This window comes from Eubalaena glacialis, chromosome 5, assembly GCF_028564815.1.
Source record: "Eubalaena glacialis isolate mEubGla1 chromosome 5, mEubGla1.1.hap2.+ XY, whole genome shotgun sequence".
Classification (NCBI taxonomy): Eukaryota; Metazoa; Chordata; class Mammalia; order Artiodactyla; family Balaenidae; genus Eubalaena; species Eubalaena glacialis.
In genome coordinates, this window is record NC_083720.1 from 16,166,271 (window position 1) to 16,238,359 (window position 72,089).

Sequence of the window (72,089 nt, forward strand, 5' to 3'; positions counted from 1 at the left end):
CAAACTACCATAAACTGGGTAGTTTATAAACACCAGAAATTTCTCACAGTTCTAGAATACTGAGAAGTCCAAGACCAAAGAATCAACAGATTCAGTGTCTGGTGAGGGCCTGCTTCCTTGTTCACAGATAGCTATCTTCTTGCTCTTTCCTCATATGGTGGAAAGTTCCAAGAGAGCTCTTTGGGGTGTCTTTTATATAAGGGCATTAATCCATTCATAAGGGCTCCACCCTCATGCCCTAATCACCTCCCAAAAGCCCCCCTCCTAATACCATCACATGGGCAGTAGGATTTCAAGATGAATTTTGGGGGACATAAATATTTAGCTCCTAACAATACTGAAATATTAAACCCCAGCACTATAGTTCTAATCTATACTGACTCTCAAGCACTTAGAGTAAGCACACAGTTATCTCAATCCTATCTGATATGTCCCATGAGTAAGAGAGACATAGATGGTCTTTACAAGGATCATTTTTCGATTCCACATATAAGTGATATCATACAGCATTTGCCTTTCTCTGACTTATTTCAATTAGCATAATGCCCTCCAAGTACATCCATGTTGCTGCAAAGGGCAAAATTTCAATTTTTTTTTTTTATGGCCGAGTAGTATTCCATTGTGTCTGTGTGTGTATATATATAGAACATCTTCTTTATCCATTCATCTGTTGATGGACATTTAGGTTGCTTCCATATCTTGGCAATTGTAAATAATGCTGCTATGAACATTGAGGTGCATGTATCTTTCAGAATTAGTGTTTTTTTTGGACACATTGCTGGGTCATATGGTAATTCTACTTTTAGTTTTTTGAGAAACCTCCATACTGTTTTCCACAGTGGCTGCACCAATTTACTTTCCCACCAACAGTGTATGAGGGTTCCCTTTTCTCCACATCATAACTAACATTTGTTATTTGTGTTCTTTTTGATGATAGCCATTCTGATGGAGGTGAGGTGGTATCTCATTGTTGTTTTGATTTGCTTTTCCCTGATGATTAGTGATGTTGAGCATCTTTTCATGTGCCTGTTGGCCATCTGCATTTCCTCTTTGGAAAAATGTCTATTCAGTTCTTCTGCCCACTTTATAATTGGGTTGTTTGTTTTTTTGATGTTGAGGTGTATGAGATATTTATAGATGTTAGATAGTAACCCTTATCATATCATTTGCAAATATTTTCTCCCATTCAGTAGAACTAGTGAATATAACAAAAAGAAGCAGACTCACAAATATAGAGAACTAGTGGTTACCAATGGGGAGAGGGAAGGGAAGAGGGGCAATATAGGGGTAGGGGATTAAGAAGTGCAAACTATTAGGTGTAAAATAAGCTACAAGGATATATGTATAGCATGAGTAAAATAACCAATATTTTAGAAAAACTATAAATGGAGTATAACCTTAAAAAATTGTGAATCACTATATTGTACACCTGTAATTTATATAATCTTATACATCAACTGTACTTCAATAAAAAAAGGATCATTTTTTCTTATGTGTGTCTGGGATGTGTGTTGTGTGTGTGTTTCATTAGGAATTATTCCCAAATGTAAGTTGGTGCAGCCAATGTGGAAAACAGTATGGAGGTTCCTCAGAAAGTTAAAAATAGAATTAACATATGATCCAGCAATCCCACTCAGGGGCATATATCTGGACAAAACTATAATTCATAAAGATATATGCACCCCTATGTTCATAGCAGCACTATTCACAATCGCCAAGACTTGGAAACAGCATAAATGTCTATCAACAGATGAATGGATAAAGAAGATGTGGTACATATATACAATGGAATACTACTCAGCCATAAAAAAGAATGAAATAATGCCATTTGCAGCAACATGAATGTACCTAGAGATTATCATACTAAGTGAAGTAAGTCAGAAAGAGAAATACAAATACCATATGATATCACTTTTTTGTGGAATATAAAATATGTCACAAATGAACTTATCTATGAAACAGAAACACACACATAGAGAACAGACTGGTGGTTGCCAAGAAAGAGAGGTTGGGGGGGAGGGATGGAGTGGGAGGTAGGGGTTAGCAAATATAAACTTTTATATATAGAATGGATAAGCAAGGTCCTACAAATGTATAGCACAGAGAACTGTATTCAATATCCTATGATAAACCATAATGGAAAAGAATATAAAAAAAGAATGTACACATATTTATAACTGAATCACTTTGCTATACAGAAGTAATTAACTCAACATTGTAAATCAACTATACTTCAATAAACAAATTATTCCCAAGACTTCTGGATTGTAGTGTCCTTTTATTTTATTTTATTTTAAATTTATTTATTTATCTTATTTATGTTATTTTTGGCTGCATTGGGTCTTCGTTGCTGTGTGTGGGCTTTCTCTAGTTGCGGCGAGCAGGGCTACTCTTCATTGCAGTGCGTGGGCTTCTCATTGCGGTGTCTTCTCTTGCTGTGTGGTACGGGCTCTAAGCATGCAGGCTTCAGTAGTTGCAGCACACAGGCTCAGTAGTTGTAGCTTGCGGGCTCTAGAGTGCAGGCTCAGTAGTTGTGGTGTACAGGCTTAGTTGCTCCGTGGCATGTGGGATCTTCCTGGACTGGGGCTTAAACCCGTGTCCTCTGCATTGGCAGATGAATTCTTAACCACTGCACCACCAGGGAAGCCCATGTAATGTCCTTTTATATAAATTCTAATGAAAACTTTTGTTGAGTCTTGCATTAGTTAATAAAAGATAGTAACACAGAATATCTCTCTTATTTTAGAAGTAAATTTTTACAAAGAGCCTTGATTGCATTTATGAAGTTGCAAGCTTACTTGTTATATTTTATTCAGGATGAATGAAATTTCATAAACAATAATACATAAGTAATAATTAAATTTGCAACAAAAAATGTTTTATACAGAAAATAGCTTCAATACAAATTGGACTCCTTATCCTCTCTAATACAAAATAATCATCTTTTAAAATTGTTCTAAAAAAATTGTGTTGTTAGTACATACTTCAAAATATTTTTATCAATGACTACAACTTTTAAAATAATGTAGTATCGAATTTTGTAAAACAAGGAGGTATAAATTAGTAATGAGGAAACATTTATTTACTAGTCAGGTAATAAATATCTAAGTGAAATGAAGTGCATGTCTCATCTATACTCATAATGTTTATTAATCCATTTGTCAAAATATCCTTCTTGCAAAGAATTCCAATGAATAGTAGAATATATAAAAACAGCTACATATTATTTAATGTTAAGATTATGTATGTGGTAGAATTCTATTTACCATTCCAGCTTTGCAACCTACAAAGGAGAGGGCAGGATGAGAATTTGGGACTTTTAATAACTGATACCTGTATGCTGATTTTTAGACTGCAGTTGGAATACATACATTAGTCCATCAATTTCTTTGCAGGAAACTGGAATACATATTAAGATATCTTAAGCAAAGAAAGATTTAACACAAGGATTTTGATGCGATCAATTTGGAGGGTTGGTAGAAGATAAGTTGGATGGTTGTTATTTGATTATTAAATCCTAGCTGCAGTGCCATCCAGAGGTGAGATGCAAAATAATATCCCCAAATAGCATAGATGATATAGTCAGTTTTGGACAATGTGATTACCCAAAAACGCTAAATGACCCAACCAGTAGATATTAATTTAACATCTATATAACAAGGTATTGTCCAAAGTGATCTAGAGATATGATTTATGATTGATGATGAAGACAGCAAATACTTATCAAGTGATTGCAATGTGACAGGTACAGTTCATTACATGAACCATCTTATTTAATCCTCACAACAACCCTATGAAGTAAGGAGACTAGTATTGTTCTTATTTTATATCATAGATAGAAAACTGAAGCAGAGCAATTAATGGAGTTACCCAAACCACAGGCTAGTAAATGGTATAAATTGAATTTGAACTCAGGCACTGTTCTCTATTAGATTCTACATGGAGAAATAAGAAAGACATAAATTAAATAAAAATACACAAGTTACTTAAATCCTTTGAGAGAGAGAGAGAGAAGATAGAACTACCATGGACATATGTCACTCTATCTCTTGATAAATGAAACTCCAGAGACAAGAGAAGGGCGTGGCAGGTCCCTACCTTGGAAAAGCATAACTGAAATTGAACAGATGCCTGTGCTAAACACCTCTCCAATGTCACATAGCTAGTACACAAGAAATTGTAAAATTAAATTTAGATCTAGATGACTCTAGAGTTTTGCCATTTAATATTACACATCTCAACAGTATGGCAATAATAAAGAAATAAATAGTTTTGAGGGATCCATGGATAAATTTGCTAAGCTAGAATAAAAATTTTATGGGAATTTCCTGTTTTCAAAAATTATTACAAAATTACAGTAATTAAAAGAGTATGATACTAAAAAATTATTAAAAAAAGGTATGATACTGGCATAAAGACAGTTATTTAGACCAACAGAATAGAATATAAAGCTCAGAAATAAACCCACACATAAAGTGTCAACTGATCTTCAAAAAAGGTGCCAAGAATACACAATGGGGAAAGGATAGTCTCTTCAACAAATGATGCTGGGAAAACTGGATAGCCACATGGTAAAGCATGAAACTGGACCCCTCTCTTATACCATATACAAAAATGAACTCAAAATGGATCAAAGACTTAAACATAAGACATGAAACTGTAAAACTCCTAGAAGATAACATAGGTAAAAGACTTCTTGACACTAGCCCTGGCAATAATTTACTGAATAGAACACCCAAAGCACAGGCAACAAAAGCAAAAATAGACAATTGTGACGATATCAAACTAAAATCTTCTGCAAAGCAAAGGATGCAATCAACAGAATGTAAAGGAAGCTTCTGAATGGTAGAAAATGTTTGCAAACCATATATCTATTAAAGGGTTAATATCCAAAATACATAAGGAACTCCTACATCTCAATACCATTAAGAAAAACCCCACAAAAACAAATAACCAAATAAAAGAATGGGCTAAGGATTTGAATAGATATTTCTCCAAAGACAAACAAGTGGCCAAAGGTGTATGAAAAGGTGCTTAATATCACTAATCATCAAATTCAAAATCAAAAACAAATAAGGTATCACCTAAAATCAAACTACAATGAGTTATCAGCCCATACCTGTCAGGATGGTTATTAAAAAAAAAGAAAGACAAAAACTGTTGGTGAGGATGTGGATAAATTGGAACCCTTGTACACTGCTGGGAATGTAAAATGGTACAGCTGCTCTATCTCCAAATATTAAAAATAGATCTACCATAGGATTCAGTATTCCCACTTCTGGGTAAATATCCAAAAGAACTGAAATCAGGATCTCAAAGAAATACCTGCACTCTGTGTTCACTGCAGCATTATTCACAACTGCCAAGATATGGAAAAAACCTAAGTGTCCACTGACTGATGAATGGATAAAGAAAACTGTGATATATACATAAAATACAAAATTATTCATTCTTAAAAAAGAAGGAAATCTTCTTTGCAACAACACTGATGAACCTGGAAGACATTTTACTAGCTGAAAAAAGCCAGTCACAGAAGGACAAATACTTCACGATTCCACTTACGAGGTATCTGAAATAGTCAAACTTATAGAAACACAGAGTAAAATGGTGATTTCCCAGTTAGGAAGGGGAAAGTAAGAGTTGTCCAATGGGTATAAAGTTTCAGTTATATAAGATGAACAAGTTCCAGGAATCTATGGTAAAATATAGTGCCTACAGCTAACTATTCAGTATTGCATACTTAAAAAACTGTTAAGAAGGTCAAGCTCATGTTAAATGTTCTTACCACCAATAAAGCAGAAACAAAAACAAAAACAAATAAAAAAGTAAACAAAACAAACCCCAAAAAGGCAAGGAGAAACTTCTTGAGGTGATGTATATGTTTATTACCTTGCTTGTGACTATGGTTTTATAAATGTATGCATGTCTCCAAACCCATCCAACTGATATTTAATGTATGTGCAGTATTTTTGTATATCAATTATAGCTCAACAAACAAAATAACATAGGGAGATTACTTAAAGAAAACTAATAAATTTTATATTTTGTAATATAACCTTATTTATGGTGGTACAATATTTTACAATTTACTGTGGCCACTGGTAACAATAGAACTAAATCTGGACTTCTCAACATTAACAGTCAATATCTTCATTCAATCAACCTTACATTTCTAAACCTTACTACCTCTAAATCAAACTTACATTTATCCAGTCATATATCACTGCTCCACATCATCAAGGATATTTTCTTATTTTTCCCTCAATATGCTAAGCTCACATTTTTCACACATTTGTAATTGTTATGGATCCTTTTTGTTAACATGATTTGGGAACCATTATATATTCACCTCCCATAATATGCCTATTATAAAGTAAACATCCACTAATCATTTGTTTAAAAAAAGTGCAAGATCAATGTATTATATTCCCCATGAATTTCAATATCACAGTCATCTACTACTTACGTTGAATTTTCTTCAGATTTATATTTGTTGTCTTAATCACATAAAGAGCCTTAGAATTTACCATAATGTTAGAGATAGTAGCAGCTAGGCTTCAGGAAAACTAGCGCAGAAATTGATAGATACTAGAGTCTGAAATAAGTTGGCAGCCTTGTCTAAAACTTATTGGTGGTAGAGACCTTCAAGATGGCAGAGGAGTAAGATGTGGAGATCACCTTCCTCCCCACAAAAACATCAGAAATACATCTACATGTGGAACAACTCCTACAGAACACCTATTGAATGCTGGCAGAAGACCTCAGACTTCCCAAAAGGCAAGAAACTCCCCACATACCCGGATAGGGCAAAAGAAAAAAGAAAAAACAGAGACAAAAGAATAGGGACGGGACCTGCACCAGTGGGGGGGAGCTGTGAAGGAGGAAAGGTTTCCACACACTAGGAAGCCCCTTCGCGGGCGGAGACGGCGGGTGGCGGAGGGGGGAAGCTTCGGAGCCACGGAGGAGAGCGCAGCCACAGGGGTGCGGAGGGCAAAGCGGAGAGATTCCCGCACAGAGGAGCGGTGCCGACCAGCACTCACCAGCCCGAGAGGCTTGTCTGCTCACCCACCAGGACCGGGTGGAGGCTGGGAGCTGAGGCTCGGGTTTCGGAGGTCAGACCCCAGGGAAAGGACTGGGGTTGGCTGCGTGAACACAGCCTGAAGGGGGCTAGTGCGCCACAGCTAGCCAGGAGGGAGTACGGGAAAAAGTCTGGACCTGCCTAAGAGGCAAGAGACCATTATTTCGGGGTGCGCGAGGAGAGAGGATTCAGAGCACAGCCTAAACGAGCTCCAGAGACGGGCGTGAGCTGCGGCTATCAACACAGACCCCCAGAGACGGGCATGAAACGCTAAGGCTGCTGCTGCAGCCACCAAGAAGCCAGTCTGCAAGCACAGGTCACTATCCACACGTCTCCACCCGGGAGCCTGTGCAGCCCGCCGCTGCCAGGGTCCCATGATCCAGGGACAACTTCCCCGGGAGAACACATGGCGTGCCTCAGGTTGGTGCAACATCACGCCGGCCTCTGCCGCTGCAGGCTCGCCCCGCATCCGTACCCTTCCCTCCCCCCAGCCTGAGTGAGCCAGAGCCCCCAATCAGCTGCTCCTTTAAACCCGTCCTGTCTGAGCAAAGAACAGACACCCTCAGGCGACCTACACGCAGAGGCTGGGCCAAATCCAAAGCTGAAACCCGGGAGCTGTGCGAACAAAGAAGAGAAAGGGAAATCTCTCCCAGCAGCCTCAGGAGCAAAGGATTAAATCTCCACAATCAACTTGATGTACCCTGCATCTGTGGAATACCTGAATAGACAACGAATCATCCCAAAATTGAGGCGGTGGACTTTGGGAGCAACTGTAGGCTTGGGGTTTGCTGTATGCGGCTGACTGGTTTCTGGTTTTATGTTTATCTTAGTTTAGTATTTAGAGTTTATTATCATTGGTAGATTTATTTATTGATTTGGTTGCTCTCTTCCTTTTCTTTTATACACAGATATATACATATTTTTCCTTTTTCTCTTTTTGTGAGTGTGTATGTGTATGCTTCTTTCTGTGATTTTGTCTGTATAGCTTTCTTTTACCATTTGTCCTAGGGTTCTGTCTGTCCGTTTTTTTGTTTTTTGTGTCTTTTTAGCATAGTTTTTAGCACTTGTTATCACTGATGGATTTGTTTTTTGGTTTGGTTGCTCTATTCTTTCTTTCTTTTTCTTATATTACTTTTAAATTTTTTTTATTTTTAACAATTTCTTTATCTTTTATTTTAATAAAGAATAAAAAATAAAATAAAATTCTTTCTTTCTTTCTTTCTCCCTTTTCTTCTGAGCCATGTGGCTGATGGGGTTTTCGTGTCAGGCCTGTGCTTCTGAGATGGGAGAGCATAGTTCAGGATATTGGTCCACCAGAGACCTCCTGGCTCCACGTAATACCAAATGGTGAAAGCTCTCCCAGAGATCTCCATCTCAAAGCTAAGACCCAGCTCCACTCAACGACCAGCAAGCTACAGTGTTGGACACCCTATGCCAAACAACTAGCAAGACAGGGACACAACCCCACCCATTAGCAGAGAGGCTGCCTAAAATCATAATAAGGTCACAGACACCACAAAACACACCACCGGACGCGGTCCTGCCCACGAGAAAGACAAGATCCAGCCTCATCCACCAGAACACAGGCACCAATCCCCTCAATCAGGAAGCCTACACAACACACTGAATCAACCTTACCCACTGGGGGCAGACACCAAAAACAACAGGAACTACGAACCTGCAGCCTGTGAAATGGAGACGCCAAACGCAGTAAGTTAAGCAAAATGAGAAGACAGAGAAACACACAGCAGATGAAGGAGCAAGGTAGAAACCCTTTTTCCAGTAGACAGTCTACCTGAAAAAAATTCAGAGTAATGATGGTAAAGATGATCCAAAATCTTGGAAATAGAATGGAGAAAATTCAAGAAACCTTTAACAAGAACCTAGAAGAACTTAAGACCAAATAAACAATGATGAACAACACAATAAACAAAATTAAAAATTCTCTAGAAGGAATCAATAGCAGAATAACTAAGGCAGAAGAACGGATAAGTGACCAGGAAGATAAAACAGTGGAAATAACTACTGCAGAGCACAATAAAGAAAAAAGAATGAAAAGAATTGAGACACTCTCAGAGACATCTGGGACAACATTAAATGCACCAACATTTGAATTACAGGGGCCCCAGAAGAAGAAGAGAAAAAGAAAGGGACTGAGAAAATATTTGAAGAGATTATAGTTGAAAACTTCCATAATATGGGAAAGGAAATAGTCAATCAAGTCCAGGAAGTGCAGAGAGTCCCATATAGGATAAATCCAAGGAGAAACACGGCAAGACACACATTAATCAAACTATCAAAAATTAAATACAAAGAAAAAAATATTAAAAGCAGCAAGGGAAAAAAAACAAATAACATACAATGTAATCCCCATAAGGTTACCAGCTCATCTTTCAGCAGAAACTCTGCAAGCAAGAAGGGAGTAGCAGGACATATTTAAGGTGATGAAAGGGAAAAACCTACAACCAAGATTACTCTACCCAGCAAGGATCTCAGATTTGACGGAGAAATTAAAACCTTTACAGACAAGCAAAAGTTAAGAGAATTCAGCACCAGCAAACTGGCTTTACAGCAAATGCTAAAGGAACTTCTCTAGGAAAAGACCTACAATAACAAACCCCAAACAATTAAGAAAATGGTAATAGGAACATACATATCGATAACTACCTTAAATGTAAATGGATTAAATGCGCCCACATAAAGACACAGACTGGCTGAATGGATACAAAAACAAGACCCATATATATGCTGTCTACAAGAGACCCACTTCAGACCCAGGGACACATACAGACTGAAAGTGAGCAGATGGAAAAAGATATTCCACGTAAACGGAAATCAGAAGAAAGCTGCAGTAGCAATTCTCATATCTGACAAAATAGACTAAAATAAAGACTATTACAAGAGACAAAGAACGACACTACATAATGATCAAGGGATCAATCCAAGAAGAAGATGTAACAATTGTAAATATTTATGCACCCAACATAGGAGCACCTCAATACATAAGACAAATGCTAACAGCCATAAAAGGAAAATCGACAGTAACACAATCATAGTAGGGGACTTTAACACCCCACTTTCACCAATGGACAGATCATCCAAAATGAAAATAAATAAGGAAACACAAGCTTTAAATGATACATTAAACAAGATGGATTTAATTGATATTTATAGGACATTCCATCCCAAAACAACAGAATACACGTTCTTCTCCAGTGCTTATGGAACATTCTCCAAGATAGATCATATCTTGGGTCACAAATCAAGCCATGCTAATTTTAAGAAAATTGAAAACATATCAAGTATCTTTTCCGCCCACAACGCTATGAGACTAGACATCAATGACAGGAAAAACATCCGTAAAAAATACAAACACATGGAAGCTAAACAATACACTACTAAATAACTAAGAGATCACTGAAGAAATCAAAGAGGAAATCAAAAAATACCTAGAGACAAATAACAATGAAAACACGATGACCCAAAACCTATGGATGCAGCAAAAGCAGTTCTAAGAGGGAAGTTTATAGCAATACAATCCTACCTCAAGAACAAGAAACAACTCAAATAAACAAACTATACTTACACCTAAAGCAATTAGAGAAAGAAGACCAAAAAGCCCAACGTTAGAAGAAGGAAAGAAATCATAAAGATCAGATCAGAAATAAATGAAAAAGAAATGAAGGAAGCAGTAGCAAAGATCAATAAAACAAAAAGCTGGTTCTTTGAGAAAATAAACAAAACTGATAAACCATTAGCCAGACTCATTAAGAAAAAAAAAAGGAGAAGACACAAATTAATAGAATTAGAAATGAAAAAGGAGAAGTAACAACTGACACTGCAGAAATAAAGGATCATGAGAGATTACTAAAAGCAACTATATGCCAAAAAAATGGACAACCTGGAAGAAATGGACAAATTCTTAGAAAAGCACAACCTTCCAGGACTGAACCAGGAAGAAATAGAAAATATGAACAGACCAATCACAAGCACTGAAACCAAGACTGTGGTTCAAAATCTTCCAACAAACAAAAGCTAAGGACCAGATGGCTTCACAGTCGAATTCTATCAAACATTTAGAGAAGAGCTAACACCTATCCTTCTCAAACTCTTCCAAAATATAGCAGAGGGATGAACAAACACAAACTCATTCGATGAGGCCACCATCACCCCGATACTGAAACCAGACAAAGATGTCACAAAGAAAGAAAACTACAGGCGAATATCACTGATGAACATAGATGCAAAATTCCTCAACAAAATACTAGTAAACAGAATCCAACAACACATTAAAAGGATCATACACAATGATCAGGTGGGGTTTGTCCCAGGAATGCAAGGATTCTTCAATATATGCAAATCAATCAATGTGATACACCATATTAAAAAATTGAAGGAGAAAAACCATATGATCATCTCAATAGATGCAGAAAAAGCTTTCAACAAAATTCACACCCACTTATGATAAAAACGCTTCAGAAAGTGGGCATAGAGGGAACTTACCTCAACATAATAAAGGCCATATATGACTAACCCACAGCCAATATCATTCTCAGTGGTGAAAAACTGAAACCATTTCCACTAAGATCAGGAACAACACAAGGTTCTCCACTCTCACCACTATTATTCAACATAGTTTTGGAAGTTTTAGCCACAGCAATCAGAGAAGAAAAAGAAATAAAAGGAATCCAAATCGGAAAAGAAGAAGTAAAACTGTCACTGTTTGCAGATGACATGATACTATACATAGAGAATCCTAAAGATGCTACCAGAAAACTACTAGAGCTAATCAATGAATTTGGTAAAGTAGCAGGATACAAAATTAATGCACAGAAATCTCTTGCATTCCTATACACTAATGATGAAAAATCTGAAAGAGAAATTATGGAAACACTCCCATTTACCATTGCAACACAAAGAATAAAATACCTAGGAATAAACCTACCTAGGGAGACAAAAGACCTGTATGCACAAAACTATAAGACACTGATGAAAGAAATTAAAGATGATACAAACAGATGGAGAGATATACCATGATCTTGGACTGGAAGAATCAACATTGTGAAAATGACTCTACTACCCAAAGCAATCGACAGATTCAGTGCATTCCCTGTCAAACTACCAATGGCATTTTTCACAGAAGTAGAACAAGAAATTTCACAATTTGTATGGAAACACAAAAGACCCCGAATAGCCAAAGCAATCTCGAGAAAGAAAAACAGAGCTAGAGGAATCAGGCTCCTGGACTTCAGACTATACTACAAAGCTACAGTAATCAAGATAGTATGGTACTGGCACAAAAACAGAAATATAGATCAATGGAACAGGATAGAAAGCCCAGAGATAAACCCACGCATATATGGTCACCTTATTTTCGATACAGTAGGCAAGAAAATACAATGGAGAAAAGACAGCCTCTTCAATAAGTGGTGCTGGGGAAACTGGACAGCTACATGTAAAAGAATGAAATTAGAACACTCCCTAATACCATACACAAAAATAAACTCAAAATGGATTAAAGACCTAAATGTAAGGCCAGACACTATAAAACTCTTAGAGGAAAACACAGGCCAAACACCCTATGACATAAATCACAGCAAGATCTTTTTGACTCACCTCTTAGAGAAATGGAAATAAAAACAAAAATAAACAAATGGGACCTAATGAAATTGAAATGCTTTTGCACGGCAAAGGAAAACATAAACAAGACAAAAAGAGAACCCTCAGAATGGGAGAAAATATTTGCAAATGAAGCAAGTGACAAAGGATTAATCTCCAAAATTTACAAGTAGCTAATGCAGCTCAATATCAAAAAAAACAAGAAAGCCAATCCAAAAATGAGCAGAAGACCTAAATACACATTTCTCCAAAGAAGATACACAGATTGCCAACAAACACATGAAAGGATGCTCAACATCACTAATCGTTAGAGAAATGCAAATCAAAACTACAATAAGGTATCACCTCACACCAGTCAGAATGGCTTTGTGACCACCTAGAGGGGTGGGATAGGGAGGGTGGGAGGGAGGGAGACACAAGAGGGTAGAGATATGGGGATATATGTATATGTATAGCTGATTCACTTTGTTATAAAGCAGAAAATAACACACCATTGTGAAGCAATTATATTCCAATAAAGATGTTAAAAAAATGAAATTAAAAAAATTAAAAAAAAAACTTATTGGTATGTATTTGTAACAATTAAATATAGAAAACTACCAGTGCTACGTGGAGTATGATTTTATAAACTAAGAATTCTAAAAGGACTTTCTAGGAGTAATTTTAAAAATTTAATTAAAAAAAGTAAACTAATGGCCTTTAGTTTTTAGTCTCAGATCTTGTATAAAATTTCTGAGCACTAGACACATTAGATGCTCAATACTGTCTGATGAAGGAGTGTTTGTTGTCCTTACTTTATAATCTTGGAAAATTCAGTGCTGCCATGTCTTCTGCTAAACTATAACTATTTCAGGGGACACGTTTAATCATATTTTTCATAGTCTTTCCATAGACCTAATTAACTTATCTTGACAGCATAGTCTACCGGTATATACTATCAATATCTTCTAAATACTGTTTAACCAGAAGGGAATTCCCTAATTATACAAAGCACAAATAGATATCAGTAGTTAAATGAGAAATCATTCACTGTATAAAAGGAGATACAATTATTATAAATTGATTCCTCCATAATTCAATGACAGTGAGTACAAAGGAGGGGTTATTTCAGTTGCTGTTTACTGTTCCGAACGTGCAATTCTTTTCACTGAAAAATGAAGAAATATTTATTGATAGAGAGCAGAGGGTCCAGAGTCTAGAAGTAAGGAAACTTTCATTGGTGATTCATCTATGTAAATTAGTCTCTGTTCCAAAATTGTGGCTTATTAATCTTATTTTACTATTTGGTAGGTAGCTTTAGAAACCTTTCTTTTTCCTTTCTGTATAGTCAGCAGATAAAGACTTGACTCTAAATTATATTCTATCAGTTGGTTCCTAACAAAAGTATAAAATTCCTTTGCTTAATATTTCAGTAAATTTTTTCCACCAATGTGACTTAGTCTTGACCATCATTTCTCATCTTTATTTCTTTTTCTTAGTAAAGAGCCTTCCAGATAATGACACTACCATGAAACATGTTCTTCTGTCAATCAGGCCACCTAAAATGTCCTTGATAATAAAATCCCTATTATTAAATCTAAAAGAAGGATAAAACTTCTATATAAAATACTATAAAATATTAAGAAATATTTTTAAAAACAATCTAAATAACTGAGGGATATGCCATGCATTCAAAATAATTTGAAGATTCAATATTATAATGACAATTCTTCCCCAACTGATTTAATAGATTCAATGTAATTACAATGAAAATATCAACAAAACTCTTTTGTGGAAATTGGCAGAACCTATCTAAATTTACATGGAGATGCAAAGGTCTAATATTAGCCAAGACACTACTAAAGAAGAATTTTGAAGTGAAAGGACTTGGTATGGTAGAAAACACAAAATAGCATGAATCCACAAGAATATTCAAATATTTCAACAAGCTACCGATGTGTAAAATTGATTTGTGTAATGAGAACAAACAAGCAAACTCACATTCACACACACACGCACATACACACACCAGGTGTGCACGCACACAGAAACTCCAAGTGGATTGTGCATTTGAATTAAAAAAAAAAAAAATTAGGAAGGTTCTAGACGCTAATGTAAGAATATATTAATGACCTTGGCATCAGGAAAGATTTCTTAAAGAGGACACAAAAAAATCAACTTAAAGGAAAAGATTGGTAAAATTTACTACATCAAAAGACACTGTTAAATTGATAAGAAAGTGTTAACATGGGAGAAGATATTTGAAGAACTCACTGTGCAGCCTTTCACTAAAAGTGTATCCAGTTGGCCACTAAACATATGAAAATTTACCAACATCATTACTCATCATGAAAAGGCACATTAAAGACACAATAACATGTCTGTACCCTCTTAGGAAAAGAAAATTATAAAGACTAACAAGACCAGTGATGGTGTGAAAGTGAAGCAACAGGCATTTTTACACAGCTTGTTAAAGAATAAATTGGTATATTCCCTCCAGAGAAGTGTTTGACATTTTCTATTAAGCTAAACATAGTCACAGTATAAAACAAGAATTTCCATCAGTAAGTGTATACTAACAGAAATGCATACAAGTGTAAAACCAAAACACCTGCAGAATACTCATAGCACTATTACTTTAATAGCAGAAAATGATAACTATCCAAATATTCATACTGGAAGAATGGCAAAAGAGTAGAGAAATAGTCATAAAATGTTAATACTATAGAGCAATGAAAATGAATTCATAATAGCTGTATGCAATAGCATAGATGAATATCATAATCATAATATTGAGAGAAAGAGGCCAAACACTAAAGTATATATTTTGGATGATTACAATTATATTAATTCCCAAAACAAGCAAATTATCGTAGTCAGGATAGCAATTTACTTTGGGAAGCAAGGAGGTTATTGATTGGGAGGTGGCACAAATGAAGCTTATAGAATGAGGTCAGTATCCTGTTTCTTGACCTGGCTTTGGTTAAAAAGGACTTTGCTCTGTCATAATTCACTGAGCTGTATATTTATGATTTGTGTAATTTTTTCTATGTGATGAACACTACAAAAATGTGATGGAAAAAACAAACATGTAAACACAATCATGTTGACTGATTTTACTCTAAAATCAGGATCCTGAACTTTTAGGAAGAACATGAATTCTTCCAGGCAGTTATATTTTCCCCTTTGATTAGCAAGAGAAATAAACTGTTTTCTTTCTGGGTTTTGCATCTTGAATTGTCTTAGTCTTAGAAAAGTAGAAAAAAAAGTATTCTGAAGAAAATATGGGATTTGGTATGAAACAAACTTTGGAGAAAAGGTTTAGAATCCTTGATGTGGGGTTTAGAATAGGTTTTCATTTAGAGATAAACTGAATTAATGCCATTGCTATAGTTTAACATGCCTCCTAGCCTCATTTCGAAGAGTTTGTGGGTGACATTTTTAGAGTATAGGCAAACTAAACTCCTTAATGGAAAATGTAAATTTCTTTCTTTATCCTTCATCCCTTTTCATTCTGTTCATCCCAAGATGAATATGAGACTTCTTTTATCTTCAAGCTTAATTTGCAAAAGTCCAATAATGTGTTAATATTTCTGGAGTTCCCTAAGCCTTTCCGTGAAGATAACCAAGTTTTCTGTCCTCTTCCATTTGACTGAAGCATATCCCTTCCTGAATGTTAATCCTAGTTCTTCTATTTAATGGAGGTCAGATTTTTCACTATTTTATTTTCTTATGCATCGATCAAAACACTTGTCTCCCTAGGGCCCTCTCTTGGCTATATAATCAGTACCTTTTCCTCTAGGCACACATCTGTATCTTCCTTTTAAAAGGCCATATACAAAAGCAAACACAATATAATGTTAGGTTTTAAAAAGGAAAAATGCTGGTTAGAGTCAATGTAGTATCTTGTGTTGGATCCTGGAACAGTAAAAATTCATTAGTAGAAAACTTAGTGAAATCTGAGTAAGGTCTGTAGTTCAGTTAATAGTACTGCACCACTGTTAATCTCTTACTACTTTTAACAAGTGTTCCATGATTAGATAAAGATACTAACATTAGAGGAAGCTGGGTGAAGGGTCTACAGGACAGATGCTCTGTACTACCTGTGCAACTGTTTTGTAAATCTATATCCATTCCAAAGTAGAGTTCTAAAAAAAAAGCTGGAAATCAAACTGCCTGTATCTTTCTTAAAAAAAAGAATTTTTAAGAAAGATTTGAAAATAAATAGACATAAAATTGGAAAGAAATATGTTAACAGATGAAGTAGAATAATTTTTTTGTTTATTTTTTCTATATTGTCCTTATGTTCTACAATGCACATGTAACATTTTTTAAATAAAAATACAAACAGTAACATGTGCAAATTCATAAACACACATATCCAAAAATCCCATAATTTATTAATCTCAGAATTAGTATTTCTGAGCTAAGTAATCATTTTCAAAGCAGATAGTTGGCACAGTGATCTTCAGCTTGTTTTGGCTCATACCACCATCTCAGTTTCCTTCCTCTGCACTCTTGCTGAATCTTTTCCTAGCAAGTGTTCTTAGGAGCGTTAAACATTCCCTCTTAATTGCATCCGAATACCTGAAATGTTAGTAACAATGGCAAACATACATAAAGTGTAGAGTTGTGAATAGGACAAGTCCTACTTCTTCAACTAATGATACAACCATACACTTAATGTTGTAGAATCTCATATTTATGTGTTAACACTTGTTATTCTTTAAAGAAGATTATTTCCTGAAATTAGAATATATTACAGTTATACCTTGCTTTCTTTACCAGCAATATAAGTGCCATACAGTACTCATAGCATTAGGATAACAACCTTATCTTTCTCATCAGTCTAGTCAAGGAATCAACTATATTAATATTTAAATTTACATGATTAAATATTTCATTATTGAAGATAATGGTGTTGATTATAACGGACATAGTTAGAAAAATATTCAGCTATTGAAGATTAATTACCAAGAACATGCAAGAATTTGTCCACAGATACATTTATATGTCTTTGATAAGTAGATTTTTTAAAACATTTTAACTATAAGTCAAAAATTCTGCTGAGAAAAATGTGCATTTATCAACCTTTTCCAATAAAAGATTTTAGAAAAGGATCAGGGAAACTTATTTTCTTATGTCTGTGACTCGAGTCTAACAAGAAGAGTTGTGGCACTTTTTTAAAAAAATTTCTGATTTTTGTAATGGAAAATAATCTAAGGAAACCAAAGTATTTTCTATGTTATAAGAAACAATTTCATGTTGAAGAGTGTATTCTCCAGCTCAGGCCACTTAACTTAGACAAAACAGCTTGAATGTTACTTAATCTTGCACTTTCTAAATAACTTGTTTTTCTTTTTAAAAGATGACATTGAGGATTCAGTTATATATACTTTTCCCTTCTAGACACGTTAGCAATATTTCATCATCTGAAGACATTATACAGAAAACAGTCATCAGAGTGTTACTCATATTTTTTTCTACTTTATTTTGTTTCATATCCACACAGATCTATAGGCTTTTGTTTCATTTCTACCTATCACTCTCTAAAGATAAGTTCCTTTTAAGCCAGGGAAATGAAGAAATTCAAACTTTATTTTGGAAATTAGATTAGGAAAGAAGAAACAACTAGAACCTAAGTTACTGTTTGTTTTAATAAGGCATTATATATTCCTTTGAAGTAGATTATGTAGAACGACATTAAATATTTTATCATGAAGGCAGTATAACCACATATTGACCTCATTCTTTGGCTATGTTCATAGCTATGTCTACATATCTCCAAAACACTTTGTTTGATTTGTTTCACGGATTTATGGTTTTAAACAACCCCATTGTTTCAAAGTAGTACATGTAACTTATGCTACAGTTACTGTAAACATCCTTTTGGCAAAGACTAAATTGTTGCATATGGTTGTAGGTGGTAACGTCTAATAAAAGAGTTGATCTTGTTAGCAGAAACCTTTGATCCAATCTTTTACTTGGAATGATCTACTGCACTCTATTAAATCAAATGTCTTGTTCAAATACTGCTTTGCAACCACTTATAGAGCTAAGGAGGCCAATCAAGTAACTGACATTTAAACCTGAAATTTTCTGTACAGACTTCTCCAAATTCTCCATAATACTCTGTATAATACCCCTAATTTTAAGGCAAAATATCTATGAATGAAATAAAATAATAAGTGTAAGTACACACTGTTAAACAGAAAGTTCATTTTTACCGTAAGATACCATTATTTTAAAATAAAGTTTATTGGATCAAGTAGGAGCAAGTTAAAGCAAAATTTGAAAGCATGGCCAAGTTGGCCTTAGAGGATACTGGTGTAAATCTCATCAAGAATATGGTTTCAATTACTGCCATTGATGATATCCATACAACTGATGAAAGTAGAGTTTATAGGGTATTTTGAAAGGTAAACAAACAATGGTATTATCAAATCTATCTATGATCCGTGGCATCATATCTCTGCAAAATGTATTCTACCAAAGGCACCTTTAGCTACATATGTAAACAAATAATACATAGACTAAACACATTTGAAATGTTGGATATTACATGGTTGACAAACACACAGTTTTGGATGTGAAGCTACTGTTAATGGATAAAGTATGTCATCTCCAATGTGGCACTTCTAATCCTTTGAGGCCACTTATCTCCAGGGCCTCTTATTTTCCCATAGTTTTTCCCATCAATGTAGATATGCTCTAATGATGCTTCTTCCAGTTTAATAACCCTGTCCTTTGCTAAGTCCAATCTGTTAAACTCACTCTTCGAGTTAATAATTTCAGATCTTGTATATTTTAGTCCTAGAATATCTGTTTCATTATTTTTATGAATTATCCTCTGTTGAATGACTTCATCTTTTCATCTGTTTTGTCCATTTCTTCTATTTTCTTAAACCTATTATCATTTTTAAAGTCATTATGTACTAACTGCAATATTTAGATCAGTTGTGAATGCAAGGTTAAATAATGTTAGAATGTGAACTTATTCTGTGAACAAACTAGTAGTTACCAGTGGGAAGAGGCAATACAGGGGTAGGGGGGAAAAGGGGGTTATATGAAGGGGATTATATAAAGTCTGGTGTGTGGAACTTTTGAAAACTGTAAAGCACTATAGAATTTAAAAATCTCTCATTCAATAAAAAATAAATTAATTAAAAAAAAAGAGCAGTGTTGGGAACAAACTGTGGCTGAAGTAAATCTCCAAAATGAAATGACATTCTCCTATCCATGTAACATTTGGAAACAGGGGCAAATGTTCACCAAACTAACTTTATGAAATGTGAGAGCTTTTAGTTCAAATTATGATTACCAAAGTTAATTCAAAGTAAGAAATTACTAATTCAAATGATAATTACCAAAATGAAATGCAAGAATTGAAAAATAATCTAGATATTATAAATGAAATAAAACAGATATTTGCTGTGAATTAAATGCATTTCCATTAATAAAACAATGTTAGTTTCAAATAAAGCAACTCAGACTCAAAGAATCATTAAACGTATGATCCCAGCATTATAGTCATTGAGACTAGCATTCTCTAGCTAACAAAAATCATTTTGATGTGTGTATGGAACTTGTAGCCTATATAAATGTCTGTATACTGGTCAGGAGAAACTAAAAAAAAAAAAAAAAAAAAAATCAGCCTCTAGAAGTGGGATAGAACTTATTTTCAACATTTGAAATCTGCTCTTCAGATTGCAAGTGTTCATATTCTACATTCCAATGAAATTTTTTATTCAAATTTACCCCTTTACCCTAAATATGTGTTTTACATAATTATTTTCTCGTTCCTATCAACATTCCTTGTTGAGATCATAATGTCAATATTTTCACATATTTTCTTTCTAAACCTAATCCTCTTACTGATATTCTTATTTAATCAATGCCACTAGCATCTTCTTAAAATACCATGTGCACATTTTTGAGTGAATTCCAACTATTCCTTTTAGGCAAAGCCTCTAACCATTAAGTACTATTGATTTCATAACATAAATATTTAATTCTTTGTATTTTACCTGCCACTAACCATATTGAGATTTTCTTTTATTTATACTTGGACAATTGACATAATCAACTTACGGTTTTCCCTACCTTTGGCTTTACTTTAATTATAAACTGTGCATTTTTGAAAAACGAATCTTTCTAAACTATAACTCTGACCATGTCATCTCATTTTTCTGAAATGTTTCATGTTTTCCACTTTTCTATGAAAGCTAAACTCCTAAAATAGCTATGATTTATGGGGCATTTACTTGGTTCTTGATTCAATTACCTCTTCAGAACACTCTTTAGAGAGTATAGTTATTGATCTTTAATAGGTGAGTAAATTGAAGCCTGGTGATGTTAATTTGCCCAAGATCACAGTTTATAAATCAAGGAACTCCAATTCACAGCCTGGTCTGGCAGACCACAGAGTTCTTTTTTCTTCTCACTCTAAATCTTACTCACTCTGACGAATTTGCCTTCCAATTTATTCTCATAACAGCACAGTGAATTAGATATTATTGTTTATATAGGTGAGATATCTGACCCAGAAAAGTTAAGCAGTTTGTTACAACATAATACAAAGAGGAGTGGCAAAACTAGCATTTAAAGCCTTATCATTCTGCCTAAAGATCCTGTGTCCCTTTCTGTACATCTACATGAATAATACCTGCTCAAAATCTATACAGGAATACTTTCTCTCCTTAATGTAGTAGGGACTGCTTCAAAATCAAACACCTTATTTATACCTATAAATCCCTCACTGTTTTCTGTGTTTTGAATGGGTTCTTTCATCATACACCATAGGGTGTATCTATTCCATCTATTCTTTAAAACCCACTTCACATACCATATTCTCCACAAAGCCTTCACTAATTCTGCAACTGGGGAGAGATGCTTTTATCTAAACTTCTACACATCTTTGTCTCTTTTAGAGTACTTGGGTCTTACTTTTCCTTTTTGCACTGATTCTATCTCTTGTACAGTATTATGAGTTCTTTGAAGGTGGGGTATACTTACCTGTTTTAAAAATATATATGAAACAAATGTAGAACAGGACAACCAGAAAATTAATATGCATATTGGAATCTGTTTTCTAAAGATATTGAGCTTTGTAGATTGTTAGATTTTAAAGTATGTAGAATCAAGTACTGACAATTTTCAATAAAATTTAATTAACTATAAATGTGAAAATGAGCCTATGAATTAATAATATGCTCTTTTGAATTTGTATGTAAAAGTTAACGTCTCTCTTTGAACTTTCTAATGCTTTCTTCTCAACCATAGATAATAATATTTCTGCTGAAACAATTGAGTCATATAAGATTCATAATAAGTATTTACAAGATATTTAACAGTAAATTTCTTTAAAATATTGAAACATTTCAATATTGTATTGTAACTAAAATAATATTGGACTTGAGGTGATAAGCAAATAATGCCATGACCTGTTATGGTCTGGGGAATAGCTGATTGTGCTAGGCCAGAAATAAAATGAACATGTAACAAACAGGGATACTACTTTAAGTTTTCATTAAAAGCAGGTATACAAATGCTTAAGAAAGAGTCTTTAAAATGTTCTTTTCAACATCAAAATATATGACAAACACTAGCACAAAGCAGAAAATCCAACAAAAGAGTGCATCACAGGAAGACACAAAAACAACAGGTTAAAATTTTAGTGTGGTGACATACACAATGGAATGCAACTAGAAATCAGTAACAGAAAAAGAGCTGGAAATTCCACACATATATGGAGATTAAACAGCACAATTGTTAATAACCCATGGGCTAAAAAAAGTCTTAAGAGAAATAGAAAATATTTTGAACTACATTAAAATAAAAATACAACATATCAAATACTGTAAGATGCAGCAAAAGTTGTGATTAGAGGGAAATTTATATAATCAATGTATATATTAGAAAAGAAGAAAGCTCTAAAATCCAAAAACCTAAGCTTCACCTAGGAAACTAAAGAAAGAAGAACAATTTTAGCTTAAAGCTAGCAAAAGAAATAATACAATTTAAAGTAGACAACAACTTTTCTCTCCCCCTCTTGTGCCATCTGACAGGGATAGGCGTCTGTCCTGGACCAAAGGAAGACGAATACATATATTTAAAAAAAAAAAAAAAAGTAGACAACAATAAAATTGAAAACAGGAAATCAATAGAAAAATGCAATGAAACCAAATGCTGGTTCAGAGAAAAGATAAATAAAATTAATAAACCTCTATCCAGGCTAATTAGGACTAAAGGAGAGAAGATACAATTTATCAATATCAGAAATGAAACAGGGGCATCCCTACTGATTTGATAGATATTAAAAGGATAGCAGAGGAATATTTTGAATAACTCTATGTCCACAAGTTTGATAACTTTGATTAAATGGAACAGCTCACTGAAAGAAACAAACTACCAAAATCATATACAAGGAGACGTAGATACTGTGAACAGGCCTGTGGGTTTTTGTTTGTTTGTTTTATTATATCAATACTTAATAACTTTCTAAACAAAGAAAAAGCAGCAGGCCAAGAAGGTTTCACTGGTAAATTCTACCAAATATTTAAAGAAGAAATTATACCAATTCTCTATAATCTGTTCCAGAAAATAGAAACAGAGGGAACACTTCCTAATTTATTCTATAAGACCAGCATTACTAAAAGCAGATAAAAATATAATGAGACTCACAGGTTCTTACTTTAGCTGTTAGTTGAACAATCAGTTACCTAAATATTCACAAAATTAGTTAGAGTCTAGGTTTTTGGCATGCCTCCAAATTATTAAAATTTTATAGTATTTGTGATATCCTATATTCCTATATTATTAACAGAATGTTGTGGAGATATTTTATTGCAGTATTTTCCTTAACATTTTTATGCTATTTCACCTGTAAAATTGCTGAATTTTTTACCACTGGCAAATTATTTGTATGTCTGGTTCTAAATCTGGCCATGATAATCTGCAGTGATAACAGGGGGAACATAAAGATTAAAAAAATATAGCTAGTTAGACAAAAGCATTGACTTACAAAACAATTTCATCTTTTAGAGAGGGGTTAAAATAAAACATGTGACTGCAAATAAAAGGCCGGATGTCAAAATAAAAAGTATCTAAAATGAGGAGAAAAACAAGCATAACCCTTAATAATCAATTAATTGACTCAGGATTTTATGGTATTTTAATTTGTTAGCAAGGATTACCAAATACTGTCCACTTATAGTCAAAGAGGAGAACTATGGTGATAATTGCTAACACACCAAAATACACAGTACATTGTATAAAGAAAAATAAAAGATCCTAAACAGTTATCTATTATATTTTACAAGGGTACATATTGTGCACCCTTTTAAAAAACAATTCATATTTTCTAAGAACTTCTTTAAAAACATTATCTCATAATAACAGTATTAACTTAAGATGCAGACAGGTTGTCAACATGCATTTCATTTATCTTTTTATTCTTCATTTGAAATTGGAGGAGAGATGAAAATTTTCTGTTCTCATCAGGTGCATCAGTGATTTTAGTGCTTCAGTTTTTGTCAAACAACATTAATGAATTTTTCTAAACAATATGAGTGCATGTTACATTACCTTTATAAATAGCTGCAGTGGAGCTCTACTTGCAGTACAGCTGAGTAAATCCTCTCAGACCAAACCTCCGGTAGATAGTAACAACAGACTGTGGATAAATTGAAAAACAAAACAGAACAAAATACATGAAGGCACAAGACGCCTCTTGAGAAGTTTCAACCTTGTTTTTTGTTTTTGTTTTGCTTTGTTTTTTATGTCTCTTAGCCTGACAATGTCAGGTTGTTATGGGCACCACACGTGATGGCTCTAATCCTAACAGACCATCAGTCCTCTTTGAGGAGTGAAGAACTAGAGGACAACGTTTAGAACAGGCGTGGCTGTCAATCTGATCAACTATAATACATCTTATGGCAGAATAAAATGAAACAGCTCAAATTATATTAGGTCATTCATGACTCCCAAAGTTAACTGAATTCTGAAAATTTGGTCTTAAATATACTTATAATAATTACATTTCTTAATTTTTCTAAATAAAACAAGTTAATATGCCTTGGAGCACAAGGATAGAAAAGAACATCTAAAGTTACTACTCTCTTTGATTGTGTCTAGTTTGTACAGGGCTTTTGGCCACATGCTTTATAAGTTATGTGCAATGCTCACAAGAACTCTGCAAGGCAGAAATTATTATTGTCAAATGGGAAAAGCCTAAGAATGTAAATTAATCACCTATTAATTATCATAACTAATGTGATAATCCAAGTCTATGTGAATCTAAAATAGTTTTTTAATCTGTGGATTTAAAGCATTTGCTCCAGAAGTTTGTCATCTCTGGATCAATCTGGACCAGACCAGACCGAATAAGATATTTTAGGAATGTAATTACCACCCCGCTAACTGTGGGATTAGCTTCAGAAATATATCATGTGATTTCTGGGTTATTTCTATGCCTTCAACATAATATGTGCTTACTGTGAATTTATGAAGGATGCACTATTAAAATTTCTCTTTTAAATGTTAAGTGTTATAGTTAACATTGATCAGAAGGCCTGGGATAATCCTTGACAAGGTACCAAACATGGAGTTTATAATATATCTTGTAAATAAAAGAAAGAAAAGCTTAATAAATGTATTTCTATGGCATTACATTTATTATGGTTAAGATTTAAAAAAAAATAATTTGCTACCCTGAGCTAAATTTTAACTATATTTAATATGCTTATTACCAATTCTTTCTTAAGCCAAATATGTTCCCTCTTTGGGGTTAAGGTGATAGTATTATTACAGAAAATGAAAGAGTCAAACATTGCATCGATTTACTTTTAAGTCACTATTTAGTAAGAGTGCTGTGCTCAATGTTCAACTTCAGTAGTCAAGTACACTTATCTTTTTTCTCTTGAGTTTTAATTTTTAGAAATGATATCTGAGATATAAAATTTAATTTTAGCATCTTGTTATATCTTCACAACTAATATGTTTACTGTCTAGATATGTTAAACAGTTACTTGTATAAGTCTAAAACCATGTTTTGTTCACCAAGAAAACCATTAATTGGTTAATGGAAACTCTTGGAGTTATGTGTAAAAAATTACATATGCTTAAATTGTCATTGTCACCCATCCTTACTTTGAATTTGTCTAGATTTTTTTTCCAGTATATCTATGTGCTTAGAGTTTTGTAAATGTAAAAAAAATTTGAAAATAATATAATGAGCAACATATAATACCAGGAACATATTCCATATGGCAATATGTAATTTTGCCTGGCAAATGTATATTCCCCAATTGAGAGTAGTTCTCTGCCCTTATGTTGAATTATATTAAGGGCCAATTTGATGGTTAAGAGAGTCCAAGTTGCATTATCTACCTTATTCCTTATTTTAATATTATAAACAATAAACTCCAGAATAAGCCCATAGGGTACTTGTTGAAAATATTTGTTCTTAAATTCTAACCCAGACCTACTGCATTAGAATCTAAAGGAATGAGGCCTCAGTACCTGCAATTTAGAAAAGCATCCTTGGGAGCTCTTATACACAGTCCAGTGCAAAAATAATGTCTCTAGAATTTGATGACATTTTTTTCAGTCCATTTCTATAGATTATAATAAATACCTCTTAATTTCAGGCTGTGATACACAGATAAATAAGTTATGAGGAAACACTGGGAAACACTATGGGGTTGGCACAGCTGCATATATGTACAGTGTGGTATAGAAGCACATGTATATGAGAGGTATATTTTGCCCAGTTTGAAATAGAGGAGGAGAATGGGGAGGAGAATGGGGAGGAGAATGGGGAGGAGAATGGATCATAGGACTCTCCCTAGAGAGGTTGACACTGAACTGAGTTTTGGAGGATGAGCAGGGATTAGTAAGGCAAGGAAATAAATAAATAAATAGATAAATAAACAAACTATAAATAAAGGTATTTTAATCAAATAGAAAAACAAAACAAAAAAACTGTGGTGTGGAATAGCATTCTGTAGTAAGGAAATCATAGCCTGTTAAATGTTAAGGCAAGAGGGGGTGAAGATAAGGCTGAAAAATTGGATGAGGTGAAATATTAGAGGGTCTGTAAGCCATGGAACTTTCGTTTTACCTTGTCAATTTTAATGCAGTACTGAATATTTCAAGGGGGAAATTGGATAGATAACCTTAGCAATGACATGTGGGATGGATTTAGAAGGATTCAGGCCATGAATTTTAAAGAATATTAATCAGAATCCTTTTACTTGCAAGTTATACAAACCAAGCTTGAAATGACAGGAATATTTTGGTCCTTACAACCAAACTTAGGGAAAAGCAGAAATAGGGCAGGGCCCAGGTTAGATAACTCTTATAGAACTTAATGTATCACTGCTGCTATTCTCTGCAATCCAGCTTTTGTTCCTCTCACTGCAGACCTTCTTTATCCAAAAGGCTGGAATCAAGGCTGATGACAAACTCTAGCCTCCAGGGAAGACCCCAAGTCAGGTCAGAAAGTTAAAAAGAAAGAATCTGACTTGGGTTCATGCCCACCCTGCTGGTTACTCACTGTGGAGTTCAAGGATTTAGTATAATGTGACAGGTTCAGATTGGGTGAAATTCTTATTTTTCATTTCTCATTTAATCACTGTTGCCAGGGAGACAAGGTCATATAGGAAGATGGCAGGTCCCAATTGAATGTCAAGGTGTGTAGGTAAGAGGAAAAAGGAGGAGCACATCCTCCAAAGAGGGGAGTGGTTGCTGTACCCATATTACGGGTAGGTACTATATTAAAAAAAAAATTAAAATAACAACAATAAATGCTATTGAATTTGTTAAGGCTTGTTGAGCATCTGAACCATGGCAGTGGTTAAAGCAGGAAAAAAAAATGTTAGAAGGTAAAAATCTGTAAGACATGAAAAATACTAGCTTGTAAGAGGTGGTTGGGAAAATGAAGAAATTCCCTGTATTTCTGACTTGAGTAACAGGTTAGTATCAGTGACGTACAGAGTACTGAATTAAAGGTACATGACTAGGTCTAGAAAATAAATGAACATTCCACTTTGAGATATATATTTATAAGAGTAATCTTTACACATATAAAATACATAGCAATGTTCTTAGAGGCTGATGTAGAGAGAAAGAAAATCATTTTTCTGGGTGGGGGCCATTATTTTTCACTATTTTACTACATGGAAGTAGATCATTTTTTCTGCTTGTTTTATTTTGATTTGAATATTTGGAAGAATATCTGTAAAGCACCTATCCTAGGCTCTGCTATACAACTAATGCTTAATAAAAGACAAATACTATTAAATTATTGATCATATGAATAGGAGAAAATGACACAAAGAAAATGTACAATGCTCTTTTTTCTGATTTGGGGAGATGGCTTTTTATATACTTTTAATGAAGGATGAGAACATTTAAAATTTAATGAAAAACTTTAACAAAGATCAGAAACGGTAAAATCTAGTAAAAAGGTAGAGAATATTCCACAGGACAGGTATTATGAATCTTTTCCTTTAAAGAACCAGTTAGTAAATATTTTAAACTTTGTGAGCCATAAAGTTTCTAATCACAACTACTAATAGCATTGCAGGAGGAACACAGCCATAAACAGTGATAAACGAATGAACACAGTTTGACTGCTTTCTCAAAAAACTTTTAGTATAGGAGTGGAGGGAAATATTAGACCACTAAGCAATAGTTTGCCCAAACTTGATATAAGATAAAGAGTGCTCTTCTCTTATGTTTCATGTAGATTTACAGAGTAACTTGGAATCAAGCAAATTGCAAAGGCTTTAGTATATGGCATTATTTAACTATTGTTGTAGATATCATATAGCATGCTGGTCTGATGAACAGAGAATGTGGAGAATATTTTTTTAATCCCCACAACATCACTGTTCAAAAGAACAGGTATGCATTATAGTATCTAGTTTAAAGAACAGGAGAATATGAGGGCTTGAATGTTAAGCTAATGATGGAAAGTAAAATACAAGATCTCTTGGAAAAGACCTAGGCCAAGATTCTGTCTACTTTCCCTATATCCACTCTGGAGGGAATGAAAACAATGGGAATTTAGCATAATATACACTTTCCATATAAAAGTTATTTTTAATATAGTTTTTATTATTTGGGTTGTGCCCATGTAAAATTTCTTTTAGGAAGAGTCTCTGTCACATGAGTCTTCTAACAATCCTTTTATGACTGATGTTCCATCAGAATTTCCATTGTGCCTCCCAGAATTGTCAAGAATTTGGGGTGGAAATCCTCGGTGATTTGCTTCAGGGAAACACTAAATCACATCTATGACATTAATACCACATGCTGTGCTAAATGCTTTGCTCCACTGAAAATTTGCAAAGCACGTCTAGAAAAATGAGTTCTTAGATGTTCCTATCCAGATGAAGTCTATATCAAATACCTATAGTTGCGAAGCTTCAGTAGGTAACCAGAAATATGGTAAGCCTACCTTGCTGAAAGAGAACTAAATGGAAATGGAAACCACAAGATGTGGTGTTGGCCTCAGAATCCTCTCAATAGCTACTGCTTAACATCTGGAGTATTCAATAGTATGTTCCTTCCCTTCCCCTTCCCATTTCCATTTCTTAAGGCAGACACTGCACAATGTAGCAGACAGAGAAATACACAGGGACTTCTGTTCAAATCTTTAATGTGGATTACTATGTTTAAAATCTGGAGTAAATCCATTAGCAACCTTTGACTTCATTTTCCTTGTCTCAATACGGAGCTAATAACATGCCCAGTTCTTAGTACAGAGTGCTTAGAAGGATAAGAATAATATAGGAAAATTATTGTGCATTGTTTAAAAAGTCTCAAAGACTATGCCATCACTATTTCTGGTTTTCCCAAGATGTTTATGATCACCTTATGGAATGCCACTATCTAATTTCTGCTCTTCATCTTTCCACAGTATGCATTTGCACATAAACTCATTACGTTGAAATGGATAAGACCAAAGACTATGAGACAGGATTCTTAACCTGATCAGAGAATATCATTAGTGTTCAAACCATTATTGGTTGGTTTGCTGGGGAGGTTCACCCTTCTAACCAAGGGAGTGGCTGTGTCTCCTGCTCTATGTAGCTGTCTGTGTGCAATAAATTGTGCTCTTCACTTACATTAAGGAAAAAAAAAACAAAACACCTCATATTGTTGTCTGCCTGTGTCTGCTGGTATCATTCTCATTAGTCTTATTACAATTGTTAATACAGTGCTATAAATACCCCTCAAAAAGTTCACACATTACTCCATTATCAAGCATTAACTCTTTCACACTGATTTTTGCATCATGTGCTTAGCATTCATCTTGGAAATACTAGAACATTGCTTTGTGGTCATGGGGAATTAAGCAGGCAATTGTGATGGAAAAGAGGGATTCATTAAATTTTAATTGTAGGACAATTTCTGTAGAAAACAAAAAGCATCCATGAACTTTTCACTCTAACTTGCAACAAATTTGGAAGTTGCTTCTCCCATTCTCATAATAAGACAAAAAGGCAAACAAACTGAAAAACAACAATTCTTCCTAAAATCATTACAGAATTGAAGACACTGGGCAAAGGGCTTCCAAGAAAAGTGAAGAGAGAAGTATACACAGAGAATCAGAGCTTACAATAAGGGGTGCTGAGACCAGGAAGCAGGAGCTGGCTTCTGGAGCCAGAATCAGTAGGAACACTTAAACTGTAGCTGATGAGTTGCTGGAGATTCAATGTGGATTAACTTGAGAGTTAAAATATCTCCAGCAATGGAAGTGAATCTTAGGTGGGGCCCCCAGGCTTTCAAGAATCTAACCTCCAGAAGCCCTACCAGTTCTTATTGTGAATATCTAAGGTACATTTACTCATGCTTCTGGCAGTGAGATGGAAAGTAACCATTATGAAATACACCAAGAGCATTCTGTGCTACCTTCTGCTCTCTGTTAAAAAGGTCAGCCCCCAAGGGAAACTACTTGATCAAAGCCTTTTATGACATGGGAAAGAACAATTAGCCAACTCCAGCCCCGCCAGCCTTCCAGTCTCACATAGAAGAGCTAAAAAAAAAAAAAAAAAAAAAAAAAAAGGAAGACAATGCATTCTTCTGAAAATCACAGCCCAGAGACTCTGGTCCACCAAAATAACAAACAAATGCATAGAAAAAACAAACAAAAAAACAGAGATTTAATCACAAGATTATAAAACACTTTCTCTATCTGATATCTCTATCTGCCATCCCATCAAAGAACTCCAGGATAATAAAAGTGAAGTATAACTGAGAGTGCTGCAAGACAGACTCATATTAAGAACGAATTTCTAGGGAAACCCAAAGACAACTGGGAAAAAAAAAAAAAAAAAAAAAAAAACAAGGACACTAAAGGAAATTGAATGCCCTGATACCTGCAGATACTGGAAATATTTAACACAGCCTAACTCCTAGCCAAATGTTATGGACTGAATTGTGTCCCCCCAAATTTATACCAAAACCCTAACACCCAGTGTGACTGTATTTGGAGATAAGGAGTCTTTAAAGAGGAAATTAAGGTAATGAGGTCATAAGGATGGACCCCCCCCCCAATCCAATATGACTTGTGTCTTTATCAAAAGAGGAAGAGACACCAGGGATACACACACAAAGAAAAGGTCTTGTGAGAAACAAGCATAGGACAGCCTTCTGCCAGCCAAAGAGAGTGGCCTCAGTAGACAAACACCTCAAACCTGCAAACACCTTGATCTAAGACTGTCGGCTTCCAGAGCTATGAGGAACAGCAGTTTAATCCTCTTAGTTTGTGGTATTTTGTTATGGCTGCCATAACAGACTAATATACCAGATAAACATAAAAATCCTCCACTAAAGGCTTATTTATGTCAATTCCTATTACCTGATACATTATGTTTAGCTTCCAACAAAAAATTGCAAGGCATGCTAAAAGGCAAGGAAAGACATAATCTGAAAAGACAAAGTAAACATAAACAGACTCAGATATGGCAGAGAATTTGGAATTATCAGACTGGGTATTTAAAATAACTAAGATTAGTATGTTAAGATAATGGAAAAATGGACAAGTAATAAAAGAACATGTGGGTAATGCCCGAAGAGATACTGAAATGCTGAGAATTGAAAGGAAATGGTGGAAATCAGAAACACTGTAACAGAAATAAAGAATGCCTTTGATGGACTCACCAGCAGACTAGACATAGCTGAGAAAAGAATAAGTGAGTTTGAAGATAAGTCAGTAGAAACCTCCCAAAGCAAAATGCAAAAAGAAAAAAAAGTAAGGAATAAAATATCCAAAAACTTTTGTGGGACAATCACAAAAGGTATGCCATAAACATAATGGAATTCCAGAAGGAGAAGAAAAAGGAGCAGACGCAATACTTGAAATAATAGTGACTGAGCATTTCGCAACATTAACGGCAGACAAAAAAACCACAGAGTAAGAAGCTCAGAGAACACCAAGTAGCATAAATTCCAAAAATCAACATCTAGTAATATTATATCCTAACTGCAGTAAACCACAGACAAAGAGAAAATCTTGAAAGAAACCAAGGAGAAGTGGAAGTGGGAGGCTGGGGGGGAAACCTTATCTATAGAGAACGAAGAATAAGAAGTGTATTAGACTTCTCTTCACAAACAATGCAAGCATGAAGAAAGTGGACGGAAGTATTTAAATATTAGAAGAAAAAAAAATCAACATAGAATACTGTATCCAGGAAAATTATCCTTCAAAATTGAAGGGGAAATAATGATTTTCTCAGACAAACAAAAATGGAAGGCATATGTTGCAAGTAGACTTACCTTGTAAAAAATGTTAAAATGAGTTTTTATGAGAGAATGAATAAAATGCAGGTCAGAAACTTGGATCTACATAAAGAAAGGAAAAGTATGTGAGAAAGAACAAATGAAAGTGAAACAGGATATTTTATTTTTTTAACTCTTAATTGATTTAATAAATAACTTTCCAAAATAATAATAGCAGCAGTCTTACTGGCAAAATAGATAAGTAAGATGAATGCCAGCAGTATTATAAGGCATAGGAGGGAGGAAATGGGAATACTATGCTATAAAATATCTGCACTATCTGAGAAGTGGTATAGTGTTGTTTGAAATTAGCTGTAAATGTATACTGCAAACCCTAATGCAATCATTAAAACATTTTAAAAAGAAATATAATAAGCATGCAAAAAGAGGAGAAACATGGAATTACATAAAATGTTCAGTCAAACCAGAGAAGGTAGAAAAAGAGTGAAGGATTTTTTTAAAAAAGAATAAGGACAATAAATAGGAAACAGTAAAAAATATGGTATATATCAATATTAATCCAACAATATCAATAATCACTTCAAAACCTTAAATACATTTAAAGTGATTATTGATATATACCAATAAATACACTAATCTAAATACACTAGTAAAATACAGAGAATGACAGTGTGGGTAAGAAGAAAACCACAATTATATGATATCTACAGGAAACCCACTTTATATAAAGGCACATATAGATTAAAAGTAAAGGGATGGAGAAAGATATAGCATGCTAATACAAATCAAAAGAAATTTCAGTAGCTATATTAATTTCAAACAAAGCTAACTTCAGAACAAGAATATTTATAAGGGAATAAAGATGGGCATTACATTATGATAAATGGGTTAGTTCTGCATGAAGACATAAAAACCTCTAATGTGTACGTACCTAATAACAGAGCATTGAAATAAAATGTGAGGCAAAAGCAATTGTTTTGCAAAGAGAAATCCACTATTTCTGAGGTTTCAAACACAGTTCTATCAATAATTGACAAGTATCAGTAAGGACATAATTTAACTGAACAGCATCGTTAATCAACTAAATCTAACTTACATTTATAGAATACTACATTGAACAATGGTAAAATACACATTTTTCTCATATGGAATATTCACCAAGACAAATCACATTCTGGGCCAACAACTTCAGTAGAACAGAAATCATACAAATTATGTTCACGTAGACCAAAGTGAAATTAAACTGGAAATCAATAACAGAATGCTGGAAAATCCTAAAATATTTGACAATTAACCACCATACTTCTAAATAACACATGAGTTAAAGAAGAAATCTCAAAAAAAATTTTTTTGAACTGAATGAAAACAAAATACAACTTATAAAAATGTGTGGAATGCAATAACTGCAGTGTTTAAAGGGAAATTTATATCATATATAAATGTATAAATATTTAGAAAAGAAGAAAGGTCTAACATCAATAATCTAAGCTTTCACTTTAGGCAACCTGAAAATGAAGAGCAATATAAACCTGAAGCAATCAGAAGGAAAGAAAAAATAATTACAATGGAAATTAATGAAACTGAAAACAGGAAAACAGAAAAACAAAATCAATGAAACCAAGAGCTAGTTTTTGAGAAGATCAGTAAAATTGATAAGTTGCTAGCCAGGCTAAAAAAAATGAAAGCGAGGGAGGGAGGGAGGGAAGGAGGGGGAGAAAGAGAAAGAGAGAGAAATAGAAAGATGGAGAGAGGGAGAGAATGAATGAATAAATAAATAAGGGACCATCATGATTGATCCATTAATATTAAAAGGACCATAATAGAATATTATGAGAAAGTCTATGCTCACAAATTTAATAACTTAGATAAAATGGACCAATTCCATGAAACACAATCTACCAAAACTCAAATAAGAAAAAACAGATAATCTGAATATGCCAATCTCTATCAAAGAAGTTTAATCAATTTGATAACATTCCAAAGCAGAAAGCACCTGGGCCAGATGGTTTCACTGATGAATTTTGCCAAACATTTAAGGAAAAAATTATACCAATTTTATACAATCAATTCCAGAAAATAAAAACCGAGAGAACACTTCCTAACTCTTATGAAGTCAGCATTACCATAAATACCAAAATATAAGGATATTACAAGGAAGAAAAATACAGATGTATATTTGTCATAAACATACAAATAAAATATTAGCAACTTGATTCTACCAACATATAAATAGAAATATAATCTCAGTCAAGTGGGATTTATACCAGGTGTGTGAGGCTGGTTCAACATTTGAAAATCAATAATGTAACCCATCTTACCAACAGGCTAAAAAATAAATCATGATTATAATATAGATTCAGAAACAGTGTTTGACAAAATTCAATACCCATTCATGATGAAAAACTCCCAGCAAACTAAGGGAACATCCTCAACTTGAAAAAGAACATCTCCAAAAAAACCTGCAGCTAGCATCATAATTAATAGTGAGAAAACAGATGCTCTCCCTCTAAGATCTGGAACAAAGCAAAGAAAATCTGTCTCATCTATTCAACATCATACTGGACGTCCTAGCCAATGCCATAATATATAACTAAAAGGCATATGTATTAGAAAGGAATAAATAAAACTGTCCTTGTTCACAAAGGCAAAATTGTTAATTTTAAAAAATCCCACATAATTGACCAAAACACTCTTAAAAATAAGCTATTATGGCAAGGTTGCAAGATACAAAATTAATACATGTACAAAAGTCCATTGCTCTCTTATACACCAGCAATGAACAACTGAAATTTGAAATTAAAGACACAGTAGCATTGACATCAGCACCAAAAATAATGAAACACTGGGATATAAATCTAACAAAGATGTACAAGATCTTGTATAAGTACAAAACTATGGTGAAAGAAATTAAAGGATCTAAATAAGTAGATAGTCCACGTTCACTGATGGGAAGACAGTATTTTTAAGATGTCACTTCTTCCCACTTGATCTATAGATTCAACGTGACCCCCTTCAAAATCCAAGGAAATTATTTTGTGAATGTGTACAGATGGGTTCTCCAGTTTCTATGGAAAGACAAAAGACCCTGAATAACCAGCACAATCCTACAGAAGAACAAGCTTAAGGGCTGAACTTACAGACTTCAAAATTTACTATAAAGTTATAGTGATCAAGATATTGTGGGATTGGTGAAAGAACTGAAAAAGAGAGAAAGAAAACACAAAACTATAATATATAGGGTAAAATCAAATGTGACTTTGGAATTGGCAAGGAGTTATAGATACAACACTGATCCATAAAAGAAAAACTTCATATTTTAGATATGATTAAATTTAGAACTGCTCTGTGAAAGACTCTACTAAGAAAATAAAAAGACAAACCCTAGACTGAGATAAAATATTTGTAAAACACGTACATTATACAATAAAGAGCTTTTATTCAAAGTATACAAAGAACTCTTAAAACTGAACAGTAAGAAACAACCTAATTTAAAAATGGAAATCAGTAAAGACACCTCACCAAAGAAGATACCCAGATATCAAATAATCATATGAAATGCTCAAGACTGTATGTCATTAGGGAATTTCAAATTAAAACAAGGTGATTTTGAAATAACTAAAATCCATTCAAACTCTTGTTCATTTTTAGTGGGAATGAAAAAATCCTACAGCCACTTTTGGAGACATTTTGGCAGTTTCTTAGAAAACCAAGCATAGTCTCACCATATGATCCTACATTTGTGATCTTAGGTATCTGCCCCAATGAGCTGAAAGCATAAAAACCTGCACATGAATGTTTACAGCAATTTTATTCATAGTTGCCAAATAGAAGCAACCAAGATATCCTCGAATAGGTGAATGGAATTCTGCTACATTCATACAATGGATACAACGGAATATTATTCATCATTAAAAAGAAATGAGCTATCAAGCCACAAAAAGACATGGAGAAAACTTAAATGTGCATTTTTAGAGAAAGATGCCAGTCTTTAAAGGGTATATATTATATTATTCCAACTATATGACATTCTGGAAAAGGTAAAATTATAGACAGTAAAAATATCAGTGTTTTCCAGGGGGTGTTGGTGTGGAAAGGATGAATAGGCAGAACACAGCGGGTTAAGGTCAGTGAAACTACTCTGAATGATATTATAGTAATGGATACATGTCATTATGCATTAGTCAAAACCCACAGAACTGTGCAACACAAAGTGAACCCTGATTTAAACTATGAACTTTAGTGAATAATAATGTATCAATATTGGTCCATCAGTTGTAACAAATATATAACACTAATGCAAGATGTTAATTATAGGGAAGCTGAGGGAGGGAGAGGAAAAGAGTATATGTGAACTCTCCTATCTGTTCAATTTTTTGTAAACTGAAAATAGAGCCAAAAAATTCTACTAAATTAAAAACAAAACTATTCCAGGCAGGAGGGCTGGAAGGACCTAAAGCAGCTAAAGTTAGAGGGAAGAATCAGGTACCTGAAAGAGCAGGACCAAAGACAGACTGGAGGGAAGTGAGGGTTTGGAGACCAGGAAAGAAAAACTAACCTTCCTCCAAGTGAAAAGTGATTACAAATTAAAACATCTATTTTTCATGTATATTATCTCATATAATTCTCCCCCAAATCCTCTGACATAGAGTATTTCTGATTTTTTCTAAGGTTAGTATCAGTTAACTTGTCCAATACCACCTAAATAATAAGCAGGGAAAGACAGAACTTATTCTATGTCCTCTTAGTAACAGTCATACAAATGCAGATGATAGTCTAAGTAGAGGGTAAGGGGTTTATTTTCTACTAAGAAATTATACACACACACACGTGTGTGTGTGTGTGTGTATGCATGTGGAAGTGAATATGTGTGTGTGTATTGTACATCTTTCTAGGGGAGGAAAAGCAATAATCCTGTCTCTTCCTTGAAACAAGTCCCTTGATTGGCTCTTATTTATTTATTCTCATACATTGGAAGAGGGTAAGGTGCCTTGGTGTGCCTAATCAGAGGAATTTGGATAAAGTTAAAATAGTCTGTGTAAAAGAGTATCAGTTAGCAATGTTGGGGAGAAGGGTAAGGGATCCAGAACACAGAGAAAAGTTGAGTGGGCCAATTATACATGAATGAAAGAATCTGGGTGTGGTCCAGAATAGATCAAATTGATAGGCAGTAGAAGTCGTAGGAAAGGAAATAATATCAGGATCAAGAATTCAGCAGTTTTGGAGACCTGACTCAAGTGTAACCCCCAACATGAGAATGCAAGTGGGATTTACAGAAAGGGTGGGAACTCTGAGCATACCACAGAGCTTGGTGGAGGCTCAAGCTAGTTAATTCTGATATTAAAGTAATGGTTATGCACAGGAGATTGGAGAACGTAAGGTCATCCATGTGGCATACTCTTGACTTCCAAATTTACTGAAAGCATATTAATTGTATCTGCTCTAAGAGATCCATAGAAACATTTCCTTCAGTGATCTTTGAATAAACCCAAAGGTTTTCGTTCACTTTTCACTAACAGTATTTCATAAACATCTCTGAGAACATACAGACATAGGGAGTGAATTTAAAGTATTCAGCTAAATTAATAAATAACCATGACAACATGTCTGTGTCTTTTCTGTTACCTTGCATAATACATTAGGAATGTTTACTATATAGGGACACAGATTTTTGTTGATTTGTTCATTGCTGTATTTACACTGACTAAAAGAGTATGTGGTACAGAGGGGTTGCTACATAAATATTCATTAAATGATATTATATGCTTAGGTTGCTTCTCCTGTAAACTATATTCTTGAGTACCACTTCCAAATGAACACGATTTATTAGCAAGGTCAATTTTTTTTTCTCACTGAAGCTCTAATTTCTTATTCAGGGTCTAAAAATTGAAGCCATTTCATTTTAGCTCTTATCAAGTGAAAAGATCCAAATCAAAATGGAGCTGATATATTTGTTAACAAATCACAAGGTAGACTGGAATTAATCACAACCCCTCTAAAGCTGTATTGTTTTACACTTTAACACATGTTCAAAACTACTTTTGTTGAAAAGAGTCAAAAAAGAAATTACTTTAAAAATCAGAGATAGGGATTTTACAACTCAACATACAATGAAACACATATGCTGGCTAAAAGGTTTCGTTTTGTCTAGTCGTTTTAACTCCTATGATCACATTGAACATGAAATGAATGAATCAGATACTTCAGTATCTTGCTCAATGGTTACCCAATAATGTCTCTAATTTTGTTAAAATTACTCTGAGAGGAAAATATTTGCAAACACAAATTACTAAGAGCGAAAGACATTTTCTTTTCCCTTCATTTGAAAGTGGTAAAGCACAATTCAGTTGAAGATAAGGCAATACCAGATGGTGAGAAGCTAGAGAAGTTCTATAGTAAGGTTTGACTTCACCAACAATTATTTCCTAAGTACTAATAATACTTTACACATGTGCAGTACTTTCCAGTTTTCAATGTCCTTATGCATTTCATCCTCACAACTCAGTAAGTATGGCAGAGCAGATTTTATTAGCCTAATATAACAAAAGTAGAAATGGAGACTCAAAGAAAGTTTACTGATGGGATTGACATCACCTTAAAAAGTGACAAAGTCAGGGTTAGAATTTGCCTCTTTGACTTACATGGATGAGAATAGTCACAGTTGATTATGATGCACCTGAAATTTTATATTATTTTATATAAAATACCCATTTAAAATAAATGATCTTATCACAATTTCAAGCAGGATGTACTGAGGTGATCATGAATATTTGGGTAATGATAATAATAGTAATAATAAAAGTAATAGTAATAATAGTAGTAAGATTAACATTTGTTCAAACCAAGTACAAATCTAAGCACTTTAGGTGATTATCCTATGTAATTTTTTCAGCATCCTCATAAGGTAGATGCTATTTTTTACACCTATTTTATAGATAGAGGTATTTAGGCTGAAACCATAATTGACTTTACAAAAGGACATAAAGCTTCTTATGAGGTAGACCTGGGATTTGAATTCAGACCAGAGGCCAGGTTTTAGCCACCATATAATTCTGTCTCCTGAATCTGACTTTTAACTACATAACTTCTCTGTGTTGCAATTTCAAATCTATAATGTGGGTATGATTATAAGTCCTGTTTACTGGGAATACCATTGTTTTTAAATAAGAAAATGGACATAAAAATCATTTGCAAACTGCAAATATGAAACAAATGTCAGCTTTTACGAGTTAAAATTCAACTTTTGGAATGTTTGTCATTATTTCTTCTTTTCCTTCTTTTCTGTTTTTGTTTTTGGTCTCTAGTTGGCCGCTTTGCCATACTAATGAGTGTAAGTAATGCGGTTAGGTTTTGTGAATTCCAGTCAGCTTCTCTCTGTCCAATGACACAGTTCCCAATCAAATATCTCTGATCACAGAGGTATAAGGGAAGTTGTGAATTTATAAATGTAAATCCATCATCACCGATGGAAAAAAATTTCAGTGGTGTATGCTGTATTGACAGTGGGCCGTTAACCTTATATTTACGTATGGAGGATAGAATATTATTCATTTTATATTTTCATCTAAGTTATTCTTTAATAACTCTGAAACTTTAGTATTTGGGCATTGTTGTTTGTAAAATGTGAAAATTGTGTCTTTTTTCCCACAAAATTTGTTAAAAAGAACCTACACATTCAAGTTAAATATGGTGAGCTGTCATCAGCTTCTAATTGCAGAACTAGAGTCTTCAGTAAAATTGGACAGTGGAACAAATCACTTATGGCACTTTACTCTTTTTTATTTTTCCCCTTTTGGTTTTAAATCTAGGTTGACAGGGGGACTTAACATTAGTTTTATGCGCTTAGAAATACGTGGCCCTATTTGCATTTGTTGCTGTTTTCTTTTTTCTTGCCTAAATGCAGGAGTTTACCTTGCAATAAGACCACTAAAAATGAAAACTGATATCATAAAATACCTCTTCTCATAAAAATGTTGAATAACAACTGGCATTGAAGACTAAAACAAATGACATGTGGCAAAACCTAATCAACACAGAACTAAACATCTTATCTCTTTGTCATCATCTATTAACCTATTTCATTTTCTGCCTTTTCCCCACATTTAATATTTGTTACCTTGTGGCTACACACATGTTGGTGATCAGCTAATTTATGACTTATGTTGTATATAGAATTTAACGGCTGCCAATAATTACAGTGGTAGACAAACTAGAGATTTTTCACTTCTCTGCTAAAAAACTAACCATGTGTTCTGCTTTAAAGCAATGTGGTTTTATTTTATGAATTTTCTGCAAGAAAAAAAAGAAAATCAGAGCTGTGAAATTTGCCATTATTCATGAAAAATTATCTGATGGAAAGTTGAGCCTCAAAGAAAGAGGGTAGGGTTTTTTTTTTTAACTTGGCTTTAGCACTAGATCTGTGCTCAGAGAAGAGGATGTTAGAGTCTAAAGATCCCATCTTTCTGCAACATTTTAATAGGTGACAGATCAACACTGGCTAACAGGAATCCTGTTACTTAAAATGCCTGTGGGTTTCTTATTTGGACGTCTTATTTACAGATGAAATTAGTAATTTCAGGTTCGTTTAAAATTTGACCAGCTACAAAGAAATCATAGAAGCTTATCCTTTTAGTTAAACATAACAGTATTTCAAACATTCAGTCAAAAATAAATAAAATATTACTTTGATATTAAATTGAATTAAAAAGTATTTTCAAAAAACAAAGACATACACATTTAATCTTGAAAGCCAGTTACTTATGCCTCCATTTACACTCAGCATGTATATCTTTAGTAACTATTAATTTAATTATCTAATGAAGTACGGTGTTTTTCTTGGATTATATGGAGGTAATTTTCTGTTTATACTAAGAAAAAGATGATGGAAGAGCTTAAAAGTATATAAAAGGATTTTTTATTAAAATCATTTTTATCTGAACTGTTTCTAGTCAAATACCAATAGTTTAGATTGTCCTTTCTTATTAACTGAAAGTTCAAAATTTTATACCCTCCAGCTTTCTTTTCTTTCTAATTTGCGTCTTTATCCTCTCCTTTATTTCCACCCTTTCTTTCCTTTTTTTTTATTCCTAGCTTTGTTCCAAATATATTAAAAGGCAACTTATATTTGCAATGTGGACAAAGTTTTAGCATTATATAAATATGCATAGAGTCCAGAAACTTTTTTTCTTTTGAGTCCAGTCACTTTCAAGATACATGTATTATGCCATGTACACTGAACATCTGTAAAGATTTTTTCCATTAATAATAGTATTTGCATACTTTATTAGGTTTAGTACAAGCGGCTGTAACAAAGAGAATCCATAATACTGTGTTCAAATATGTAGAAAACATATTTCCCTCCCATACAACAATCGAAATTGAGCAGTCACTTCCTGGAAGAGCGGTTCTGCCATCTTTACTACCAGACTTCCAATGTTCCTTCTGGAGTTGCCTTTCCCCAAGTGCCAAGCACTCGGCAAGAGCATCTTTGCCCATTAAAGTAATGACATCGAGTTGCTCAAAACTGTTTTTCCTGATATATTACTGTCCTAAACATACACACAAGGCTACGCCTGCCTACACATCAGGTTATGAAATGTAGTCATTTCCTACAATTAATGCTATCAGATTAATGTACACACAACAAAAATTCAGGGAGTTCCATTACAAAGAGGAAGATGGAGAGAATGGGTACTGAGCAACAGTTACAGGCCCCATCCACTAAAGAACAACAAATATTTTTCTCCAGGGTTGAATAAAATGACTGCTTATTTGCTTATAACACTGCATTCATTACTCAGTGTGGTACCATTTAATATGCATGAAGAATATTAAATAAAATATATTTTCCTCTAAAAATGTTTCCATGGTGAGAAAAAGGAATCAAGGCTCATTTTTCTTTCTTTTTTCTCTCCTACTTTTCTATTATATTGTAAATTCTTAAAGTACAAGCAATCTGGTATTCTCAAAAGAGCGAATGGTATTGTGACATAAATTTTAATCTATTTTCCAATAAGCCAGCATTGATTCACAGGCAGTCTGGAAAGAATTAAGACTCACTTGTTTTGAGCTTAATTTTTTAACACAGATCTACTAGAGGAGTTATAAGCCACGTCACCAAATTTCATTTGAAGGAATGTAGTATTTAAATATGGTTTAATTAATATCATGACAATTATTAATGACAATTAATAATCATGTTTGATTAAAATTACTTTATACATAAAAATTGTCAAAAATAAACTGTAATTACTGGCAAATTCCTCAACAAAAGGGATTAAAATATATACTTAGAAAACTCCTAAAAACCTAAGCTTTTAAAAGAGCATTATCATCTTTTCAATTATTATTCATAATTATATTCCAATTACATGACATAATTTCTCTAAAAGTAATCATACCTCAAATGTGAGTGTTTTGAACATCTTATGATAGACTTATTGCTACAATCACTCATTTTCCATTTTTGTTCACCTAGATTTTTTTAATCTATAATAATATTCACAAAACATATACAGCTACATAAATTATTAATAAAATTTATACACATTCACTAATAATAGTGTTTGACAGTTGTAAAATGTATAATTTTCTCTAATTGTGATGAATAAAGAAGCAGAACACTTCACAACAAATTTTTTTCACAGTAAAACTGTATTTTTGAAATTCTGAAACATCTGATATGTTTCATATTTATATATAATTACAAAAAAGAGAATTCTGAGATTTTAAAAACTAGTCTTTTAAACTGAGACTTGTGTTTCATGTGTATATTATGCAAAATCATCAACCCTGCCATGACTATAATAAATAACAACTGTACCTAAAAGTTGTTATTTTATGAGGAAAACATTTGAAAATATGTAATGTTGTTAAAGTTTACGATGTATCATATTGAATCCTCCCCAATAATGGGACAGAATTAAGAAAAAGACTTTTTTGTCAATTATTTTATTCTTGGAAACAGAAAAATGAAAAGAAAATATAGATGATCTTGTTATTGGAAGTGTTGAAAGTTTAAAAAATTTGTATTTTTATTTTGCTTTTAAATACAAACATGGCACCTCTTACAGACACCAAAAGAGAGATTCCTCATAATTTCTCAAAACTGAAAATGAGTATTTTCAGATCCTCTCAGGCATTCTCATTTAGTTTATTTCAAAAAAAAATTGGAGTAAAGCAAAAGTCTAATAAGTTCAGTAATGCCATTTTTTCTCAGAAGAAATAACAGATTTAATTCATAATCTTGAAACGCCAATGAAAGGAGAATTACAATTTCTGAGTTACCATCTATTATGACAGCTAATTTATCAATTCAGAAACGATGCAATTTGAGTTTGAAACTAGGGAGAACAATTTATTCACCCTACAATATATTTCATTCATATGCCACTAAAGATCGTGGCTACTGATCTTGTTTATGAATGACTTGAGCTAGATTTATGCATGGAAATTCAATGACTGTGTCATAGTATGAAATGTCAATAACTGTGTCTCAGAAATCACAAATTTATGAATAGAAAATGTTAAATCTCAAATGATACTTGACCTTTTTTCTAATCCCCTCACATATTTAACAGTTCTATTATCTAACTTAGAGGTACACGGTGGTAAAAGGGAAGAAAACAATTACTTTTATAACATTTATTTTTAAACCAGTAAGTATATTTACTAATGGGAGATGGTACAAACAACGGGGGAAAGGGAAATACTAAGTGTAAATATTCCTAGAAGAAAAATGAAAAAAAAAAAAAAAAAAGTAATGGCTAAGTTTTAAAATTTCATTTCATCTAGTCATTCTGTGATCACATGCTCAGTTCCCACCAGGAACAAAACTAAGCACAACACAGAGTACTAAGTTATACAAGATGCCTCATCAAGAAAGTCTCTCAACCACGGAGGGCATTATGACTATAGCAGTGAGTAGCAATGATTTCATCTAAGTTACAGCAAAACATGATGATTTCTTGAACTTGGGCAGAAGTTGGAGAATGAAGAGAAAGGTAAATAAAAACAATAAATACCTGGGATATATAGCATTTGGTAACCAATTGGTTACAGGATCCGTGGACAGAAAACTGTGAACGTGATTCTAAAATTTCCTTTTGGCAACTGAAGAGATGTTGTTAAACATCATAATTGGATGATATGCCATTAAAAATCATTAAAAGATGGGAGAAGAGACGATGTCTCTTGTGGTGTTTGCCTGTCTGTCTCATATTGCCAGTCTGATTAACTCTAGCTCTAGTGGCAGTCTTCTTCAGGTCCAATCTATCTTTGATATTGTTGCTTAAGCTTCTTTAACTACAGTCTTAATAACCCTATTTAGTTTAACTAATATGCACATTTACCCATAAAGTCAAAACTATACTGATTTTCAAGATCCTCAATTATCTGGTCTCAAGCTTTCTCCTTTTATTTCCAACATATCTTCAACTTAATTCCTCTTATTAAATTAAGAACAAAATCTCCCAAAGCAAAGTCCCTGGCAGGAGGTGAGCAAGGAAGCAAAGAATAATACAGAGCTATTGGTTACTCATCATACATCTGTCTATAAGAGGTGCTGGTGCCAGAAATAGACAGCAGTTTGAAGTAACTGAATGCTAATCAAAAGAAGAGATGCTTATTCATGCAATACAGGCCAACTGAAGTCTGGGAAGGTAAAGTATACTGTCCTTGGTATGCATACAAAACCTTCCATGTAACAAAGTCTACTCACCTCCCAGCCTTATTTGCTTTCAACATGCCTGCTTTGAGTCTGATGCTCCAGGCATACCAAACAGCTTGCTGGTACTAGAATATGCCTGACCCTGTGGTTTAATAGACATCTTGAATTTAACATGCCCAGAAGAAACTGTTTCTCAACACTAATCTAATCATCACTATAAATGGAAACACTATGTTTGCTCAGTTGCTCAGTCTCTAAAACTTGGAGTCACCTTTGAGCGACTTATTTTCCATGTCCATTAGCCAATCCTGTTAACAATACCTTCAAAATGCATTCCGAATCTGACTGTTTCTCATTATATAAATGCTACTACCCTGGTCCTAGCACGGATATCTGTCATGTAGATTATTGGGAAAATTCATGCTTTTTTTTTTTTTTTTTTTTTTTTAACTGCTTCCACCCCTGCCTTGTAATCTTATCATACATTAGCCAGGGTTCTTTAAAATTTAAATCATATTAAAGCAATCTTTATTCAAAATCCTCCAGAATCCTGAATTTTTCCCATGCCCTAAAAGGCCATTCCTATTCTTTTCCACTTCCCTTTTCTCCTCTCATGTCTCTTTCAAGTTCTAACTCTCTCTCTCTCTCCCTCACTCCCTCACTCCCTCCATGTCAGCCACACTGGCCTCCTTGCTATTTCTCAAACATGTTAACCAAACTCCTGCCTCAAAGTCTTTGCCCTGTTTCTTCTACTTGAAAAGTTATTCTACCCTGCTTGCTCCCTCACTTCCTGCAAGTTATTACTCAGATGTCATCTTCTCAGTAGACTCGCCTTATAAAATCGTACCACTTCCCCAGTCCCCTCTTATCCCCTTACTCTGCTTTGCTTTTCTATACAGAATTAATCACTATTTGAGATATTATATATACGCTTATTTTTTGATTGTCTTTTGTAAGTTTTATGAAACCAGAAATTTTGTATGTTTTGTTCGGTACAGTGTCTGCAGGGTCTGGCATTCAAAAATTATTGGCTGATTAACAGAATAAATAAAGGAATGCATTATGCCTAGCAGCCTTTCAGATGTTTGTGTCTCTTCACAAGCTTTTTCCTCTGCCTGGAAAGTGCACGGTCTTCCAGGTCCCGACCACCTGGTGAATAAATCCTCCTAAACCTTTCTAGAGAATTAGAATATTGTCTTCCTTCTAAGAATTTTTCTGGAACTCTCTTCAGGTCAAACTCCCCATTCTTTCCTCTGCCCACCTATGGTAACCTCTGTGAACTTCTTTGGTTATCTCCTGTAACACTTAGGTGTCTTTAATAATTTATATCTGTAAAAGCACCTTGTGGATCATTCGCACACCCGAAGTACAATGTCTGCCACGTAGTAAGCACATAATGATTATTTGTTAAATTGATATATGAATGGAAATGATCTATGTTCAACATTCTTCTCTTTTTGAAAAGTCAATGGATGAAGAGATAAAGCTAAAGACCCTCATGTGTTAACTTTATTTTTGTGTCTCTAATAACTTATATTTAATAATAATTGTAATAATCAAAATAATAATGCTGATGACTTGTTGTATATTGCACTGTTTTAAGGGCTTTTATAAGTAATAACTCATTTATTCAATCCTTTGAGCTGATGAACTAGTATGATGTTAGTTTTACACTTGAGGAACTGAGGCATGGGATGTTAAGTGGCTTGTCCCCACTAATAAGAACAGACCCAAGTATCTCCCTCCGGAGACTCTCCCTTCATCACTACTTCATGGTACAAGACTATTTCCTTTTATTTTATTCCAAGACGTATGAGGAAAAAAGGTTTTGACAGAGATAAGTGCTAACTGACTAGCAAACTAAATCTCAGAGGTATTTCCATGCGTCTTGCATGATATGAATCTATTTTTGTGGTTCTAATTTTTTCAACCAAATAATTGGACTCTATTGGTCTCTGATATGTATGTATCTTAACAAGGCACGTTCTACATGGTTGGTTGTCTCTTTAATTTTAAAGATTTTACTGTTTAATTGACGTATAGTTGATTTACAATGTTATATTAGTTAAAGGTGTACAGCACAGTTATTCAATCTTTTTATAGGTTATACTCCATTTAAAGTTATTATAAAATATCAGTGATAGTCCCCGTGCTGTACAATATATCCTTGTAGCTTATTTGTTTTATGCATAGTAGTTTGTACCTCTTAATCCCCGTTCCTCTATCTTGCCCCTCTCCCCACTCCTCTCCCCACTGGTAACCACTAGTTTGTTCTCTGTAACTATGAGTCTGTTTCTGTTTTGCTAGATACATTCCTTTTATTTTTTAGATTCCACATATAAGTGAAAACATGCAGAATTCGTCTTTCTCTGTCTGATTTACTTCACTAAGCATAACACCCTCTAGGTCCATCCATATTGCTGCAAAAGGCAAAATTTTATTCTTTTCTTATGGGTAATTCCATTGTGTTACATATTTTTTATCCATTCATCTATTGATGGATACTTAGGTTGCTTCCATATCTTGGCTATTGTAAATAATGCTGCAATGAATATAAGGGTGCATATAGCTTTTTGAATTAGTGTTTTGTTTTTTTTTTCAGATACATACCCAGGAGTGAAATTGCTGGATCATATTGTAGTTCTACTTTTAATTTTTTGAGAAACCGTCATATTATTTTCCATAGTGATTGCACCAATTTACATTCCCACCAAGAGTGACTACAATTCCCTTTTCTCCATATTCTCATCAACATTTATTATTTGTTGTCTTTTTGACAACAGCAGTTCTAACAGGTGTGAGGTGATTTCTCACTGTAGTTTTGATTTACATTTCCCTGATGATTAGTGATGTTGAGCATTATGTCATTTTTTATTTATTTTGTTTCATATATGTATACATATATGAAAAACATTTCATAGTTACTTATAGTCCAAACCAAAAATTATACAGGTGTGACTGACAAGGCCTCTCCCAGGGATAGGTAAATATAGCTTATTATTTTATTCCCATAAAATATTTTAAGGGACAATTATATTAAAAGGAAAGTTCCTCAACACATTCACAAATAAGCATAACCCAATTTGTTGTATTAAACTGTCCTAAGTAGGACAAATCTGGGGGGCATATATGGCCTTGATTTTAGCTATAGGAACTCTACTATATTTAACTTTCCCTCGTCGTCAAAGTCCTAAGCAAGAACTTACATTCATTTTAATCATTAGCCTCACTATGTTAGAGAACAGTTAAGAAATGAGAGATGATGACATGTTTTATTTAGAAGAAATCCAAAATGAATGTGTATATAAATTATTAGATTTAATAGGTGAATTTAGCAGGGTAGCTATATATATCTCAATTTGGAAAATGATTAATCATATTTATATACTGAACAATAAATGTTTAGTAAGGTAACGGTTGAGACTATCATTTTTTAAGTTTCTCATTATGGAAAATTTTAATTTCATAAATATGTAGAGACTATTATGTTAAAAAAATGTACTTTCTGTTCTTATCAACTCATGACCAATCTTGATTTGTCTACAGCTCTTGCCAATTCCTACCACTTCCAATTTATTTTTAAAAAAAATCAAGAATCATATTATTTCATCTTTAATATTTCAGTACATATCTGTAAATAAGCACTCATCTTGAAGCATAATCATATTTCTATTATCAAAACAAATTATAAAGGATTTTTTTTCAAAATTTATTTATTTATTTTTGGCTGCATGGGGTCTTCGTTGCTGCGCGTGGGCTTTCTTTAGTTGCAGTGAGTAGGGGCTACTCTTTATTGTGGTGGCTTCTCTTGTTGCAGAGCACGGGCTCTAGGCACTTGGGCTTTAGTAGTTGTGGCACGCAGGCTCAGTAGTTGTGGCTCATGGGTTCTCGAGCACAAGCTCAGTAGTTGTGGTGTACGGGCTTAGTTGCTCTGTGGCATGTGGGATCTTCCCGGACCAGGGATTGAACCCGTGTCCCCTGCATTGGCAGGCAGATTCTTAACCACTGTGCGACCAGGGAAGCCCCAAGGATAATTCTTAGTATTATGAAATATCCAATTAGTGTTCAAATTCCCTGATGGTTTCAAAATTTCTTTTACAGACTGTTTGTTAGAGTCAAGGTACAAATAAAATCCATACACTACAGTTGGATTAAATAAACTCTCTTATTTCCAGCCCCTTTTTTCCTAAATTTCTATTTTTTTTTCCTTGAAGTTTATTTGCTGAAGAGACCAGGACATTTGTTCTGTGTAATTTCCTGGAGTATAAAGTTTGCTAATTGCTTCCCTTTGGTATTGTTTAACTTGTATTCTGTTTCTTATATTTCCTATAAATTGGCAGTTAGATTTAGAGGCTTGATCAGATTCTGGTTTAAAATTTGGTAGTACTATAATACTTTGTAGGTGGCGTTGTGTATTTTAGTCCTCAGATACATAATATAGTCAGTTACAGAAAGTATTGATAGAATGAAGCCTCCACCTATGTTTCTTTGCCTGCTAGATTACTCTGAGATTATACTGAATCCATTTATTGGTGCCTTATTCAGAATACGATACTTCTGTTTTATTGAAAACTGACTGAAATAGAATGGCTTATGTTAATTTGCTAGAAAATTGTCAAACATAAGTGATCAGGAAGATTTTTAATTCCTTGGTCCACCTATTTGCTTTTTAAAAAAAATTTACTTTCTCTTAATATCATTAGTTGTCAACAAATCATTACATGTGAGACATATATTCAAAAATTCTTTTGATCCATAGTTCAATGCCTGAAGATCTAAGAGAGGCATGTTGAAGCATCTGGAACCTAGGGGATAAACTGACTACAACTGTTGGTCATTTAGTTTTCTTTATAGCTCTTGTTCAAAGCAAGTATAAATCCTGAGATGCAGTTACTTGAGTTTTCAAATTGTCCAGGACATAGTTCACGTCTATTCCTGAGCATAGATTTCCTCTTCTTCCAGATTATTAATCATGAAACATTTACTTAATTGTAGAAACACTCAGTGGAAAGTCATTTATGTACCCTTACAGATAATTCTACTCTGATGAATTCAATGCCATGTGTGTGGTCACCAAACTTTATTAAAGAATTCTGTATGCAGTCACTTTGGATTTTTTCATAAGCGTTATTTACTGTCAGTTCTAAATGGACCTTGGTGATTTGCATGGTTTATTCAGCGTGTCACTTGAAATTAAACTAATGACTCTTTAGAGACTACAAATATGAAACAAATATTCAGAAAACATTTTACCTAATAGCACAAAGTGCTCCATCAGGTGTGGGCAAAAATAGAAAGAAATGCAATTTGAAGGCCTAAAACTCAAAGATAGAATCATATAAGGGGCTAAAGAGATAACTATAGAAGAAGCAGAGATAGGGAAATCAAAACCTCCGATTTACATTTGAATGGAGTCTAAGAAAGTCAACCTATAGACTGAATTAAATTTAAGAAAGCTTTGATGAAGCATAAGGACACATTAAAGACTAAAGTGGCATGAAATAGGAAGAAAATGAAAATGTAAGACCTGCTATACAGACTGACTGACACAGGCCTAGACTGCTGAGCTTGCTGGCTTGAACATCTACAGCTCTCTGTTTTCCCAAAGTTAAAACAATTTGTTTCTAAGAAACAAATTTAGTCTCCCAGTTTCTGGGATGCGCCTTGAACTTATATATTAAGTAAACATAAGAACTCTATCAAATTCTCTAGAACAAAACCTGTCTGACTCTAATTTTATGTCCCTGTTCTGCTTAAGGGACTTGAGCCATATTCCTCAAACCTAGTCATTATATTTTCCCCAGTATAAGGAAGGCAGTCTATTCCTCTGTAAAATTTTCATCATTTTTATAGCTCAAGGACCTGAGTTTTTCCTGCTATTTAGCAGCTCCTCATGTAAGAGCCCTGTCATGTTTCCCTCTTTGCCCGTCTATATAGTTCTATTATCACCTAGTCCTGGACTTCCAGTTGCTGCTGTGGAAATCCCTTGTTAGGACTTCTCTGTTGCCATGTTCAGTTGCTATTTGTTTTAAATAGTGTGTTCTGCCTGCCACATCTGATTTCTACCTGCAGTTTGATCTATCCCCAAAGACCTGTTCTATTTGTATATCCACTTGGATCCAGTTTGAAAATGTCATCTCCTTTTAAGATGGTGATTCTAGGCTACTTAAAAAGTATGCACAACTGTGGTCAGTAAAATGACCATTTTTTTCCCACTGCCCCACAAGAGCATCCATGTTCCACTGGCATCTCGGTGACTATGAATTGGAAATGCTGCTGCTAGAGAAACTGCCCTCCCATAAACACCCCAGAGTAAACTCTGTATGCTGTCACTGTGTAGAGCCACTGCCCCACTCCTCCTCCAGAACTCTACCCAACCCACTCCTCTCTCCCAAGAGGCCATGATAACAGATAACTCTCCATCAGATTGCTCCTCCCATATTAGTATCTATAGGTCTCTGCAGGAACAGAGGATCTATAAATCCCTATACCTTATCTTTCCTTTCACTGATGCTTGGAAGGGGACAGAATATTGATCCAGCTGCTGGGATTGGGGCTGGAGTAGAAAGGGTGTGTAAAGGACACTAGTGTCAAAAGGTAGCAATGACCTGAATCAGAATTTTAGGCAAGTTTCCAGAGAAGCACTGCTGTACGTGTATTTATTAATTTATTTAGTCACTCAATATATACTTCTTGTGTACTAACCATGAAGCAAGCACCATAGTGAAATAATAATTTGTTTCATAAGTATTATTTTTCCACTTAGTTTAAATTATAGATTTAATAGGCCTTGGTGAATAAGATATCCAATCGTTATCATAGTACAATTTCTAAGAGAAAATTCATTCCAAGTTCCACTAATCAGGCTATCACAGACTTACTAGAAAGCTTTTGCAACAGCACTCCAACTCACAACTGTGAGTTATGGTGGATTAATGGTCTGGAGTTATATCCTCGTGATCATTTATTGATACTACCTAATGTCATATGTAGTTTACCATTAAAGAAAGCCATGCCAAAGGCCTGCCATCAGACTCCGTCTCCATGGATTTCTCTCTTCTAGAGGTCCCCAAAATATCGAGATTCCTGCACATGTCAGGAGACAGTCTTTCCCATTCACCTGATAAGGCTGCTCAGATCCAAGAGTCTCCATTTTCTGGAGGGACCAGGCAGAGAGAAAAGAAAAATGTTTCAATTCTACCCACAGGGGTAGTTTACCAAATTGCTGTAGATTATAACTAAGTTCAGGGGAAGGGCTTCCCTATATCTGGAAAAAATAGTTCTAAACCAGTAATATTCCAGACAAAAACCATAAACGTTATAACGTTATTCACCAGCTCACTCAGTAACCAATCCTTCTGTTAACTTTTTATGAAGCCATCAAGTTTTCCCTTAGGATTTTTAATTTCTCACCGAGTTCAGCAGTATGATCTAAAATTTTTCAGAGACCTGTGCCTATGACTCTTCTTGAAGGTGAAGCAGTTTGCAAAAGCATAAGAATACAACAATAACTGTCTATAAATGACAAAAGACTTAAGGCACGATTGAACACCTGATCACAACGTAATCGATAAAGAAACTTGGTTACAGTAACTGGAATTATGACTGATGTAGTCTTAACCCTTAAAAACCTTAATCTCTGGCAAAAACCAAGAAGCAAGTAATTTTGAATTGTTTGTCATACCAGCATTTCCTGATTGGAAAACTTATACTTTAGTCTTCCTCTCTTAAGAAAGCAAAGGTAGGTAAACTTAGCCTCGCCTAGCAATTAATGCTCCAATATTTTATCTTGTTTGAAATGACCCAGATAGTCAATGAATTCTCTTCATTTAACTTAGTTTAGTTTCATGTTACCAAAATCTGGAGAGACTATTTTAGACAGACATTCCCAAAACATAATTATTCCTATAGAGTTTACCTAAAAGCTCTTATTTACATTTACTTAAAGTTTCATCATATTATTTTCCTTGTTGACAAATTCGCAGCAGGTGTAATAAGGTCTTATTTGACCTCTAGTAAACCTAGGTACAACAGAAGTATAAGAGTTCATATTGATGACTCTAAAAAACATGTCTATATTAATCAAATCAACAAGCTTCAGTAGCTTCAATACCAGATAACGATTCAGTACTGAATGCTTCCCAAATCAACCTGAATTTCATTCTAGGCAGTTTCTTTTATATTTCTGAGAATTTATATAAAGCACTTAATTTCTTTTAAGCCAATTAAACAGAGCTCACTCACAAACCAATCTGGACCACACCATTTGAAGGCAGAGACGCATTCTATTTACAAGGTACACATAGACGTACACATATCTATACAGACGTAGGGATCTCAGTTTTCCTGCTAGAGTTGTAAAAGGCCTTTTTTTTTTCCCCTCACTCTCAGGTGGATCATTTACATCTCAAAGGCACAAGTAGAGAAATACCAGTTCCTTCTAGAAAGCTAACTTCCTCTAAAAGCGTATGCAACAACCAGTTTTAGAATGTCAAAAGATTCCCATCTTGGCCATTTTCAGGGATTTTCTTTAGTTTCTAAATAGCAATCCAGTTTAAACAAATAATAGTAATAGACAATAATACGTATCATTCATTCACATTCACAAGCCTCACTTTCAGAAGAACAGAAATCGCATTCAATTTAACCTTCACCTTGGCCGTTAGCTCAGACTCTGTGGGCTTTCTTATTAGAAAAAGCAACGGCCAGCCCACAGCTGTGGCCACCACCTTTTGTCTAACTTCTTTTTTCCCACTGTAATGGAGGCCAGTAACTCCACAACAGCTTTAGGGGTGTCCATGAGTTCTCCGTACCCTCTTGGCAGCCCCCATTCATCAAGGACAGCCACCACAGGACCCCACATGCTATGGACAGCCACCCTAGGGTTCCCCTTGCAACTTTCAGGCCCCTACAACTTTCCATCCCCCGTCCTTTTTTCCTGACATCTCGGCACTCATGGGAGCTTCCTCAGCCTCCTGGCTGCTCTGCCAACTGTCGGGCTGCACCCCGCAGGCCTACAAGGCCTGTACTTGCACGTCCTCCAGACCGAAGAAAGAGCCCGGAGTCAGCAACAGACACGTCAATGGTTTACTGGAGGGGGGAACTTACATGTGTGAAGCCAGGTCCTGGCGCGACTTCCCACCATGTGCAGCAGACGCGGAGGAAGTCTTCTCTCCCAGGGGCCGGGGAGGTTGCCAGTTATGGGGGAATTGACGTCAGGTTGGCTCATGGGTTACCAGGGAAACCAGCAGAGGCATGGGCCCCTCACCACCACTTTAATAAGCTCTCAGGTGGAGATGTTCTGATCTAAAGATTAGAATAGTCCCAGCTGGGGTGGGGCAGGTATGTAGGAAGGTCAGCCATGTGAGTGGGGTGTAGGTGAAGTAGGCACTGGTCAAGCAGGGAATATACAGAGAGCAAGAGAACAGCCACCTTAAGTGGCCTGATCATACAGACCAGTAGAGTAGTTTAGACATTATTTAAATCTATATGGGCCCACCATTGGAAGACAACTTCCAATTTACCCTAAGCATTATTTAAAAGGCTATTTTTTGGTAGACAGAAGGAAGACTAAAACTCATGTATGACAGGGTTGTAAATATTTCCACTCAGAAAACAAAATCAAGACTCAACTCTAGTTGAGGAGAACATGCCAACTTTAAGAGAAGTTGAAATTTTGCACGGCCTACGTATCACTGGTTTCCTAAATGACCTAGGGTAAATAGAAACAGCCTTTTCATGTGGCTGCTCTGATTAAAGCAAGGTCTGTAAGTTGGCAGTATATCATCTGAAATTTCAAAGCGTTAAGTGGAAGCTGGGGTTTCTTTTCCTTTCAAAAAAACCCCCCTAGTCTTTATACGTGGTCTATCTGAGTAGCTGGCATACAGATATAAAAATCACTGGGCACTAATCAGGAGTGCACTGGTCCTTATGGCAGGCATCAACTCGGTTACTGCCAGGTCTTTGAACTACAAAAATAAATAGAGAATAGAAGCGCATTGTATTGGCCAAGCCTGAGGCCCAGTCATCTGTCTTGGAACATACTTTGGTGAGAATGTTTAACTTGGATTCCTTCCATCACATGTGGTAGCTGCAGGAGTGAAAAAGGAGAGTAAAAGAACAATGTTAGGTGGTATATTTAATAGCATGTGGGCTTAGCAATTCTCAGGAAACTGTTACTTCTATTTTTCTCTTAGCGGCCAGAGTTTATGCACTTTGTTGGGATTCTGATTGAGTGGATGTATACTTTAGACAACATGATTCTATTCCCTCCACCCTTTTCCACTGTTTTACAAAGAGCTTAAATAACGAGCATAGACGTTTCCCCAAAACACTATCTCCTAAAGGCAGCTAGCTAGAGCAACTCAAGAGTATTTTTTGGTATTCAATTTCACCAGGAGCCTTGACATCCCTGAATTAATGGGTCTCTTTCACTCTAAACCTGAGAGTTTGAAATCTGTGGTAACTGGCTGTTTGTTGTTTTTGGCTAAATTATCCTCTTCTCTTTCTTTTCAAGGCCAGTGTAACACAAACTAAAAAAATTCAGGCTCCCTCTGTCTTTTTATTCTTCTAAGTTTTCTACAATAAGAAAGGAGAACCCTTAATTAACTGCACTGTGCCCATAATAGAAAATTGATGAAAAAAAAATATCTGTGGCTACAGGAGTGAATTCTTTGTAAAGACAGTGAAGCACTCAGCTGTTCTATATTAGAAAAAATTTTGCTTGTTTTCACAGCTGAATTATCTTACCTTCTATGTTATTAGGGAGAATAGTAAGAAAATCAACTATGAGATTTTCAAGGGATTTTAAAGGAAAAAATCATACCTTCTAACAGTTAAGTTTTTAGTTGCTAGCACTTTTTTCTCTAGATCATGCAGCACATATTTTGTAACCCTCATGAAAGAGCATAAAATAAATATGTCAAGGATTCCTGTAGAAATGCATTCATTCAGCATTGCCAAAATAAGGGAAGTTGTTAGCTTCGCCCAGACAGATGGTAAGATAAAGTTATGAGCAAAATTATATAAAAATACCAAGTTTAAGGGGCCAGGTATCAAAATGAGAGATTTTTATGTTATATTGACTTTTTTTTTAAACTCTAGATCAACAACTGTATGAAAACTGATGAGATGTATTATATACAGTAGAAACTTTCTTGGGGTGATAGTTGGCGTTAATTACATTTGCCACAATTTGTATAAAACACGAGTAGCTTTCTAACCATCATTATAAGCCAGTTTTTAAAATATTCTTTGGAAAACAAACACAATAATACAAAAATACATTCTATATGTTTTTAAAATAATTCTAAAATGATGCAGATTTTATGTTGTCAATTTTTTTCCAGGTAACTTTTATAAAGGAAAAAGTTACACTGAAACAGTTCATTATATTTGTACAGACATTGGGAAGGTCAGTTAGTGTATATCAAAAGGAACCTTAATTCCAAAAATCTATCCCCAAAACAATTAGGGATGAGCACAAAGATGCACAATCATTTATAATGATGAGGAGTAGAAAACAACCTAAATAGTCAAGATTACAGGATTGAATTATACTGTTTGTTCGGTGGTTCATTATGTAGCCTTTTAAATAATATTGTGATACATATTAAGTGTAATATTGTCAAATTTAAAACATTCATTAATTCATTCAGTCAACAAAAAGGATCTACTGGGACTAGATTCTCTTTCTCTGTCTTGGACATACAGCACTGAGCAAAATACAGTCCTTGTATTCTTGAATTTATGTACCAGTTTAGATTATGAGATAAGAGTAATCCTGATTATGGTAAGGAATTTGAAATGATTTCATTGATAAACACTGTAATTAAGTTTGCCAAAATAGTTTATGGGAAGGATGAAAATCTACTTTGGATTTTCCTATGTGAAGAAATGATGCTTCAGCCGAATGAGAAGTACTGGTGTTAATAATAATTATTATAATAATTATTTGTGAAAATGCAATTAAAGAAAATCAAGTCTCAAAATATTTTCAAATCCTTTTAGCTTATCCATTTTTTCATGATTTTTTTTCAATTTTTTAGTTTAAGATTTTGTTTAGAAACTCAATATCTCAGCATAATAGTCATTTAAAAAACTCTTGAAATACATACTTGGTAATATGAACTTTATTTAGAACCATTATTCAAAACCTAATTCCTCATAGGAACAATGCAATATATGGGGGTTACATTTCTGGAAAAACTAAATAGCTTAACCCACTATTAGATAATGAGAAACATTAAAATAAAACTTGAAGGTAAGTAAATATTGTTTATGAAATTTATTCCATAGTTTATGAGGTTGATGTTAATTTAAGTCTAGGTGCAACAACTGGGCATTTTTGTTCTTTGCTAAAAATCATTCTTATTAGAATTTTAAATTTAGTTAACTTTTTAAAAATAAGTCAAAGACTACACAAAAGAAATAATGCAGTACAATTTAGCGTGAAGAGGTTATCCTCATTGCATAAGGCATCAGTCAACATTGCTCATTAGGACTGCACTTTAGCATTAGTGTGGATAACAAGATAACACAATCGAAGAGAAACTTGTGCATAGCTAAGGTCTTACTGGATGGCTTGTGCTTTTTATTTAAAAAAATCATGTATTCTTTTCAAATCATATGTTATAAAGTAGATTGTATAGTTTGCTATCATATTGTATAATCTTATGTAATCTTAAGTAATATCTTAATGATGGATTTTAGTTTCTATCATGGAGCATGAAGTTCTGTTATTTCACATATTCAGGATTTCCTTGTCCTCTATACTGAACTTAGAAGTCATGTTTTCCCTTCCTCCCAACTGGGTGAGTAGACTTTCTTTTTCCTTACTATCACTTATGCAGCTATGGATCAGAGACAATGGAAACTGGTGTAATAACAGCAACTATATGCCTCTGTATTGCCATCTTACAAAAACAAGAAAATTATTAGATCTCCTGAGGTAAAGCCTCAAGGCAAAGAAATTTCCAAAAGCACTGCTTTTGAGGGGCTTAACAGGCAGATTAAGTTGTCTAGGAACACTCTAGATTAACTGCCTCGGAAATCCCCTATCTTCCTCCTCTTCAATGTGCTTAAACTTCAACTGCTAAATTTAAATTCCCACATACTCACTGAAGTATGGAGGTACCTTATGTTTTCTGGACCTCAAACAGAAATTTAAATAAACTTTAAATTGAACATATTCTATATAATAGAAAGTATAGAAAGTTTTGTTCTCTGAATAAATATAGCAGTCTGCTACTCAGAAATTTTCTTTTTTATTTTCTCTGTTACAGAATTGGGCAGTTGGCTAATGGGCTTACTTAAAAAAAAAAAAAAATACAACAGGACTAACTGAGGTCAAATAGATTCTCCAAGTGAGTGATATGGAAGGTAGAAAAGATAAATTATTTGGGGTTCTTGTACAGAAGCATAGTGCCTCAATATATAAAGCGTGCTGGTATGAGAAAAGATTTCCAAAACTTCAAAATAGGCAAAAAGAGAGTACCGGGTGTTCTTTCAGTGATGTGCTGGATTTACATGTTTGATTGATTTTCTATTGACTGAGCTATTTTACAACTGTTTAGCGATAGACGTAAATTTGCATATTCTTTTTCTGGTGGTTATGCAAATAGTTTCTGTCCTGTGGAAAAATTAACCTCAAAGGTTATGGTTTATCGACCTGCGTGGACACTGACCAGTTTTGTATTTAACCCAACAATCTTGCCCTGACACTCCTTTATTAAATTGCTTATACTTTGATATTCAAATGTTCAACATTTTACTGGTTCATTCATTAATTAATGAGTTAAGTAAAATTTTTGACAGGTGTTCACTTTATATTTGCCTGAGAGTCATCATTTTACCTTGCGAAAGTTATATTTTATCACTGGTAAGAGGATCCAAAATGATTTGCCTGTTAACAACGTTTAAAGAATTCAGCAGAGATACAGTCCTTTTAATCTGTTGTGCTAGTAATGAACTCCCCTAAATTTTATGATTATAAAAGTTGATTTCATTGTACAAAATATGCAAAGTAGTAAATGGAAGACTATTTTATTTAGCTAATAAAACAAACTAATTATCAAATATTTATTGATCTTCTTCCTTGGGGATGTTCCTCCTTTAATAACCTGTGCATTATAGAGATAATATACTACCACAGGATATTACACTATGCTTTAGACCAAAAGAGTGTCTTTTTCATTTTCTTTTTTTTTTTTTTCACATCTTTATTGGAGTATAATTGCTTTCCAATGGTGTGTTAGTTTCTGCTTTATAACAAAGTGAATCAGCTATACATATACATATATCCACATATCTCTTCCCTCTTGCATCTCCCTCCCTCCCACCCTCCCTATCCCACCACTCTAGGTGGTCACAAAGTACTGAGCTGATCTCCCTGTGCTATGGGGCTGCTTCCCACTAGCTATCTATTTTACATTTGGTAGTGTATATATGTACATGCCACTCTCTCACTTTGTCCCAGCTTACCCTTCCCCCTCCCCAGGTCCTCAAGTCCATTCTCTAGTAGGTCTTCGTCTTTTCAAATTCTCACTGTTTCCCATGGTGCTTGCCTTAGAAGATGTTTGGAAAATGTTGAATTTTAGCTTTTTTTTGCTATGTGTGAGGCATGTCTTCCAGTCTTAGTTAAATAAAATAAAATCACTCAAATGTATTCCATTTATGAGACTATCCTGGGGCTCAAATCTGCCAAAAATATTTTCCAAGTACAGTGAATTGAAAATGCAAAATATTTATTTAACTTACCTATATACATCTTAATTATAATAATTACTTTCTAATGTATTTGTCATAACTGAAAAGAGAAAGGAAAAAGACATTAGGCTACATTAGGTACTAGCTTTGTCACTAGCATGTGGTGTGAATACAGGTATTTCACTTCTCTTTGCCTCAGTTTATTGAACTCTAAAATGAGACATGTGAGAGGTTTTCTATAGTTTCTCTACTGCCTAAGAATCTATTAAGATATGTTGACACCTACAGCAATTTGACCCTATCTAGTGACAGTAACACTATGTCAGCTCTTTTGTGTTTTAGACAAAGTTTAAGAAGAGTTTAATGTTCATCATGAAGTAGGACAAATTAAGGATTTTTCTGTTTTGTATATGTCATTAAGAAGATGGCTTAAGCAAAATAAAAAGTAACAAAACAAAACTGCCACCAATTTTCCTGCAGTGTCCTTCACAAGGCTGAGAATTGATGTGCAGGGTCTTCAGACTACAGCCTCATACAGTCTTTAGGACTGTGGGTCCAAAAGACCACCAAAAATACTCTTAGAGAAAGCACAAGGCAACAGCATAACAGATTCCTAGGTTTTTGTTTTTGTTTTTAATTGTTGTGTGTGTGTGTATGTGTAAACATTTTTCCCTTCAATGATTTTGTGAGGCTATTGTGTTCAAGATGAAAAATTTTTGTGACATGAAGGAAAAATTGCCAAACCTAACATGAAACCTGAGCTGTAGGAAACCTAAATTCTAACTAGTTCTAAATCATAAATAAGCCTATCAAAAATGTTTCACAGACTGAACTAATATAAATATCAGCCTTCAGTTCCTGCCATACATAAACTAAGTAGCTATAAAGTCCTAGAAAATAAATATTCCATAGAGAGTTTAGGATTTAAAATACTGATACTCTAAAATGTGTTTAGCTCTTAGTGTGTAAACTCTGTTGTCAGGATTTTTTTTTTCCAACTTTGTCATGATGAAAAAATGAATTATATAGTGTAGGTTATTTTCTCTTTTTTATTTTAATTTTTTCTCCTATCTGATAAAGCTTATTTTACAACTACAAGAGCTCCTTCAAATTTTTCTAGATTTAATTTTTAATATTATTTTGGGTTACATTTTAAAATCAAATTCTATTGAACTATTTAAAAATGAAAACAGGGCTTATTTACCACATTTTTCCATTTTTCTTCCAAATTTAATTCAGTAGTCCTATAAGAAATGCCATACTCACTCTTCCTTCCAAGGCTTTAGTCCTGGTGTAAAGATTATCTGTCTATCCTTGTTCTTGAACCATTAAATATAACTGATTTGCCTAAGGGGAATCACAGATCTCTGACTCTTCTGTATAGTGAATAAGAAGATTGTTTATGTAAATGGTGCACATATGGACAAAACACACACATACCCAGCCCCCCTAAGCTATGTGAAATTCAGAGATTGGACTTAACAAATCCTTAAACTGAAGCTGAACAACTGACCAAGCTCAAACCACCTAGGCCTCTCATTATTTCTGCTCCAAAACATACAGGAGGCTTTTTTTTTTTTCACCAAATGTAGCCCAGGTTTTCCATGAACGTGTTCTACTTACCGTAACATGGTGAACCAGGAAAGGGAGAGCTGTGTGTGCTTTCTAACCTCTAACATGTAATTCAATTCTCATTTATAAATCCCTAGGGTTGCCCCAGCAACGAGCGGGGAAACAGCCAGCGTAGGTGTAGCTCTGCCCGGGAGGGTCGCCGTGGGCCGGGCCGGGCTCGGTTGCGGCATGCTGCAGCTCGGGCTGGGACAGCCTTCGAAAATTCCGGGGCGCAGAGAAACGTCCATTAAAGTTGCCTACAGTGGATGAAAGGCTCTTGGTGCTACAGCCAGGCATCAGGGCTGTGCCTCTTAGGTGGGAGAGCCAACTTCAGGACACTGGTCCACAAGAGACCTCCCAGCTCCACGTAATACCAAATGGCAAAAATCTCTCAGAGATCTTCATCTCAACATCAAGACCCAGCTTCACTCAATGACCAGCAAGCGACAGTGCTGGACACCCTATGCCAAACAACTAGCAAGACAGGAACACAGCCCCATCCATTAACAGAGAGGCTGCCTAAAATCATAATAAGGTCACAGACACCCCAAAACACACCACCAGACATGGACGTGCCCACCAGAAAGACAAGATCCAACCTCATCCACCAGAACACAGGCACTAGTCCCCTCCACCAGGAAGCCTACACAACCCACTGAACCAACCTTAGCCACTGGGGACAGATACCAAAAACAACGGGAACTACGAACCTGCAGCCTGTGAAAAGGAGACCCCAAACACAGTAAGATAAGCAAAATGAGAAGACAAAAAAACACACAGCAGGTGAAGGAGCAGGGTCAAAACACACCAGACCTAACAAATGAAGAGGAAATAGGCAGTCTACCTGAAAAAGAATTCAGAATAATGATAGTAAACATGATCCAAAATCTTGGAAATAAAATAGACAAAATGCAAGAAACATTTAACAAGGACGTAGAAGAACTAATGAGGAACCAAGCAATGATGAAAAACACAATAAATGAAATTAAAAATACTCTAGATGGGATCAATAGCAGAATAACTGAGGCAGAAGAACGGATAAGTGACCTGGAAGATAAAATAGTGGAAATAACTACTGCAGAGCAGAATAAAGAAAAAAGAATGAAAAGAACTGAGGACAGTCTCAGAGACCTCTGGGACAACATTAAACGCACCAACATTCGAATCATAGGGGTCCCAGAAGAAGAAGAGAAAAAGAAAGGGACTGAGAAAATATTTGAAGAGATTATAGTTGAAAACTTCCCTAATATGGGAAAGGAAATAGTTAATCAAGTCCTGGAAGCACAGAGAGTCCCATACAGGATAAATCCCAGGAGAAACACACCAAGACACATATTAATCAAACTATCAAAAATTAAATATAAAGAAAACATATTAAAAGCAGCAAGGGAAAAACAACAAATAACACACAAGGGAATCCCCATAAGGTTAACAACTGATCTTTCAGCAGAAACTCTGCAAGCAAGAAGGGAGTGGCAGGATATACTTAAAGTGATGAAGGAGAAAAACCTACAACCAAAGTTACTCTACCCAGCAAGGATCTCATTCAGATTTGACGGAGAAATTAAAACCTTTACAGACAAGCAAAAGCTGAGAGAGTTCAGCACCACCAAACCAGCTTTACAACAAATGCTAAAGGAACTTCTCTAGGCAAGAAACACAAGAGAAGGAAAACACCTACAATAACAAACCCAAAACATTTAAGAAAATGGGAATAGGAACATACATATCGATAATTACCTTAAATGTAAATGGATTAAATGCTCCCACCAAAAGACACAGACTGGCTGAATGGATACAAAAACAAGACCCATATATATGCTGTCTACAAGAGACCCACTTCAGACCTAGAGACACATACAGACTGAAAGTGAGGGGATGGAAAAAGATATTCCATGCAAATGGAAATCAAAAGAAAGCTGGAGTAGCAATTCTCATATCAGACAAAATAGACTTTAAAATAAAGACTATTACAAGAGTCAAAGAAGGACACTATATAATGATCAAGGGATCGATCCAAGAGGAAGGTATAACAATTGTAAATATTTATGCACCCAACATATGAGCACCTCAATACATAAGGCAAATACTAACAGCCATAAAAGGGGAAATCGACAGTAACACAATCATAGTAGGGGACTTTAACACCCCACTTTAACCAATGGACAGATCATCCAAAATGAAAATAAATAAGGAAACACAAGCTTTAAATGATACATTAAACAAGATGGACTTAATTGATATTTATAGGACATTCCACCCAAAAACAACAGAATACACATTTTTCTCAAGTGCTCATGGAACATTCTCCAGGATAGATCATATCTTGGGACACAAATCAAGCCTTGGTAAATTTAAAAAAATTGAAATCGTATCAAGTATCTTTTCCGACCACAACGCTATGAGACTAGATATCAATTACAGGAAAAGATCTGTAAAAAATACAAACACATGGAGGCTACACAATACACTACTTAATAACGAAGTGATCACTGAAGAAATCAAAGGGGAAATCAAAAATTACCTAGAGACAAATGACAATGAAAACACGACGATCCAAAACCTATGGGATGCAGCAAAAGCAGTTCTAAGAGGGAAGTTTATAGCAATACAAGCCTACATCAAGAAACAGGAAACATCTCGAATAAACAACCTAACCTTGCACCTAAAGCAATTAGAGAAAGAAGAACAAAAAAACCCCAAAGCTAGCAGAAGGAAAGAAATCATAAAGATCAGATCAGAAATAAATGAAAAAGAAATGAAGGAAACAATAGCAAAAAATAAATGAAACTAAAAGCTTGTTCTTTGAGAAGATAAACAAAATTGATAAACCATTAGCCAGACTCATCAAGAGAAAAAGGGAGAAGACTCAAATCAATAGAATTAGAAATGAAAAAGGAGAAGTAACCACTGACACTGCAGAAATACAAACGATCATGAGAGATTACTATAAGCAACTCTATGCCAATAAAATGGACAACCTGGAAGAAATGGACAGATTCTTAGAAAAGCACAACCTGCCGAGACTGAACCAGGAAGAAATAGAAAATATGAACAGACCAATCACAAGCACTGAAATTGAAACTGTGATTAAAAATCTTCCAACACACAAAAACCCAGGACCAGATGGCTTCACAGGCGAATTCTATCAAACATTTAGAGAAGAGCTAACACCTATCCTTCTCAAACTCTTCCAAAATATCGCAGAGGGAGGAATGCTCCCAAACTCATTCTACGAGGCCACCATTACCCTGATACCAAAACCAGACAAAGATGTCACAAAGAAAGAAAACTACAGGTCAATATCACTGATGAACATAGATGCAAAAATCCTCAACAAAATACTAGCAAACAGAATCCAACAGTACATTAAAAGGATTATACACCATGATCAAGTGGGGTTTATTCCAGGAATGCAAGGATTCTTCAATATACACAAATCAATCAACGTGATACATCATATTAACAAATTGAAGGAGTAAAACCATATGATCATCTCAATAGATGCAGAGAAAGCTTTTGACAAAATTCAACACCCATTTATGATAAAAGCCCTGCAGAAAGTAGGCATAGAGGGAACTTTCCTCAACATAATAAAGGCCATATATGACAAACCCACAGCCAACATTGTCCTCAATGGTGAAAAACTGAAACCATTTCCACTAAGATCAGGAACAAGACAAGGTTTCCCACTCTCACCACTATTATTCAACATAGTTTTGGAAGTGTTAGCCACAGCAATCAGAGAAGAAAAAGAAATAAAAGGAATCCAAATCGGAAAAGAAGAAGTAAAACTGTCACTGTTTGCAGATGACATGATACTATACATAGAGAATCCTAAAGATGCTACCAGAAAACTACTAGAGCTAATCAATGAATTTGGTAAAGTAGCAGGATACAAAATTAATGCACAGAAATCTCTTGCATTTCTATATACTAATGATGAAAAATCTGAAAGTGAAATTAAGAAAACACTCCCGTTTACCATTGCAACAAAAAGAATAAAATATCTAGGAATAAACCTACCTAAGGAGACAAAAGACCTGTATGCAGAAAATTATAGGACACTGATGAAAGAAACTAAAGATGATACAAATAGATGGAGAGATATACCATGTTCTTGGATTGGAAGAATAAACATTGTGAAAATGACTCTGCTACCCAAAGCAATCTACAGATTCAATGCAATCCCTATCAAACTACCACTGGCATTTTTCACAGAACTAGAACAAAAAATTTCACAATTTGTATGGAAACACAAAAGACCCCGAATAGCCAAAGCAATCTTGAGAACGAAAAATGGAGCTGGAGGAATCAGGCTCCCTGACTTCAGACTATATTACAAAGCTAGAGTAATCAAGACAGTTTGGTACTGGCACAAAAACAGAAATATAGATCAATGGAACAGGATAGAAAGCCCAGAGATAAGCCCACGCACATATGGTCACCTTATCTTTGATAAAGGAGGCAAGCATATACAGTGGAGAAAAGACAGCCTCTTCAATAAGTGGTGCTGGGAAAATTGGACAGGTACATGTAAAAGTATGAAATTAGAACACTCCCTGACACCATACACAAAAATAAACTCAAAATGGATTAAAGACCTAAGTGTAAGGCCAGGCACTATCAAACTCTTAGAGGAAAACATAGGCAGAACACTCTATGACATAAATCACAGCAAGATCCTTTTTGACCCAGCTCCTAGAGAAATGGAAATAAAAACACAAATAAACAAATGGGACCTAATGAAACTTAAAAGCTTTTGCACAGCAAAGGAAACCATAAACAAGACCAAAAGACAACCCTCAGAATGGGAGAAAATATTTGCAAATGAAGCAACTGACAAAGGATTAATCTCCAAGATTTACAAGCAGCTCATGCAGCTCAATAACAAAAAAACAAACAACCCAATCCAAAAATGGGCAGAAGACCTAAATAGACATTTCTCCAAAGAAGATATACAGATTGCCAACAGACACATGAAAGAATGCTCAACATCATTAATCATTAGAGAAATGCAAATCAAAACTACAATGAGGTATCATCTCACACCGGTCAGAATGGCCATCATCAAAAAATCTAGAAACAATAAATGCTGGAGAGGGTGTGGAGAAAAGGGAACACTCTTGCACTGTTGGTGGGAATGTAAATTGATACAGCCACTATGGAGAACAGTATGGAGGTTCCTTAAAAAACTAAAAATAGAACTACCATACGACCCAGCAATCCCACTCCTGGGCATATACCCTGAGAAAACCATAGTTCAAAAAGAGTCATGTACCAAAATGTTCATTGCAGCTCTGTTTACAATAGCCAGGACATGGAAGCAACCTAGGTGTCCATCATCGGATGAATGGATAAAGAAGATGTGGCACATATATACAATGGAATATTACTCAGCCATAAAAAGAAATGAAATGGAGGTATTTGTAATGAGGTGGATGGAGTTAGAGTCTGTCATAGAGAGTGAAGTAAGTCAGAAAGAGAAGAAGAAATACAGTATGCTAACACATATATATGGAATCTAAGGAAAAAAAAAAAAAAAGGGTCATGAAGAACCTAGAGGCAAGACGGGAATAAAGACACAGACCTACTAGAGAATGGACTTGAGGATATGGGGAGGGGGAGAGGTGAGATGTGACAGGGTGAGAGAGTGTCATGGACATATATACACTACCAAATGTAAAATAGATAGCTAGTGGGAAGCAGCCGCATAGCACAGGGAGATCAGCTCGGTGCTTTGTGACCACCTAGAGGGGTGGGATAGGGAGGGTGGGAGGGAGGGAGATGCAAGAGGGAAGAGATATGGGAAAATATGTATATGTATAACTGATTCATTTTGTTATAAAGCAGAAACTAACACACCATTGTAAAGCAATTATACTTCAATAAAGATGTTTAAAAAAAAAAAAAATCCCTAGGTTTGTATTATCTAGGGAACAATCAGATATAAACCTTTCACATTTTCCCTCCCATTAAATATTTCCTTTAATCATTCTTACACCTTATGTACTTTTCTTTTAATTGATTTTTTACGGCCTTAGAACACATTCATATTTTACATCTAAAGAACAATAAAAAAATAAATTATTTACAAAATCCACAGAGTCATTCAGACCACAATTTTAAACTTGGTAGCACAATATTCTCATTCATAATTAGATACTTAAGAGAAATGCATTTCTACCTAGCCAATTTGCTTAATCCAGAACAAGACAAACCACTACTTTTGAATCTAATTCTCATACCTTGCTTAATAAATAAATAAATAAATAAATAAATAAGGAAAGAAAGAAACATTGGCATGGAATACTTTGTTTATAGTGTTATTTTGGATATTTCCTTAAATAAGTCTTGATATCCCATATAATTGTTATACGGTTTCAATTAATTAGGCATGTATTAATGGAATGAGGTTTATCATCAGTTGCTTTGTCTTGCAATTGACAGTTGCAGAGAAAGAAGTAGAATTTATACATTTTTGTTGTTGTTAGAGTGATCAGATCCTCTTTTTAATTGTGTTGCTTGTTTTGCTTTCCTTTTTATGGATTAATTTATTTAAATTTTCTACTGCATTTACTAGATATTTTCGAGTCTTCTAAAGGCAGTGCTCACCTAGTGGTAAAGTGTCCGAGGGAGAGGAATGATCTTGAAGAAGAAGATACAGTTACCGTGCTGTCCCCTATCTTCCCTGCAGCAAGTCCGCTCACTGGAACCGAACAACCCACAAGACTATGTTCATGTAGTTCATCCCACACACACTCAGGGCTGGGCTATATAAGGGCTCTAGAGCTCAGTGCAGTAACGTGCCAGCACTTAAAAGCCTGGGTGCTTTCTAGTCCTGCCACACCAGGCTGCTGCTCTCTGGGGCCGGGGAGCAGTCCCAACTAGAATCCTCCTCCTCCCTTACAACAAAAACCTTGCCAACGTTATATTTAGAATTCACGGTTTCCCCATTAAAAACAGGTTCAGAATTAGTTCAGTTTGCTAAGGCCTTAAACGTTTTGGTTGTTAATATTAATCTAAACACTATGTTGACTCTTCAATTTTAGGGAGCATAACGATCACCTGGGGTACTGGTTAATAACGCAGATTCTATGCTCACCTCCGGGGTCTGAGGCAGGCCCAGGAATACATGTTTTATCCAAGTCTCTAATGATTCTGATGAAGATGGGCTTCTGGAAAGCCACACTTTGAAAAAACCTCTATAAGTAATATCCATCCCATTTCACAGATAAGGGAGCATAGAGTCAATGTATTTCCCAAATGGATAATGAACACAGATCTATTTGGCTCCAAAGTTTATACTTTCAAAAATCTGTTAAAAGCATTGCTAGATTTATGGATTTTTTCTTCTCATGCTTTGGTCTTCTATTTTAAAATATTCTTAATAAGGAGCCAGCAATCTGATTATTCACACACAGAATTACCTACTTCAATCAAATAAATTTGCTTAGCCTTTTGACTGAATCAACTATTTGACTGAATTGGTCAATCTTTGAGTCTAAAGGTTTGTTGAAATAGTTCTGCAGTTTACAAGGAAGGATTGACAGAGTTTTGTGATTAAACTCAATGCTATAATTTTAATTAATCTGAATTAAATAACACACACACAGAGGCACACAGATGGAAATAAGGCATAAAAGTGCCACAGGTAAAGCAATCTCAAAGAACAGTAACAAAACATCAAGTCAGGAAAATTCAACAAAGCACATGTCTTCATGTTCCCCAAGTTTTATTCAACAGTGGACATATTTTACTACTCTGACACTATGAAATTTAGAGCTTAGGCTCTTTGAACATCACTTCAGACTGTTCATATCCTTCCAGATCTTTCAGAGGACAGAATCAAGAGAATGTTAACTATAGACCTAAAAGAAGAATATTTTTGGTAAAAGTTTGTATTAGGATATAAAAACATTCATGATCTCAAAAATGAAAAATGTGTGTACTCAGGTTCAGGCTTGTCTTTCTGATCTAGGTGTCTTGGGTAGGTGTCTTAACTCAGTCAGACCTCCATGCTTGGTTATGGATTGGAGTGTCTAGGCTTCTAGAAGCTCCCAAGTATTTCATAATCTCTCCTAAAGTAGATTTCTTTATTTGGTTATTGTCAGCTGCATGTAGTATATAACATTGTATTTTTTATATCTGAACTTAATATTAATTCCATTTCATGATACATTTGTATTTGAATGAAGAAAAATTATGAAAAACTTCCAAGAACAAAATGCTACCCCCTACACCTTAAGCACTCACACACACACACAACCACACTCACACACAAAACTTTTAAAGTATAAACATGAATCATTTTTCTACTTTATAGAGTGAGCTGTTTAGCAGTGTGGGTTTAATGATTATTTTTGTATTTATAAACTAAGCACCTTTAGTAAACTATTTCTATTTTATTACTATAATTTTTCCTAAGAAACAAAATGAACAGTGCATTTTGGAAAAGAACTTTCTTTATAATCAGTCATGTTGACCATTAGCGCTCCTGACATTTACTTCTACCAGTTTAACACAAATTTAGTCTGAGTCCAACTTGATCATTGTTCCTTTTAACCCTGGGCTGTACATAACCTGAAATCATGAGTTGGGTTTAACAAGAGTATTTTGGAGAAGTTTAAAAAGCATACACCTTTTCCCTTACTTGCCTATGCTGCCTAATATGCTGTTGTTTGGCCAACAGTCTGCAAAACGAATATACTTATTTGTGATGTCATTCTCTGGGTCACTGTAATACATTTCTTATCTGATCCTTTCTGCAGGAAAGGTTCAAAATGAGTACATTAATGTGTTGATCATTTAGTAGTATGGTTTTAAAATAATTCACTGATACTTGATTTCAAATTACAACTCTCCTAGAACACATTAAATTTGTCTTGATCGTTTTTAGGTTTATTCTATTTATTCTTTGTGTTCCTCCTCTTGGGGTTTTGTGTTCCTCCTCTTGGGGTTTTGTGTGTGTGTGTGTGTGTGTGTGTGTGTGTGTGTGTGTGTGTGTGTTCTGGTAAAATTCCATTTTAATTTAAAACACTGGAGCAATGGCTCTAGATCTCAAAATGTGTACATTGCCTTCCAGATGATAATCTGGTTAAAAGTTAAAGTGGTTTTATGTATGGTGTTTTTTGTAACAGTGTTTATAATCATGCATTTTATTGTACTGTAAATGTTCTTTTAGCATTTTGTGATTTTTTAACATTAGGCATTTTCTTTATAATATTGGATTAGATTTAAATGTAAACTGTATTCTATCAGATCAAAGAAAAGAATAGAATATATGATAAATCCTCCATCTGTTGAGCATTGAGAGAGAATAATAAGTAACTTGCAAGCAGTCTCAGTGGAATTAAGGAACAAACAACACTGAAGACATGTACTTGTACAGGTCATATAGAATTAAATACAAGTCAGTGCTTCCCAATTACTTTGCTGTCAGTATGGTTCTTTTCCACATATCTTACTTACTCAAGAATAGTGTTTCCTCTCTTGAACAGAATTGAATTTTATTCTCCCATTTCATATAATCTCTTTTTTAAATGATCATTTTTGGGTCAAAATTATATTTAATTTTCTCAAACTTATATGTTGTTTAAAGAGTCAAGCCTTTCTTTATGAAAACTGGCAGTCTTCTAACCCCTTCTCAAAAAACTCTCTCATCATTTACTGCTTCCCAGAAGCAATAACTTTTAACTATGTTAGTTGTCACATTTGTTATTTATCTCTATGTCTTGGGAGTTGAGCTATTTTTACCACAAAATGCAACAAACACACTTTCCTTCTGTCTATTCCTAAACATAGCTATAGTTCTAGTTAGATCAATAGTCTGCGTTTATATTATTTTGACTATGTAAACATGATTCACATCAAAGTTGTACAGAATATTAATGTTCTTTTCTTTTCTTGAACAATTTATTTTTTTCCCCTGGGGTTGCTAATTATCTCTACTTGCTTAGTTTTCAACGTATTAATCACCAGTTCTATGTATTAATCACCGATCCCAAGTTTACCTCTATAAATAAAATATTTTTAAAAATATATTCTAATGCATCAGATGTCCTACAAAAGTCATCAGCGATTTCTGACTTGCTCTAGTCTGGAGTGTTTGCTCTCTAGATCTTGTTCTTTATCACCTTCAGATTCTCTTTTCCTTTTTTTAAAAAAATTATTCAACCCCTATAATTTAATTACTTGTTAATTATTTCATTTTCTCTTAAGACTATTCACTAGTAGCTTTTGATAATGAGTTATTGAAAGTAAATAGTTTTTCAACACTTTTTATAGCAAAACATCTGCAATCACATTTAAACTGACAGTTCCTTTAGGGACAGAATACTAGGTTGGAAAAATTATCCTCAATATTTTAAGCCATACCTCCATTGTCTTCTAGCTTCAAATATGATGTTTGATTTCTCATATAAAAACTCTTATTTTTCCTCTCTGAAAATCATGCTGTTCTCATTGATAACAATGTTCGACATTCAGAAATTGTAGGATCATATGCAGAGGTAGATCCATTTTCATCTATTGTTCTAGGCATTTGGTGGGTCTATTTAATCAAGAAACTAATCCTTTCATTCCAAGAATAATTTCTTGAATTAGTTTATTTTCTCATCCTTTTTCTTTTGTTTCTCTTCTCTCTTTTGCATGGACTCTTTTTATTGAGATGTTGGAACT